The sequence below is a fragment of the Lutjanus erythropterus genome, chromosome 5 (assembly GCF_056507025.1).
Source record: "Lutjanus erythropterus isolate fLutEry1 chromosome 5, fLutEry1.hap2, whole genome shotgun sequence".
Taxonomy (NCBI): domain Eukaryota; kingdom Metazoa; phylum Chordata; class Actinopteri; order Lutjaniformes; family Lutjanidae; genus Lutjanus; species Lutjanus erythropterus.
The window spans coordinates 3347098-3417907 of record NC_139321.1 but is presented as its reverse complement, the minus strand read 5'-3'; the positions used below and the strand labels follow the sequence as shown (position 1 = coordinate 3417907).

General features: G+C 37.8%; 1 protein-coding gene across 2 annotated transcripts; it reads left to right on the top strand.

Annotated features, from left to right (window-relative positions):
* Positions 1-12573: 12573 nt before the first annotated feature.
* Positions 12574-42142, top strand: emx3 (empty spiracles homeobox 3). Of its 2 annotated transcripts, XM_084718549.1 has the most exons (4): positions 12574-12811; positions 13000-13396; positions 37096-37280; positions 41975-42142. In XM_084718549.1, exons 2-4 carry the CDS (start codon positions 13009-13011, stop codon positions 42140-42142), a joined length of 741 nt encoding a protein of 246 aa, XP_084574675.1. In that variant the 5' UTR covers positions 12574-12811; positions 13000-13008. The 2 variants fall into 2 exon arrangements, with proteins under 2 accessions (XP_084574675.1, XP_084574674.1); XM_084718548.1 differs by having other exon boundaries at positions 12574-13396.
* The last annotated feature ends 28668 nt before the right edge of the window (positions 42143-70810 follow it).

Below are 70810 nucleotides of genomic sequence, written 5' to 3'. Positions count from 1 at the left end.
GTGCCACCCTTTGATTCTCTAACAGTTAACAATTATTTTCTAAATTGACTGATTAGTTGTTTGGTCCAAGAAATGTCAGAAAATGGAAAAAATGTCAATCAACACTGACGATGTCCTCAAATGTCTTGTTTTGTCCACAACTCAAAGATACTCAGTTTACTGTCAGAGAGACGTACAGAAAATATTCACATTTAAGAAGCTGAAATCAGAGAATTTGGAGCTTCTTCTTAAAAAATGACTCAAAACAATTAATCGATTATCAAAATAGATGCAGATTAATTTAACAGTCTACAAAATTTAGATTAATCATTGCAGCTCTAAGTGTATTAGTTTGTCCAGCTGTTCCTTCATTTACAATTTATTGACTGATTGATTGATTTAAAGACAAAAAAACGTGAAATTCCCAGCCAGTGAAACATTTCTTAATCATAATGAATGTGTGTGCACTGAACATGGTAGTATGTTGTCCTTTATTTTAAAATTATAATCTTACTAATAATCCCCATTTTCTACTAAATTCATCTGTAATCTGATTACATCTTTTTTTTTTTTTATCTGTAAATGTAATGGAATACAGTTACCTGTTACATGTAATCTATTACTCCTCGAGTGTGGGAACGATGCTGATCGTCGATCTGCAAAGACACGACACAACTCATCTGACAAGCCAGAAGATCTGAGCTCCTAAAAGCTGAACAGTGCAACAGTTTTCTTATTGAATGTATTTAATCTGACAAAGGCCTCAGAATTTGTGTTTCACCAGCAGTCAGATTAGACTGGTGGTTGTTTTGACCCAGCAGGAGGTCGGGGCAGAACGCAGGAGCAAAGTAGGCAGATGTGTTGCTGTCATACATAGCAGGATGTGTCTGTGTGGAGCCAGACCTCTCTGTAGCTCTGTGGACAGACGTCCGTCTCTGTTTTAATATATGCTCTGCTACGTTTTGTGAGAGGGACCTGTCTGCAGGGAAGATGGCGGACAAGGGCGCCGCCATAGCTCTACTCCATACCGGAAGTCCAAACCGGAAGTTGGGCTTCTTCGTGTATCTTGTTACTTATTGCTTCATCTCTATGGTAAGTCCAGACATTGAATATTTGTGCGATTTCTGTGGACTTGAGGATGAAACTATCGCTCACTTATTCTATCAATGCACTTACAGTAGAACTTTTTGGAAAGATGTCCAGCATTTTGTACAAGAAAAAACAGGAAGAACGATCAGTTTCCAGGAAAAAAAAACATTTTAATTTATTTTGATGACTGGACTGTAGACAAAGAGTTGTGTTTTTACACGCTATCATGGAGAAATTTTGTGGAAGTGATCAGTAAAACTCTTTTCCTTTGGTTGTTGCTTTGCTGTTTGTTATGCAGTGTGCTTGTAAGTTTGTATTGGTTTGTATCTCGTCTATAGTGGATAAGACAAACCTCTCCCTCTTTCCAGCCATGTTCAGTCTTTTTAGGTCAACACAGACCCTTCTGTTTTCTTTGGTAACAGGACCACGGGAACACACCGCTCCGTCGGCTCATTGATCTCCTCAGTGATGCCAAACTTCATCATCCTCTCCAGTTCTGCTTTAACTTTGGGGAGCAGAGGGGCACACTCTCTCTTTGCTGTGTTAACACCGTATGTTACACCATTCTCTCACAGACATATTTTGACAGGCTTTATCTTTAAGAGGCCCACATCTGTGCCAAATGTGCTTTGGATTTCATCCACCCTTTTCTTGAGCCCCTTTGCCACAGCAACAGCTGTGCCCAGCAGGCTGCAGCTGTGGCCTGTTGTTATCACAAAGACCTTGAAGTTATTATCCTATTCCTGATTACGTCTCTCAGACCCTGAGTGTTAGAGCTCTGCCACCTGCTGAAAGAGGACAACATGAGAGAGAGGTTCCTCTAATTCTGAGCCTTTTTTGATATTATACTAGCAGTTTTACAACAGAAATTAATAATTGGATTATGAAATACTGCAGGAGGAGTTAAATAAAACCACAAAGATGGCTGCTATGTCTGTGTGAGGATATGTGTTCATATGGAGTTGGAGCCAGGAGTTTGTACTTTTACCTGTAAAACTTTCAGTGAATTCATACTTACATTTTCAATTTAGCTTTTCAAAGCAATATTTTTCCTTGTTTACATGTTACTTGTTACTTGTTTGCATGTTACTTCTTTACTTGAGTATTTTTTCAGAGTGGTATTAGTACTTTGACTGCAGTAAAAGATTTGAATACTTTTGTCCACCACTGATCAAAGTCAGGTTGTGTGTTACACCTGTATGACCACTAGAGGGAGTCACAGGACAGTTTAGACAGTGAAGGGGTTTGTTCCAGGACAGTTTGCACATTTAGCTGCTGCTGGGATCGAACCTGTGAGCTTTATATGACAGGACAACCTACAGGCTGCTCTTCACCTGACAGAGAGAAGTTAACATTAACGGTCATCTTTCATTTTACACTAATGAGATGAAGCAAACTTTGTATCAAATTAGACAAAAACTGCAAATAATATGTTCTAATAATAATAATAATAATAATAATAATAATAATAATAATAATAATAATAATGAACCCTGGTCTCAGTTCACAGGTCCACTCTGCAGACATCAGTGTGGACGTCAGTGAACTTTGACCCCTGCAGGTGATGTTCTTTTCATTTTGGTTCTTCACTCAGTGTTCTGTAAGTAGTAACTGAAGGACGCTGTGATGTTTGCAGCTCTGACAGCCTGCTGGCAACACGCATGACAACAACATGACAGATCACCTCATTATTATAACACGTGGGAACAGACTGGGATCAACATCATGAGAATCACAGTTCTAGAAAAAAAACCAACTCAGAATATAAAAGAGTTCTCAGTAGAACCCTATGGGTGGGGTCTAGATGAAACCCTTGGAATATAAAAGGGTTCTTGGTGGAACCCCCTTGGTGATTTCTACAAAATACCCTTGGAATCTAAAAGGTTTTGAGTGGAACCTCTTGAGTGAGTTCTAAATTAAACCCTTGGAATAAAAAGGGTTCTTGATAGAACCTCCTAGGTGGTTTCTGGAGAAAACAAATGTAATCTAAAAGATTCTCGGCAGAAAACCCTGATTGGGTTCTAGATAAAACACTTGGAATATAAAAAAGTTCTACGTAGAACCCCCTGGGTGGGCTCTAGATGAAACCCTTGGGATATAATATTGTTCTTTGTGCAATCCCCTGGTGGTTTCTAGAAAAAAAAAACCTTGGAATCTAAAAGCTTCTCAGTAGAACCCCCTGGATGGGGTCTATTTAAAAAGCCTGGAATATAAAAAAAGTTTTTCGGTAGAACTTCATAGATGAAACCCTTTAATCTTACGGGTTAATGGCAGAACACCATGGTGGATTCTTGGGAGTAAGGTTCTGGAATGAACCCCCAGAGAGGATTCTGGTTGGAATTTTGTAACATAAAAGGGTTCTCCTTTAGAACCTCTTATAGGGGAAACTGGATGGACTCTTTCATAGATGGTTGTAGGTATAACCCTTTATGTCGGGCTCTAGGTAGAACTCTCTGAAAGGTGAACCTTTATGAAAACCTCTGCCAGGAACCAAAAAAGGTTCTATAGGCACCAGCTGAAGAACCTTTTATGGTTCTAGTTAGCACCTTTATTGTCTAAGAGTGTATATTTGAGAGCAATGAGAGTGAGAGTGGACTGTAAACCCAAAGAATTTAGCAATACTCAAAAAATGTAAAAAAAACTCAAAGATTCAATTCTGTCTAAAAAATAAAAGTAAATCATCTCAACAAATGATTATAAGTCGGCAAAACTTTGTTTAGTTGTTTTCTTCAAAACTTTGAGTTTTGAGAGTTTGATTCAAAACTCCAAAATGTAGTGAAAGCAGCTGAAATTATGAGTTTTCTCAACTTTTTTTTTTCTTACAGGACAGAAGAGATTAATTTTAAGAATGAAGAAGTATTATTTTATGTCTGGAAACTTCCTATCAATCAAAAATGATGTGTTTATTACAATACATTAATGTGAGAGTGATGTCAGTCTCACTGTGCTTCCCTGCTCCTCAGCCTGCAACACTCACATGAACAAACTGGAACATTTATCTCCCAGCAGCACTGAGTGCAGCTTCACAGAGCTGCGAGCATGACTGTGACATCAGGCCTCCTCACAGGTACAAACTGTGTGTGTGTGTGTGTGTGTGTGTGTGTGTGTGTGTGTGTGTGTGTGTGTGTGTGTGTGTGTGTGTGTGTGTGTGTGAGGCTCTTCATATTGAAGTCCAGGAGGCCCAACACCCCTGACCTGCAGTGTGTGCGTGAAGTGGTGAGCGGATGTGGAGGGATCAGCGTGTCAGCGGCTGTTTGACAAGCTGAGACAATACCTGAAAGCTGCAGGTCACTCCTGCTGAGTGTGTGTGTGTGTGTGTGTGTGTGTGTGTGCGTTAGCCATGGGTCACAGCCTGTGCTGTCATGTCACAGTGTTCCCATGGCACTTCACAGCCACCTGGAAACACCTGAAGCACAGAGGAGAGTGTGAGTGTGTGAACAGAGAGAAGAATGGACGAATGAACGACAGTGAGAGAAGAAAAATAAAGACGAGCCAATCAGTAGAAAAGTCTCTCGTTCGATCTTCAGGTTGAAAGAAATTTAAAAAAATAATAAATAAAAAACAATGTGCAGAAACCATCAGGGATTACTGAGCTCTGCTGCCACTAGGGGGCGTCAAACACGAAACTCACAGCTCTGTCTCATCTGCCTCACTTGATCTGGTCCTTCAGACTTTTCAGTTTGATCCAGTGTGAAACCTCCATCCTAAAGAGGAGATCTCTGTCCGGATCAAGTTGATCAATGCTTCTGTTTGTTTCTAGTGTGAAAGACTTTCAGATCATTTACATAAAGTTCTAGCAGACTGTCGACAGAACCAGACAAAGGAAAAACAACACAACTTTAATGGCTCAAACAACTAATCAATTAATGGAGAAAATAATCAGCTGATTAATTGATACAGCCCTAAAACACTATAATAGGCACCATATTTTATAACGAAGTAATCAAAAAAAAAAATAAATAAAATCAATTTACATTATTTTAATATTGTGATACTTGGTTTATGTTACTGACTAAATTTTAAGTTAGGTAATTAGTAACTGTATTAAAATACACTTTTAAGGTAACCCCTCCCAAGCCTGCTTGTTTGATTGGAACCTTTTTGAAATATTTCCTAAATCAGTGTTAGCTTTGGCTTAACGGGATAGTTCACCCAAAAATGAAAATTCAGTCATTATTTTCTCACCTTCACGCTGATTGAAGGCTGGAGTTTTTTAGTCCACAAAACTCTGCTGGAGTTTCACAGAAAAACAGCGTTGCAGAATCTCCCGAACAATGGAGGTGAACGGGAACCAGTTTTCAAACATAAAAAAAAAAAAAGACAAAAAAAGAAAAAACAGAATAAAAGCATAAAATTCCTCCATACTGTTCTGGTGTAATTCACATCTCCTAAAACCTGATTTCATGGCAGGTTTTCAAAAAATTTGCAATGCATGTTGTGATGTTTTCAGGTATTTTTTGCGAAAAAATTGAGGGGAAAATTTAAAATTGCAAAAAAAGTTGTGTTGTTTTAATTATTTTTGTGTATAATTCATTAAAACTCAAAGGCACCTTGTTTCCTCACCAAACCTTACCAAAAAAAGCTCAAGATTACAAAAAATTCCAACAAAATATGTTTTAAATGTTCACTTCGGGGATATTCCACAAAGAAGCAAATGTTTTTGGAGCTCAAATGCAAAACCAGTGCAAAATGGTAAAAAAAAAAAAGTAATAATAATAAGTGCACAGATCATTGATAAATGTCAATAACAATGATAAATCATGTGTTTGTTTCAGTACCCCTGTGTGAATTAAAAAATTAAAGAGTACAACAAAATAGCAAATAATAATACATTGTGTCAATTCGTTGAGACCTGCATGTGTGACATTTGTGTACAGGTCTGCTATGATTGCTGGAACTTCTATTAAACTACAATGATTGGTCAGATTTGCAGAAAAGTTGAGGTGGTTGGACAAAATTGCAAGGTCCTAAAATTCATTGAAGTTGCATTAACTGTTGTGATTGCAACATTGCATCTTCCTGGAGGGACTGACATGTCATCAGCTGGTTTTCTCTCTTCTGAAAAATGCGTCTTGGTGACTCCTCCTTTTCTTCAGTCACCATAAATTCAGCCGTCGTCTTCTGTTCCACAAATTATTTCACCTTAAAGGGCACTGATATGGTTAAAATTTTTGGAAGGAAAATGGTTGCTAAGGACGTTCTAGGTAGTCTTCAGTAGTAAAGGGCGAACAATTATAGGGTTTTCCCTGACAACATCCTAAGAAAATCCTCAGGGTGATTTGTATGTGACTCAAGACATCCTGAGATTAAATTTTAAGGGAAAACTGAGCCTAAGTGGTTTTATTCACTCTGGACCGTCACACTGAACATGAAGCAGAACTAGCGCCAAACTGCATCCATGTTTGACCTCCCTGCAGCTGCTCCTCCTCGCCCAATTAAATCTGGTCTGAAAAAAAAAAAAAAAAAAGAAGAACGTGAGCTGATCGGCTGGACTACTGTATCATCACTGTATCATCACTGTCGCCGTTTAGCCACATCGCTCCCGCTCCACTTTTCCCCCCCTTTACATTTTTAAGTGCCCTTTTCACTTGGAACATAAAGAGCAGAGATTAAAGTGGAAAGAAGAAATTTGCAGTTATTTCCTGTTAATATCTTCCTCTTGTTGGGCTCTAATGAGACGAGTCGCCCCTTCACTTTCAAGAGGGCTTAGCAGCAGTTAGCTGGCTCCAGGCTGCGGGACAATAATCACATTTTAACTCAGGCTCACACCCCGAGCACTCACAATAACTCACACCACTTAATTCCTCCTTTCAGAGGCGGCGATAAAACGCCAGAGGCACAATTAATAGATGCTAATGGCCGCCTTCAATCAAAGCCGAGCAGGATCCAAATCTGCCAGTAAGGCCTATTAATTAACATGTGCAGGGGGCTGGGGGGAGGTGGGGGGAGCGGGGGCCGACACACTGAGGCAGGATGGGGAGGAGAAAGGGGCTCTGCGGTTCACACGGGCCTCCGCGGGGCAGCCCATTCAGGGCGGAGGCAGGGGGGCTTTGTAGAGCCTCCCGGGCCGCAATTAGAGGCTCCTGAATGGGCTGGCATTTGTCCCCCAGGTCCAGAAGCTGCACGGGAAGGGCTCGAGTCCGGGCCGAGCGGGTCGAGTCGGACGTCCAAATGGTGCCTGATGAGCAGAGCGTCAAGACGGAGAGGTGACGAGGACACGAGTCACAAAAACACGACATTAAGAAGATTTTTCTTTTCTTTACAGAAATAGATTCTGTTCCCTGTAACATTTATAATTGATTTTAAAGTAATTTAACTTGTTTATGAAGTCCTGAATGACCTCGCTCCTCCACACGTCAGAGATCTTCTTTCATTTTATGTTCCAGTGAGATCTCTGACTTCCTCCACAGCTTTTCTTTGAAATGTTTCTTAAACATGCAACAGTGTCTTCTGTTTCTGACACTATGACACTCTTTGCCTTTGGACATTAGAACGGCGCACTTGTTCCGTAATCAAGTCATGCAAACATCAGGATAAAGAAGTAACATGGTGAGAGTGCAGTTTGTAACCTGCACCCCACCTGTTGAAGTTTAGGCTGGAAAAGCACTTTGCAGGTTGGGAAAGGATGCTGGATTTGGCCTGGGAACCAGACGAATCTGCTGAGCTTTTGTTTTCATTTTCAGGTCAGTCAGGCGATGCCGACCTATGATTTGGTTAAACATCGGAAAGGTCAACCCACGCTGCCTGGAGTTTCAAGTCATTGTCGACTTTTTTCAGTACATAAACATGCAAAGACATGAACGTTAAAAATGTGATTTTCATACCTTAACAGAAGCATAAAAACATGAAACTACTGTCGTTCCATACGATACGATGGCCATGAATATTTCACAGATATGTTGAAAATGAACATTTTGCGACTGACTAAAAATCTTCCTTATTATGTGGGTGTGCGATGGCTGCATCTAAATTCAGTAAAATATTAGTATATGTTTATGGAAACAGTCTTAAAGGTTTCCGCTGGTCTTTGAAGAGGGTGACCAGATCCTAACAAACCAAATGTGGGGCAATTTGCCCCATAGTTCCAGCACTAGAAGGTGGTTTAAAGTGTTGATATAATGTGTATCTAACTTTAAAAAACATTTCTACTCTGCCCTTTAGCTCGTAGCATCTATTTTTAGCCCTCTGGATAGCATACAATAGACAGTCTTGTTTGTAGCTGCATATCATTTTCTTTGTGTTAGTTTCTATCATATTCTGCCTAAATCTGCATAGTTTGTAACTTTGTGGTGACTTGTACTTTTCCCTGTCAGGTGTAGGGTAGCAGGTGGTGACAACTCTCCTACTTTCTTCACAGTAGTTGGATAAAAGCCCAGATTTACGCGAGTCTATCCAAGTTTTTTTACTTTTGAAAACCATAGCCAATCAAAACATGCAACATCAATGAATGAAAATGCTGTGCAGTTCCTTATATGGGACACCTGATCACCCTATCTCTAGTCTGTCTCCAGCTTCAGGTCTCTGTTGAGGAAATTCCCCATGATGTCTTTTATTCCAAGAAGACGTTTTGTCACTGTCCCTCTCCATCTCCCTGATAAAACGACTAAGGTCGGCGGTTGTATCCGACGCTGCCAGAAAGCCTTTTTTAACATGTGATTAAGCAACGGAAGCAACTCACGTGACTCACGTAATGTCATCAAACTATTAATAACATTTTGGTGTCTTGTGTCCTGTTTTTGAGTCATCCCTCCGCCCCACCTCCTCCATCTGCAGACTTCTCCCTCTTTATGCTTCATTGAAAGCCTGGTTTGTCTCGTACAGCCACTAACAGGGACGGTGCGCATATGTATGAGTTTCAGAGGGATGGAGACAAAAAGTTGGGAATCAAATTGGACTGACTCCACTCAAAACAACCAACAGGAAGTTCTTCAAAAGCCTCCTAAAAACAGTCTCTAAGGTTTCGGGCAGGAACCTTGTTTAGAATCAATTCTATTGGTCGTCCTTTACTTCTGTCAATCTGTCAATGTCAAATATTTAACCCATGGAAAGTTTTCCATGCTGCCAACTTTGACAAAGCGGTTTTCAATCATTTTAAAAACACAGGGTTTCTTTCATCTCCTAAAACATTTTGGTTTTAGACATACAAGGTTTCTGCCTGTCAGCGATGTAATACGGTTTGGGAATGATGGTGATCATAATTTAAGGAAGCCATGTGTTTTCTTGTCAGACGCTTGTTATTTTGACCTCCTCCATGAAGGACACACAGAAAGTGTTTTTGACATCTGTTAGATTTGCATGTAGTTGACTCTGAGGCTGCAAATCTCACACTTTTTCTTTTTACTTGAACCGGACAAAAAATAAGCTTTGGGCTTCAGCCTACTCCTTTTTCAGTTGCTGATTGTTAATTTGTTGCATGAAATAATTAACCTTTAACTGAAAAAATAACTAAAAAACTCAACGTAATGCAGCTGCCCTTACAAAGTTCATTCAGTATGCATACATTGCACCTCAAACTTTCAACAGCAGCATGAAATTTGTACAGACAAAGTTAGTTTGTTCGTGTTATTGTGTGATTTCATCATTTTAAATCGTTAGTTCAGATTCACCGAAGTCACACAATAACACAAACTAACAGTTTGAGCAGTATTCCAGCAACTCCTGTGTTCTTCAAAGTAAAATGACTGATTTTGTCAGTGGAGTTTGGTTGGATTGTAGAGCGAGATATTTGACTTATGTAATCACAGTTTCTCATCAGGAAAAGATGTCTGACAGTAAGGTGAAGTGGGTAAAGTGGTGAAAAATATTCTACATTTAGTGTAGGCCGAGACTCATTACAGTTTTTCTCATTTCTTTGAGCGCAGTCCTTCATTTAGAAGTTATATGTTCAAACAGTTCACACTGTCTTGTTGATACTTTATAGTTTCTGTGCATTAAAAGACAAGTGGTCACATGACAACATGATTCTCTCCAAAGATGAATTTACTGGAGAAACCCTGCTGCACTCTGCACTTCTCACACTTTTTTGAGACGCCTTTTTGAAAGACTATTTTTAAAGAAGAGACATTTTGTAGGAATGTTTTCTTTATTCAGTTTATTCTTGTGTGCAGGACTCTCCGTGCCCATTAACTGTCATAGACTCACAGTCAACACCTGAACAAATTCAGACATTCATTACAGGACAGCTTTTGTTCTGCGTTCTTTCTTCACCAAAGAACCAATAAAGAATTTCACCCAAACTCATCCGGCCCTATAAACACAGACTCCTCTTCCTCAGGTCCCTCTGCCCTGGCCTCTTCCTCTCCTCATGTGCCTTTGGCCTCTTTGATCCACGTGTCTGTTACAGATGGACAAAGACTGACTGAAGAGTTGTGCAAAGGAGTTTCAGACAACAGCATTAAAGGTTCAAATTCTATCAGCTGTGAAAAGATGTTTTCCTTTGGTTTAACTTTCTATGAGATCTGGGTGTGGAATCTGTATGAAACCAATGAAAGAGTGTTCACACATTTGCAAGAGAAACCTCTGCTCTTCAAAGAACGTAATGATGAAGATAAAGTGGATCCCAGTTTGACTGAGCATATAGGAATCAAGAGAAACTGAGATCTAGAAAGTAACTAAAATGATAAAAATGAATGTAATAGAGTAAAAAGTACAATATTTTACCACTGAATTTAACTCAAGTAAAGTAAAGGTACCTGAAAATGTTTCTTAAAATCAGTGGGATTTGTCAGAAAATGCACCAGAAAGATTATTAAGATTAAAATGATTAAGTTTATTGCTGTGTTTCATTTCCAGGACATCAAACGCTGACGTTTTGGGTCGGTAAAGAGTCGCAACCTGCAAAACAATGAGAAATACAGGCAGAGGACAGAGTTTCTGCAGGTACAGACACCTGGAGCAGCAGGTGAAGCTGACAGTCAGGTGGATCTGAAGTCTGAAACTTCTCACTGTGTTTAACAAAGAGGGAGGTTTCCTCTGACCTTTGACCCCCCGGGGTCAATTGTCTTGTTCTGTGTCAATTGACCTGTCGCTCAGTGTGACACACACACACACACACAGACAGACAGACACACACTGAGGTATTAAAGGGAGCCCACTTACACGTTCTGTCGTCTTTGTGATCTTTTAAATTTGACTCAGTTGCTGAACTCTTTGTGTCTCATCATGGAGAGAAAACTATAAAATTTGATGAATTTCATGTTTATATATGAAGATATTTAAGCACTTCTTGCTTTTCTCTGCTTCAGATCACAGAAAACTGAATCTCTTTTGGATTTTTGGTCAGAAAGCATAAATAATAAAGTAAATATGAAGATATAACCATTTTCAAACAGTACATGATTAATCAATCAATAAAATAAAAAGCAATTCATTATTAAAACGTTTAGACATATTTGTAATTTGCATCTCATATTCATTACAGCTCTTTAAAGGGTCACAGCCAGTGGAAATGGACTGTTTTACTTGGTATAACAGAAATGAAGATAATTTATTTAAATCAATTCCTGAACTAAATTCATCCATTTAAAAGTTAATTTAAAGACTTCTTCAGAGCAGAAAACTGGTCATTTTAAAATAATGAGCCCAATTTACACACATATGATTAAAACAACCATAAATGGCTTGACTGAGAACAACAATCTTAATATTTAGTCCTGTTACCTAATGCTTTTTTTGTAGATATTATATATGTATGTATATATGTGTGTGTGTGTGTGTGTGTGTGTATATATATATATTATTATATATTTTTATATATAATCATCATCATCATAATCAGCGACAGCAAGTTAATATTTTGCAAATATGGTTGTTAGTTCAGTCTGTGGTCCCTGTTGTTGTGTGATGTTGGAAGTACTCAGATTCTCTACTTAAGTAAAAGTAGTGATACTATTACTATTATTATTATCATTATTATTATTATTATTATTAATTATTATAAAGTGGAGTCAACATCTATTAAATTCATATTTTAAATTACAGAAAATAAATAATTTATTTTGTGAGTATAATACAGGTTTGGGAGGGTTACTTTATTACTTTTCATTACTTTTGGATTACCTCAATATAAAAAGTATTTTTCCAGGCCATGATAATGAATAGACGCCTGTGTGTGCACTGTGCATGGTAAGATATTGTTCTTTATTTTAAAATAGTTTTTGATCATCTTTTTTTTTATTGTAAGAGAATACAGCTACCTTATTGCGTAATCCTGTTACATGTAATCCGTTACTCTCCAAACCTGGTATTCTAGGAAATTCCAGGTGATTGTTGATAATTAATTAGGTATAATTCATGTATGATGAATCTTTGCCATGACTTCATGATGATCATCAATTTTTTTTTCAACATTCCCACCATCCTCCTCTTCCCTCTCTTTCTCTCCACTCCATCAACAAAATGGCTGTCGGACAGGTTGTGTCTGCGCATGCGCAGCGCACCTCAGCAGGGAGGGCAGGGCAGGTATGTGTGTTGACTGACAGACTCTGTTCGCCTCAGACTCAGATCAGCAGCATGCGGCGGTGAGGAGACACCGACTCATCAGAGCCCCGCAGCCCCGCCGCCCTGCGCTCATACCCGGCTGCAGCTCCGAGGATCTCCGCCGCCTCTGGACTCTGTCCGGACCCTCTGACACCCTCTGACAGGAGTTTGTTTGGGCTTTTTTTAATCTGCTGCACGCGGCTGCAGCGGCGCGAGGAGCGGCCATAGACCCCGCCCGCCCCGGCCTGACCTCACACACAGACAGGTGAGACGGAACTTCAGCCGCGTCCAGGTGCACAAATCAGGATTTGCGCGCGGCTTTTACGCACAGGAGGACTGTTGGGGAGAGTGATGGCTCTCCGGGGGCTGCTACGAATCTGAGCTCCCCCAGTCCGAGGAACTGGACTAACTGGACGCCGATTTGTTCACATCTTCGCCCTCTTCCTCCTCCAGGTGCTCACCATGTTCCAGCACAGCGGTAAGAAGTGTTTCACCATCGAGTCTCTGGTCGGGAAGGAGCCGATCAGTCACAGCAGCAGCGGCGGTGGCGGCTCCGGGGACGAGCCCATCCGACCCACCGCGCTCAGGTTCCCGGAGTCCCTGCACCCCGCGGCCGCTGCGGCCGGGGTGTTCGGCTCCTGCTTCCAGGGGAGCAGCGGGAGGACTTTGTACTCGGCCGGGCCGGACTTGGTGCTGCAGGAGCCCGGGACGCACACGCAGAGCCCCGGAGGGCTGCCGCTGCATCCGCTGCAGATCCCCCCGCAGAGCTTCTTCAGCCCGCAGCACCGCGACGCGCTCAGCTTCTACCCTTGGGTGCTGCGGAGCCGCTACCTGGGACACCGCTTCCAAGGTGAGCCGCTCCTCATTCATGCTCTTCATACGTCTATTTATTTATCTGTTAATGTGTCCAGGCTTCTCCTCGGTGGTTTTTGTGTATTTACGCAGCTTTGATTTCAGTAACTTCATTGGCTTAAAATCCCGTGTTAATTAAATCAACATGACTTTGAGTGTGTTTCAGTAACGTGAGAATCAACAGTCAGAATTTTATTAGAACAGAAATAATCCGATTTCTTTCTTTGATTTCATTTTGAGCATTTTTAAAATTATTTTGCAATTAATGTTCCTATTATTTTTTATTTTCCGTATTATTATCATTACAACTTACAGAGCAGTGTAAAAATAACACTTAAATAGTGATTATTATTATACGGATAAGGGAAAAGGTAACACCAGTATTTTAACAGTATACAGGCTGAGCTGCAACATCTGAGTGACAGTTTTAGTCTTTACACAGTGAATTATGATGGATAATCGATGTATTATCGATCTGTTGTTGGATCATTTGACCTGATTTCATCTTTACTTTTAGGATTTAAAAAACTCTTTCAATTTTTTTTTTTTTTTTTAATCATTTTCTATTATTTTCATTCCTCTTCTGCTGCTATTTTTCTTAGTACAAGTTACAGACCACTCTAAAAAATGACACATGAACAGTGATGATTATTGTACTAATTAGGTCAAAGGTGATACTAGCAGGCTGAGTTGTGCTGCAGCATTTGAGTGGCAGTTTTAGTCATGAACAGAGTGAATTATGATCGATAATCGATTATAATATGGGCAGGTGGAGAATTTGATCGTTTGCCGCCACACAGAAATACCCTGATTTTTCCTTTTTCTGCTCTTTTAGTTTTTTAAATTCTTTTCTATTTAATATTTTTGATTATTTTCTATTATTTCCCCTCTTTTTTCTGACACTATTCTCATTATAACTTCTACCACTCTGAAGATGATTCATAAACAAGGATCATTATTGTACTAAAATTAGGCAAAAGTCGGTATTCGCAGTATATGTGGTATTTCGTGAGTTGTACTACATTTACAGAGAGAATTATGATCGATTATGTTATTGGAGAATTTCATAGCTTGACGTCACTGACAAGGGGGAAAAGATCAATCTGTTTTATGGAAGAAAAAATAGATTTACTGTTTTCAGCTGACAGTTTGTTACATCACAACATGATTTTCTTTGTCGCTTTTATTCTTTATTTGTTGGAACATTTTCTCTGTCGTTCTAGGAAATATACCCCCCCCCCCCCCCCCCCCCCCACACACACACACACACACACACACACACACACGCGTCATTTTAAACAATAAATCATCTCCTTCTCTCTTTTGAAATGACTGTTACTGTCGTCCACAGACAGAAGGTAGATCCTGGAGCAGCCTCAGGTCTGTAACAGGCCTGATGTTTCCCGTAACGTTCTCACAAGGTTCTCACAACGTTCTCGCAACGTCCCTGCAGCGGTGCAGCGCGAACGTGGCGCTCAGCCATGACTGTTAAACATATTTTAAGGCCTATAAAACAGCTCCTGCAGCATTTGTGCAATAAGAATTATTTTTTAAATGTCGTTTCTTTACGTTTTTTTCTTTCCTTATTTTGGCTTCTGACCAAAAGAAAGAAAATCAGCCTCCAAACTCAATTAAACAGCCCGTGAAAATAAGATTAACTAACTTTTTTAAACGACTGAGGCAGAACTTTTGTTAGGAGGGAATTTAATTTAATCTGTGGAAGCCAGAATTTTTCTTAAACTCCAGTAAAAGTAAACGACAGGCTACATTTCATCAGTTTTCCTCTATGAAATGTTTGACGGATGAAAAAAAATCAACAAACATAATAAATTAAAATTCACTGCACCAGTAACAAACGAACCATCGTGTGTGTGTGTGTGTGTGTGTGTGTGTGTGTGTGTGTGTGTGTGTGTGTGTGTGTGTGTGTGTGTGGGCAAACTGCAGGTTTTCAGAGTAAAAAAAGTAAAATATCATATTTGATTTTTCAGCCTGTGAGTGAACTTTATGATCATAATAAATCACTTTATTATTATCATTACTATGTAAATTATTTCACTATTTATTATCATAACTTAATTATTATTTATCTATTTTATTTTGTATTATTTTACATTTCTTATTAAACTCGAGAATGATAGGTCTTTTATTAAATTATGGGAGGAAAAAGGCTTTAAAATTATTCTTCAATATGCGAGATTTTTCTTTCACCTTTGTTCTTTTAAATAAAGTTTTGATTTAAATCAGACCTGCCGTTCACAGCTGGAAAAAATAAATCAAGCTGATGATCTCGCGGGAAAAGCGCTCACGTGAAAATCAAATATTTGTTTAGTTTTCTCGTGTTTTTCAGCCTCAGCTCGCAGCGATCAGCGGCTGTAAATGTTCTGATAGTTTTCAGCTGCAGATTGATCGATAATAATAATAATAATAAAAAAGTTTGATGATCGTTTAATGTCAAAGTGAAGCAGCGGCCTGAAGAATCAACAGATTTCAGGTCTCAGACTGTGAGACCCGCTGCAGATCAATTAAATACAATCATTAAAACTCATAATTCTCTGCAGTTTAGAAAACGATCAGAATAATTGATCCAGAGTTTCTCAACATGTGGGAGGTGACCCAGTGGAGAGGACGGTCTGGACAAAATCTTTAAAATTATGCTTCATAAAAATATAAATCTTTAAAAAAAAAAAAAAAAAAAAAAAAAAAAAAGGAAAAGAAAGAAAAGTAACATTTAAGTTGTGTTGAATAATTTTGTAGTTACATCTAATCAACTAATCAAATAATGAAAAGTGATGAAAAAATAAATAATAAATAAATTCATAAAATGGAAAAAAATGCTATAATTCTAATAATGTCGAGACATTTACATGGACAGACTAGTTTAGTTACGTTTATAAAAATCACAAACAATAAAAAAATATCTTTCTATTTACTACAGAAATAAAATTAAAAATAGGCTCCACTTTTCAGGGTCATATGTATTTATTTTTTTTACCTTTGTTAGAAATCTACTTGCCTGAAGTCAGTTCTTACTTATTTATTAACAGTTAGCAAATAACAACGAAGACTGAAGATAATTGTCATGTTTAATCCAGAGCTGCAACGTCTATAAAATGTACATCACAGTTTTTCATATTCAAGTCTGAGGTGTCTATAAATGTCTTATTTTATCAGATCAAAACTAAAAGTTATTCAGTTAAACAGAAAACAGTATTTTCTGACATTTTTGTGTGTAAAATTACTTGAATGATTAATTTAAATCTTAAAGTGCTAGATTTACTAACTTGACATGCCGTGTTATTTACTCGGGCAGGCCGGTTGAAACTGTTTATTGTTAATCTGAGAATAAAAATATTTCAGCTTCAGATTCACCAAATAAAAAATCTGCATTCAAATATTAGGATGTGTTGTCGATGTAAAACCAGCTGAGATGCAGCACAACAGATTGTTTCTCTTCATCTGAAGTTTTACATCACTTTTGTCTTAACCCTTTAATGTCCAGTTTTTCTCCTTAAAGTTTTTAACTGGTCAGGAAACTGCACAAGTTCAGCTCTTTGTATGGAGTTATTCTTAACGCCTGCCAGGTCTGATTTTCCTTCAAAATTAGATGAAACAAGCCAGTGTTTACATTTCTCAGGCAAACTCACAGTGAGTATAACATGAACTATTTCAAAAGGAGATTTTTATGTAGATAATTTACATTATTTTGTGGTTCTCACGGTGACAGAAAAGTACCGCTTTTGTCCACAGGGGCCTCCAAAATCAACACCATATGAAAGTTCATTGCAGTGACTTTTAGCTTCTGAAGGACTTTGATAAATAATCTCGTTCTGTTTGACACGTTGTCGTGTCTCATGTTGTTGCCGCTCTTCAGTCAGTCTCTGAGAGTGAAAACACAGACTCCATGTTTTTATCTTGACAGTTGAAACTTTAAGATTTCCATGAGAATTTAGTTTTAAGACAAGATAATCCTTTATTAAGTCCCACCACAGGAGATTTTGCAGTGTTACAGCTGCAAAGGAGGATAATAAAATAGAAAAGCATCAATAAAAATGCAATAAAAAATAAATAAGATATGAATTGGAGGAAATAAAAAAATATGAACAAAAACAGACTTCAGAGTTGAAATTTTATACCAGAGGTCTCTAATTCAACTTGGCTTATTGGGGCCACTTTCAAGCATTCGTACATATATATATATGTGTGTGTGTGTGTGTGCGTGTGTGCGTGTGTGTGTGTGCGTGTGTGTGTACTTTTTTGTTTCCATTACTAACATATTTGTCATACTTAACCAGAAAGAAGCAAACATGAGTTTATATATACATGTAGTTTAGTCGTGCGCTGAACACAAACTCTTCTGTCACTTTGAACTGATCATTATTGGGCTCCTCATGAAAATGGCTGCTGAGCGTCGTGGGTTTTATTGGTGCTTCTGTCAAACACCACAGAGACGGGAGCTTTGTCTCGTAACTGATCATAAATGTCACTTGATAACTTGCTAATCTCCTCTGCCACCGTTTTTGCAGATAAAACAAATATTGTTGAACAGGCTCTTCTTTTCTGGACGTAGATTATCAGTAAATTTCAACATGCAATCCTTCAGAAATACATTTCTTTTAATAGAATTGTGTTTTACCTCAGTTGTATTCAGAATAAGGGTTTGCTTAAATTGGTATAAAAGAACTAGAAAAATAATTAAATGAATAAATAATTTTGCAGACAGGATCATATTATATTTTTGGCATGTTGTGGGTTGGAGGGAGCACCAGAAATGGACCCCTGTATTAAATCATTGCACATAGCATTATTGGAAATACACAGCTGGATATTGCACAGCATGAAGTGACAGTAGGCCTGAGTGAAATATCAGTGTTGCACATCTGGAGCAGGTTCATACAGCAGCCAGTTTGTTCAACCAGCTGTGCTCCCAGAAGACCCCAAAGACTTCTCAAACTTTATTTACTGACAGCGACACGTCAGCGTCGTTCAGGTGGACTGAACGAACAGCGACCGACTCAGTTCAATTGAAACAAACTTTATTGATATGACACACAGCATTTCTCACTGTCAGTCAACACATCAGGCGTCCTGTTGTTGGTTTTAACCCCTCGCTGTCTGTTGTTATCAAAATCCAACTGACACTTATAACAATTATTTTTTTGTCACTGATCAATCTGTAGATTATCCTCCTCATTAACACATAGATAGACAAATATCATAAAGTTTTATAATGAGGAAAATAATGTCTAGACTTTTGTTTAAAAATGTGGAAATTACAAATTAATTTGACTTTAAAACGTTTTTAAAGGTTGCTCTTTTCAGAATGAGGTTCAATTTTTATGTCAAGTTTTTTAAAATGTTTTTCATTTGTGGTTTATTTTTGCAGGGAACCCTAACCTCTTTTTGCTGGTCAAAAAACAAAAATATAACAATCTATCGTGCCCGACCGATATATTGGTTGGCTAATATTGGTCTGTTACAGTTATATCTGTATATGTTGTCTGATACAAAAACTTTTCTTTTTTTTAAACCAAACATAATAGAAGTTTTAAACAATACACTTGTTGTTTTTAGTTTTTCTAGTGTATTTGTGTTTTTTAAATTTATTTTCATTTATAGTCATTGGAAATACCTATGAATAATTATATATATATGTAAATATATTTTTACAGTAACATGGATACAAAATGCTTCACAACAGCAAAAAACAACAACAAACAAATCAGAATAAAATAAAATAAAATAAAACCTCGACCGATATATCAGGTTTTTTTTTACTCCCTGATGCCTGTATCGGCCCCTGAAGACCAGTATCTGTCAGATCCTAAATCTTCATGATAAATGAATGCTGATAAAAACATGACTCACAGTTGCAAAGAAAACAACACGTCTCCAACTTTTGGTGTTTTCCCTCCTCTGAATAAATCATTGAAAAACTTGTCACGATGCTGAAAACAGGCCCTTTTTCTTAATTAACATTTTGGAAATAAAAGTGGCATCTTTGAATCAATACAACTGCTAATAATAATGATACAGAAGCCTGTTATAACCTGAGCTTCATAGACTGTTATAAGGTTCTTTTCACAACAGTTATTACAGCATTAACAGCTGGTTTGTCAAACGCTGCAACAGCTTTACTTCCTGGTTGAGTGTTAACATGTCTCACAGACACACAGACACACAGACACACACACACACACACACACACACACACACACACACACACACACACACCGAGAGAGCTCTTCAGTTGTCAGATTAAAGGCTTCTGTTCTCAGAGGTCGGATCTTCAGTCTGACGGCTGTAAAAACACTCAGAGGAAAACAAACGGACTGAAAGTGACTCTGCAACGCAGCAGAGATTCTTTTCACACGTGGTTTAAGACACAAAATACTTTAGATAATAAATCTGTGTTTGATGTCATGTGATAGTCTTTTATTAGTCCCACAGCGATGAAATTGGCAGTGATATATTAATATTTTCGAGGCCTTCAGTCATGTAGATTAATTCATTGTAATCCTGGATAAATTAGCAGAACTCAACAGTTACCAAACTTACATGTACTTTTTGATTAAAGTTGATTAAGCCAACACAAATATTTTCAGCATATGCAGCTAAGATTTTTTTATTTACCCTTTTCACTGCAGTAAGTTAACAGAACTGAAGAATTTTAAGTATAAAAATCCTTTAATTCATGTTTAGTAAAGTTCATAGTCCTGCAGGGACTCCAACCATAATATACTGTCGTCAGCTTCACTGTAAATGCAAACATTGTCTTTACTTAAATTAAATAGTGCCTTTAACTGAATACACTGAGTTTGAAGCACTTCTCCTCCTCATATTTGTTTCATTCTTTCATATTTACTTGGTCTTTCTGAGTCTGTCGGTGGCAGTAACGCACAACTTGACACAGTTAAGTTCTTTTACTTACTTTCCCCAAAGTAATCTGTTTCCTAACTTTTTAAAGTAAACTTGTTAGAATTTAGAGTGTACCTGCTGTGGAGTGCAGTGTGAATGTGCATTATGTAAAATAAATAAATATGTAGCCAATGTTTGTTCAGGGAAAATAGACTGAGCACTAAAATGCTGAAAACATAGAAGATAAGACAAATAGCTGGCAGGAATAATATACAGCAATGAAAACAATAAAAATAAAGGAAAAGTCAATAAAAACAAAAAATAGCAAACATATCTACAATCAACCAAAGCAGAAACACTGTACCACAACCATATCATCTGATAGACGCTTAAAATGAATCATACCTGTACAATTTCAGCACCTGTTGTAATTTATTCCACTTATTTGGTGCAAAATAACTAAAGGCTTCTTCTTTCCTCAGTTTAGTCTTGATCTGAGGAGTTTAAAGGGTTTGAATTCTTCTGTAAATGTTTGATGACAGATGAAATATAATTCGGTGCATCAAAAACCTGCAGCACAACGACCTAAAGTTAAGAACTTATCTTAAATCTTAGAATTAAATAATTTTGTTCAATGTATATATATATATGAAAAAACCTTGTGAAAAAGAAATTTGAATCCTCCTGTCGTACACCTGTGTCTGTTTCTGTTGATGACAGACGTGCAGTCTTTGTGTCGTCTTAAATATTTCTCAGTCAATGTCAAAAACTTTTGTCAGAAACACACGAGAAAATAGATTTCAGATTAAAAAAATACCAAAGTTATCCTTTAAGGTCCCATATTAGTGAAATAAATTTGACATTCTTCAATCATATTTATTTATTTATAATCATGGGCTGTGTTTTATTTATTTATTTCTAAACATATTCAGATGTTTGATTATCACAGTAACACTAAAAAGGAGCAAATAGTGGGGACTATTTTCAGTGGCGGATTAATCCACATTTGCTGCTGTATGAGTATCAGGTGCAGCAGGACGGTGTATGTGGGACTTGTATATTTGTTAGCGTCCCCATTAGAGTCCACACAAATCAACACGCATAAAAACACACATTAAACATTAAAGTCATCACAGACAGAAGAATAATGTTAATATTTATGAGTAAATCTTGCACCACAAATGATTTTCTGAGATGTTTCCTTATTTGCTTTTCAAACATTGATTTCTGTGTTAATTTAGTCAATAACCGTGGTAAAGAATTCTATGTTTTTATTGCTCTGTACTATATGTTTAAGGAAATTACCGTTTGCCTGGAGGAGATAAAACCGGCCGTCTGTTGCCTCTCTGGTGTGTGTATACATCACTCTAAATTGTGTTTTAATTGATGGAATTTTGGATTGTAAAACTTTCCATGTTGAAAGTAGCGATCATCCTGTCTTCAACTTTCAGTCAATCAAAGGCGAAGCTGCTTGTTATTTATGTTGGTGCCGTACAGACACTGCAGAGCAAAATGTGCTGCATTATTCTGTACTGGCTGGAGTTTGTTTAAATCTTTTTTCTTTTTTTTGTAGCATTCAGTTACTTAAATCAGGTGTTAAGTATTTTCAGCATTGCTTTACAGCCGGTGCCGTTCCTTTTCTAACAACAGTGTGTTTTGACCAGGACAAGGGTGATGCCCAACAGGCTTTGGGAGTAATAGACTACATGTAGCAGGATTACATGATCTGTATATATAAAAATAGCTGCATTCCACACAGTTACAGATGAAAAAAAGATGTAATCAGATTACAGATACATTTAGTAAAAATGTGGATTATTAGCGTATAATTTTAAAATAAAGAACGATATACTACCATGCACATCTGCCAATTCATTATCATCTACCTCTGGTGGACAAACTAATAAACCTAACAACAAACATTAAACACTTAAAACTGCAACGATTCATCTACCGTTAATTGACTTTTCCATTGATCTGCATCTGTTTTTATAATCAATTAATCATTTTGACTCATTTTTTAAGAAAAAAAAATGTCAAAATTAAATGGGAGTATTTTCTGGCTTCTGTACTTCTCTCTGACAATAAATGAAATATTTTTTTTAGTTGTGGACTTGGAAACACTGATCAATTTTCTTTTGCTATTTTCTGACATTTCATGAACAAAACAACTAATTATTAACAATTAATCAATGATGAAATTATCATCAGTTGCAGCTGTAAAAACACTATTAGAAAGATTTGGCAATTTCACCATATTTTATACTGAGGTAATCCAAAAGCAGCAGTAAGTAATCAAGTTACATTACCTTTATGTTGTGATACATTACTGACTACATTTTTTAACAGGTAATTAGTAACTGTATTGGAGTACATTTTTAAAGTGACCCATGGTTCCTGTAGTTTCTTGGTTGTTCTGGTTGTTTTATTTATAAAGAGCTCGTGCTCCAGCTGAACCGCTTTTTGTATTCGATGTGTTGAATATCAGTTTGCAAGAGTCTGTTTTTTGATAATATCTCACTCCATGTTCAGGACGGCAGTCAGATCTACTGAGGCCAGGTTCACAAAATAAACTTTGAGATAGTCAAACTTAAGTTAGATGTCTAAACTCTTCTGTTGCACAAAGTAGTTTAATTCTTGGTGAATTAAGACCCTTTTAAAAAAAAAAAAAAAAAAAAAAGTCTGACTGCAGCACTGTTTACTCCAGCAAGAAATATGTGGAGCATCAAACATGTTCAAAAAAGATATAAAATGGAAATGGAGACATAACAATGTTGGCAAACCACAAATAATGAGCCACGTTTTCCTCTTTTTTTTTTTTTGTTTGTTGCTCCTTATCAGTTGGTGCCACTGATTGTTACCATGGCAACATGCATCTTAAGCCTGTGTCAACCTGGGGTTAAGGTGTCTGTCTGACAGTTAGTCAGCCTTTATTTTGGTGACATGGTCGACCTCGCAATAGAGCAAAATTAAGACTAGTATACTGCAGTGTATAGTTAATTTATCTTTTTTATTTAGTATAAGAGGTAAATCATTATGGGATACATGAGAGGGCCTAAATGGCTCCCTTGAGAAACTCTAAATTCCCAGATGTGCTGTCTGAATAACTTCCATTAAATAAGACTCTCCGGGCTCTATTTAACAGACAGGTTTCCATCCAGGCAGCTGCAAAATAAACCGTGTGTGTGTTCATGGTGATGAAGGAAGAACAGTGTGACTGTGTGCAGATCTGCGGCACAGAGGAAGAAGATCTATCAGTAGAAAAGCTTTCTGTCCTCTGCTAGATTTGAGTAAACAGAGCTGAGTTACCTGTCGCTGCTCTCCCACACAGGTGATCCCATTAACTCCCTCCTCCTCCTCCTCCTCTTCCTCCTCCTCTCACAGTCTGCTGCTCCTCCGTTCACTCAGACACATTTTTATTCATTAGCTGGAAGCAGCTGACAGCCTCCGCTCACCTCTCTGTCTCCTGTTTCTGAGATCAGGCGTGAGAGCGAGGGCGGAGGTGAGGGTCTCAGGACCACCAGGGCTCTCTTGGTGCACGGGGGTCCTCAAGGCAGCTGAGGTTTAAAGTTCACCCTTGTCCTCAAACAATCCTACCTGTTCTGGAAAAATCACATGGTCTTCATCAGCTGCTGCAGTCGAGTTGCTATTCAAATTTCCTTTTATTTCTGAGCACCTTAAAGGGACAGTTCAACCTCAAATCAAAAATATGTATTTTTCCTCTCACCTGTAGTGCCATTTATACATCCAAATATGTGTTTTTCAAACTTTTTACATTGCATGCGACTTTTCCAGTTAGATTCCACCAGGCACGGCTGCACCACATCAGCCGGAGCTGATCGTGGTGATTCTACACAATGCTTTTGATTCGTCCTGCAGCAGCAGCAGCTTGGTACGCCAACTCTATTTTTGACAGATGCCACATCGATTTGCACAGAGCAGGTTGAACAGGCGTGAAGTCAGACAGAAAAAAAAGAGTGAATTTGGTTAATTTTCAAAATAAAAGACCTTGTGCAGACTTGTGATCATAAAGACAGACAGGAAAGAAACTATTTAACTATGGTAGAACCACAAACGGCGAGGAAAGAGAACAAATCAACATAATCTGAGCAATTAAACATCATCAGGCGGGTAAAACGCTCCCCTGCTGAAACACTTCTGGTGGGACTTGCAGCCATGTGCAGGACAGATCAAAACCGTGGTGCAGTTTGATGCTGCAGGTGCTGTGGACACTTCACTGGCATTTCTTAAGAAGCCACTAGCGGTTGTGCTCAGTTCACTGTGGCCCACTTTATTTTTCACACGGTTGCTCGAAATATTCTCCTGCACTTCTCTTTGTAATAGTTCCAGTTTGGAGCCACAATTGCAATGTTGAACCATTTTATTTTCAGTCTTTTCATTATTATGTTTTTTAAAATGATTTAGTAGAGATATCCTCCTTCTATTGAATATAACAGAATTAGATGGCACTTTAACTCACTGATGAGCTGAAGACGACGCCCTTAATATTTAACTTGGGCTGTCACGAGCCTCTCCTCTATGACTAGATGCACGTTTCCTTCTGTATTCGGTGTCGATAGAAAGAAGAAGTAGTAGTTCCTACATGAAACTGCTCAGATTCCACTCCTTGATTTCTGGAAAGGGACATTGCTGTTGAGTCTTTCAAATATTTTTCTTTTTTTGGCACCACAAGCTGAGTCTCATCTACTCACATTATATTGTAGAGAAGGCTGATATCTAACTCACACCACAACAATCTAGATGGATGAACAGCACTACAGAGAAGAGGATTAATGTATATTTATGATTTTTGATGTTTTATCATCAAACATGGGTGAGAACTCACATTTATGATAAACTTTCAACATGAAACATCAGCAGGAAGTGTTGCTAAGCAGTCATTTGAAAAAAAACCCCACAATAAATGAGTTTATATAATTATTGATTGTTGCTGAGAGTGAAGGCAGCAGAGTTTTGCTGGAAAGAAACAAGAATAAATTGTTCTACAATGAAGTGTTGTGGGAGTTGAAATAAGCTCGAATTGTGATTGAAGTTGTAGCTCTCGAGGTGGTTTTGTTGATGAGTAACTTGGTGTCTTTTTGGATAATAAACTGGACTGGAAAGAGGACAGCAGTGCCACTGTTTTAAAAAAAAAAAAAAGGCCCGGTCCAGGCTGCTTTTCCTCTCGTCCTGTGACTGCTGCTAGCTGGGAAAAACTTTGTGTTGTCCAATATCTGCGGTGGTTTGTTCAGTGAAACGAGAATCAGTTAGTCTGTTTGTTTTTGGGCGAGTTGGAGGCCGACGTGAACGGTGTTTCTCACTCGGCTGCTGATGATCGTGATCTGAACGACACAACGTGAACGCTGCCTGTCGTTTTATAGTTTTTATTTATTTTCTTTGTTTTTCCTCACAACCTCATGTCCTGATTGGTGCTTGTTGTCTTTCTGTTAAAGGAGATTTTGAGCGCTCTCTCTCTCTCTCTCTCTCTCTCTCTCTCTCTCACACTCACACACACACACACACACACACACACACACACACACACACACACACACACTTCTCTGTGACAGGTCTGAACTTGTTTTCAGTGCCAGGGGAACCTGATGTGCCATCTGCCCCAACAACCCTCCTCCTCCTCAGTGAAAATACTCTCACCATTTTCTCACTGATTTGTTGTGTTAATGTCACACACACACACACGAACATTTAGTTTTGGCTTCTTTAACTCCTCGTCCACATCTTTCCCCCTCCTCCTCTTCCTCTCATTACATAAAAAAAATCTTTATTTAGTATAACAAGTTAAAGTAAACAAAGGTAAAACACTTTAAGTACACAATAAGTAATAATAGGGATAAATGTTTCAAATATCTCAATATCGTAATAAAAATGATATCTGTTATATCTACTGTGATATTAAATTGTTAATTATTTTATTTTTTAAAAGGACAGCTGCTGACTGCTGCGTTGTTTTTGTTTTGTAGTTATACATAAATAATTCAAGCATTCATTCACAAAGACAATTCATGCCAATTTTGTGCTCATACTTTGGTCGTGGCTTTTACTTGTCATTTATTTTATTAAAGAAAGAAAGCAGAAGCATTTTAAGTTAAAAGGGAAAAATATACAAATGTTTTTTATATATATAATTTCATTTCAATGCTATTTTTTATAGATCCATAGTTTTCTCAGGGTGCTTTTCAAACAGAGCAGGTCTAGACTGCTCTCTTTATAAATCCAGTTGTTCCCACTAAGAGCGAGCACTAAGGTGACCATGGTGAGGAAAAACTCTGCTCAGTGCATCATGGGAAATCCCCCAGCAATCTAGATCTATTAATTCTAATTACAGGCATCCAGACTAAAAGTAAGAAACACATAGACTTTTTTTCTACAACTGTTTCAGACAGTTTGTGTGATTTTAGCGATGTTTGCGATGAGGTGAAAAAAGGCTCCTTGTGGTTTGTTTTATGTGGGAACTGACAGACATCCTGAGTTTCGGAGATGTTCAGGGTCAAGTACAAAAACATCAGTTTTGTCTGAGTTCAACAGCAGAAAATTGCAGGTAATGCAGGTTTTTATGTTCTAAAGACGTTCTTGAAGTTTAGCCAGCTGACTGGTTCAGTCTGGCTTGATAAATATTGTGATAAATATTTTATTGTGCCTTGAGTTTTTGGCTTATTAATAATAAAGTGTTTAGAGGTTTGAGTGCCTGTAATAGAGAGAGTGTGTGAGTGTGTGGTCACATGTTGTGACGAGGAAGACACAGATTTTTATCCAAAGTTGTTCTCCTTCAGACATCAGTCAGCACGTGTTTGATGACCACGTCCCTGTCAGAAACAGTCCTTTTCTTTCTTTTCCTTTCTGAAGTTCTTTTGTTTTTGTATCACTCTTCCTCCTCCTTCTCCTCCTCCTCCTCCTCCTCCTCCTCCTCCTCCTCCTCCTCCTCCTCCTCTCTTAACTCTTAATAACTTGATGTTGAACATTTGCCGATTTTTACAAGAAGGCCCAAATGATTAAGAATTTGTTGTAGACAGTGTTTCACAAAGTTTATAAAGTTTCTCTTGACTGAATAACTAACAAAATGGCACATTTTTTCAAGGGAATCTGGGGTTATTCATGTGAGGGCCCAGACACATAATTCACAATATTAATGAAACAAATGATGGACTTAAAGGATGTCATGCTGAGTTGAGCAGGTGGTCACATTGCATCCATGCTGCAGTAAGAACATGCGGCCAAGACCACTTCTGAATGTGGTCTGAGAGACAGGATCTCAAAGCGTCCTGTACTCAGAGCTGTCGGCCTGTGATCAGATCACTATGGATGATAATCTGAACATCTGAACATATCTTGGCACGACTAGACGTCAAAAACTCTTCAAAGGGCCTTTAACTTTTTTGTTTTTCACTTTTGTTTTGGCTTCTCTATCTCTTCCTCCTCTTCTTCCTGTCTTTGCACATCTTCTTTACTTTCTCCCTTCCTCTTTCTCTCCCTGATATTATTTAATGACTATGAGACAACAAATACTGGAACAGAGCACCTTCTCCTCCTCCTCCTCCTCTTCTTCTATCTGGCCTCCATGTTGGAGCTTCCCTCTGAGTCGTACCTGTCACAGACAGGAGAAGAAGAAGAAGGACAGAGTTGTTGTTAGCATTAGCAGCAGTAGCCGCTCCGGCTCAACAGACAAATCAGCTTGTTTGATTGACAGCTGGTACTTCATCGTCTCTGTTTACATTCTTCATGTCTTCTTCTTCTGTCGTCACAGCAGCTGAAGCCGTTTGTCAGCGAAGAGTTCAGAGACAGAAGTATGTCCTCGTCTCTCTGCAGTCAGTTTGTTTTTGCAGCATTTTGCAACTAAATTCAGTGCTCGAAAGAGTATTGATTCAGATTTTTGGCCCCTTTTCATCTGCTACAAATTTAGTTTTAGTCACTTTCTGATAAGTTTCCTTATTACTCATGTTTTGCAGGTAAAGATGATGCAATCTGTATGTTTTGTGTGAAACCTCTGCACATTTTCTCTGGCTGGAAAATGACATTTTAGGTGCAGACTACAAAGAATTGATGTCTTTTTCTGTTAATTGTATGCCACTATTACAGCAAGCCTTTCTTAGCTTTCTGTTTGCCTTTTGGACTTTGTAGAGAAAACAGAACTGGACAGATATCACTTGAATAATTTAAGTATTTAAAATATTACTGGAGTATACAAATTATTGATGCTAATCAAAAGAAACAAGTGGAAATTTTGAGCAAATTTTGAACAAAAATTGACAAAATAAAATGCAACAAGACAGGATGTGTTATGACTAATCCTTAGAAAATTAATCACCAACTGTTTTAAAAATTGATTCGTCATTTTTCAAGCAAAAAAATTGCCATTGTCAACTTCTTAAATGTGAGGATTTGCGCGTTTTCTTGGTCATTTATGACGGTAAATTAAGAGTCTTTGGTTTTTGGACTTCATCTTTTTATTTTTTTTACTGTACTGAAGTAGATGTAACAATAGTGCTTCAATGTCTTTTGTTTTTTCTGTTTTCTTATATCTTTGCATATATTACTGGAATTTTATTTTTGTGAAAAGTAAGTTCAAACTTAAAGCAAATTCCTGATATTCAATGGTTTCTAATTATAAAGGGTTCTAGTTTCTTCCACATGAGGCCACAAATTCTCATCAACATCACATCTCATATCTTCTGTTGTGTCGTATCTTTGAAAGTAACGCCCTTCACTCTCATCCTTGATCCACGATTACAAACATATCTATCCTAAAGCCATCTTCTTTTTTCTCAAAATTAAAAACAGGACACCTGGGTGGCTTTCAGCTGAAGTTGCAGTCAGCTGTGTGTGAATTATTTTATTTTACTGTAAATATCCTGCAGAGATTTTCTGTCTTTCTTTGAGTATCAATGTTTACTGCAGAAGTGCGTGAAATTTGGCATCATTCTGTTTTGAATGTTTGTGTAACAGTTTTGAAAACTGTGCTGCAGATATAAAGTGTTGTGCAGCTGGTGGAGCATGAATGAGAGCAGAAGAGTTCATGTGGTCATTGAATGCATTTTGTGTGAAAACAGTGATTCACAGTTTGGTCCACACAGACTTCTGTTTCACTCACGAGTGAAGAGTTTTGATAATATGACTTCAGTTTTGACCAATGCATCTTCACAGTTGAAAAAACTGAACTTTAATCAATTAATCATAAAATATTTGGCAAATTAATGGATAATGAAGATAAGCCTTAGTTGCAGCCCGAAACAAGATTATTAAAGGAGCACCAGTCAAACCTCAAATGTTGGAAAACAACAGGATGGAAATCTGAAATTTGTTTGTTTGTTTCATCCTGTTGTGCTGATACAGGTACTCAGATAAATACTCCATTCTGATTGGTCAACTACAGCAGTCTAAGGTCTGTTATTTCTGTATAACAGACCGTTGTTATGAAGAACAGACTGTTCTGTTTCTATGATCTGCAGGAACAATAACATCATTCTTAAATCACTAAAATCGTTAAAAACATTTTACATTTTGTGTCAAATTATTGATATGTTTTGGTACATAACCAGATAACAAACAGGATAATGTACAGTGAGCAGGTTATTATTGTGAAATAAAGCCATAAAATCATTTTACAGTCACCATTGCATCACATCATCCTGTCAGGATGTATTTCACAGTAACGACCTCCTCACTGTACATTATCCTTTACTTGTGACAGGTTTCGTTGGAAATGAAGAAAGGATGAGAACCAATATGCATCATGTTCAGAAGGAAAGTGTGTAGGTTTATTTCAGATCAGTGTCGTTTGGTTTTAATTTGCAGAAACATGAAGTTGATTCACAGACGGAGTAACTAACTAATCAACTGGGATTCTGTGGGTCAGTGTCTTGTAGAGCTGCAACAATAAGCTGATTATTAACTTATTATTAATTGCCAACTATTTTGATGATTGATTAATTGTGTTGCGTTGTTTTTTTTAATAAGAAAAACGGTCAAATTCTCTGAATTTAGTTTCTCAAATGTGAGTATTTTTTGGTTTCTTTACTCCTCTCTGACTGTAAATGGAATATTTTTGGGTTGTGGACAAAGCAAGACATTTGAGGATGTCATCTTGGGACATTTGACTCTTTTTGGACCAAACAAGTAATAGATTAAACAAGGAAATAATCAGCATATTAATTGATAAAGAAAATAATCGTCGGTTGCAGCCCCGGTGTCTTGTCTTTAAACTGAGATTCTCAGAAATGAAAAGCAAAGAAATGTGTTCTGAGGTTTCTGAACCTGCTTTTAAGGTCACTCAAGTTGTTTCCAAGCAAAACTTGAAGTTGTGTTTTTATGCAAATCAGGTTGGTTGTTTGCAGAAAACTTGTATAGACTGGTAGACTGGTTCCCATTTGATGAAATGTTGCAGTCTTTGGTTGAAAATAGCTTGAATGAAGAGGCATGAGAAGCAGAAAGGGAAAATATAAATAGATGTGATGTTGTGTTCTCTGGAAAATGTTTCATGTGACTGTGAAGAAATGTAAGGCAGAATTTAAGGAGAACATTGAGAGTTTAAAGAGCTGAAAATGAGAAATGATTGCACAGAATAATTTTTATTGCCCTCGTCAGCTCCTTTTTCTTGCTGATGTTCAGTTTTAACCTCTTCACAGGTCAGAAACTTGTTGTTGACGTTGTTGTTGTTGTTGTCTGTGTGTGACGGAGGGTTTTCTGTCATTAGGCTGCAGCATGTTGTCATTACCTGCTTCCAGTGTGTCAGCCGCTGCTGTTAAAAGGGTTAAAACCTCTAAAGTAAAGGTCATTAGAGACTTCTGAAACACGCAGCCTGCAAACAGAAGCCTTTACATCCAAGCTAAGTTTTTTTTTCTTCCTCATCAGCTGGTGAGAAACTTCTTGTTCATTAAGGACCAACAGCGTCTGATCCTCTCCAGACGGATCAGTGAAGGTTTTACTCACAGCGTTTCTTTTTTTTTGTTTTCTAGAAGAGCAGCTGAGTTTCTTTGATAGGATTTTGATTTATCTGAGTAAGATACTGCCTTTGAAAAAAGATCAGTTCAACATCAGATTTGATGAGCGTATTCTTTTATTTAGGGACAAACTGGAGCTGCTGTGAACCTTTAACCTCAAATAGTGTAGTCTCAGTGTAAAGTCTTGACATGTATTTGAGCGGAGAGGAACAGAGTACGAGCACATCGGAATTCAAACACAAACAAATAGAAATGGAAATAAAAATACATTAATAGACATACCATCATATGCAGTGTAAACAGGAGTATTCAAGCACGCACATGTACCGACTCGAACCACTTTTGCCAGCAGGTTTAATGTTGCATTGCACTGTTGTACTATTGCACCATGGGTAAATTACAGGTCTGAACTCTAATGCACCAACTAGTGTTAACTGTTGTGTAGGACCCGACTGAAACTGGATTTCTGGGGACAATGTAGATATATATACAGAACATACACAATATATGCACACATTTTTTTGCAATGATGGTTAACACTTGTGTAAACAAATATATGTGATGGAAGCAATATATTTTAGTTTAACAATAAACTTTGTTGTCCAGAATGATATCAAGACAGTAAAATGGTGAATTTTTCTGTTTTTTAAATAATCTCATATAAATATTAATATATAAATAAATTAAGAAACACAAATAGAGCAAAATATATGTACATATTAAACCTAAATTCTGAAAAATGATCAAATATAAACAAAATGATGCATATAAAGCCAACAAATAAAAACAATCTACATTATGTTCTGTTGCAAAAACTAAGTTTTCAAATAGTTCTACGTCAGACAACATACAACTCAACACGATACGACACGAATAAATCTGCTGCTCTACGTCACCACTATGCATCTGTGCGGTCGCTATATTGTAGCATTCAAGGTCGAGAGATGCAAACTTCACTACAAAATCAACTGTAACTCGCTTATTTCTGAACTGCCTTTTACAAAATTTGGTTTGTTATAAATGTGATAAATTGAACTTTTAGCTCAGCTCTGTTCCAGAATCATTAACCGTCTGTTACCTGGTGGAGATCTGGACTCTGAGTGAACTCTTAAGATCTGTGATTCCTCAGGTTGTCAGGAACAAATGGTAAATAACACTAAAGAAGAAAAATCAAAATGTAGGCAAGAAAACTCCTGACAGATGGAGCACTTGGACGTCAGCAGAAGCTTCATGTATTTTGGGTTAAAGGAGGAATTCAGAGTTTCCCTGCAGTTGATAATTTCTGCTCAAGCAGGAAAACTTTTAAAGAAAAGTTTTGTAACTTTGATTCTTCAGCTTTTACAAAAGATGACCTCAGACCAGATCAACATATCAGACCCGACTGTAAACTCGCTGTCTTTGTTACGCTGAAGCATCATCTCGTGTGACATTCAACAGAAATCAACCGTCGCATTTGCAAACCGAGACGCCCGGTAGCCTCCATCAGTCACGGCTCCGGCTGCCAGTTTGCATATGAATATCACTTCAGACATGCTAACATTGGATTAAAGGCGTGAGCACGTGTCTGCTTTCTGCACGCCATCATTGTCCCCCTTGCCGCCGAGCAACCGACTTTTTTGCGTGCGGCATGTCGCCGTCTGCGACTCCTTTCAGCCGAGCCGCAGTGGTTGAGGAGAAGTCGTGCGTGGATTTGTTTTTATGTAAAATACATTTGAAAGATTTACGTGAGATTTCAATAAACCGTCAGAAAAATAAAGCAAATGTTTCATGTGGGTTTGAGGCGACGACGAGGACACAAAGACAAACACAACGTCCATTTTTACCGACTCGTCTCGCTCAGATCGGACGGATTTACTCGACCGCACATCAACACGTCTGATAAACAAATTAGTTTCTGTTTTTTTTAAATCGCGATCATCTCAGTGGTGAAAAATCAAATCCTGTAAACCACTGAAGTAAAATTATTTGCACCACAGTGAAAAAATGCACTGAAATATTCAAAGTAAGTGTGTCCATGTTGGTGAGAATCCAATCATTTATGATTTTAAGCAGTTTAAAATGTTCTGGTTCAGTTGAAGATCAGTCATTAAACAACAGTTCTTTATGTATTTTCTCTGCTTTGCATATAAAATTGAATTCAGCCAAGTAACTGCATCCGTCAGATAAAACATGAAAAGACAATTTTATTCATTTCCACTAAAAGTAAACTGAAAGTAAAATGTCCATAAGAAGTCACCAGAGTCCAAGCTGATGTCTTCACGTCTCGTTCTGTCCGACCAACAAAAATATTCAGTTTACAATGATATAAAACAAAGAAAAGCAAAAAGTACGCACAGTTAAGAAATTGATGTCATTAAAAAGTGACTCAGATGTCGAAAATAAAAGAAACACTGTTCATCACAAAACTAAAAAGGCTGCAAGCTTAAAAAACTACACGTGAAATTGGTAATAAATACATTAATAAATAAATATCAACAAAACAATCTACACAATAACCTTCACAATAACTAAAACCAGTCTCAGTAGATCTGCAGTATTTGTCAAACTGCTAAAAGTGAAACTTGGTGTTAAAGGTAATTATGCTACATTTCTGCTAAAAACGATTAGACCTGTCGAGCTTTTTGTGCCCAAAGACACGCCAATAACTCAAGGTACAGCTGTGTTCATATTTATGCAAAGTAAGTCTCTAAAACCAACCAAACAAAAGAGGCAATGAGTGGCTGACAAGCCAATCAGAGCGAGGATGAGAAGAAAAATAGGTGTTAATCAATCAGGGACTTTGATGTGTCACTATCTAATAATTCACACCACTGGGCAACTGTGTGAACGGTGGAAACTGGGGTTCACTTTGATGGAAGCTTTTCAAAGGATTTTTCTGTCGAGGATTTTCCTCCTATCAGGAAGTGAGCGCTGATTTAGTAAATAAAATAATCCCAAGCTTTCTGTCCCATAATCCTTTGCTACTTCACTACATCTTCAAACTGCGTCGTCTGTCGTTGTTTTGATGTGAGAGACTCCCAGCAGCAGAATTCACACGTTGTGCATTTAAGTCAACTTTACTGACACACTGAAGAATAAAAGCTGGTTATCGGGTTTATTTATTTTGGCGTCAGTCTTCAGGTGGTTTAGTGGAGCCTGATGTAACTTGAAATGACTGAAAAATATATCATTAGTTATCATGAGTAAAGGGATATTTGTAGCTGAGCTGCTGCTTTCGTGGAAGCAGTTATCTTCATAGACAAACAGTGTTTGTGAGGGACGATGTGGGACACGTTACCATCCCGAGAGGTCGTCCTCAGCTTGTAACATCTGTATGTGCTGCTCTGCGCTTGATTCAGTAACAGCTGATCAATAGATCAATAGTTTCAGTCTTGGTTGTACCTGCATTTCTTTTTCTTTGTGGTAGTTTCCATTTTGTTCCTCGTCAGTCTTTTTAAGAAAGGTGACAGATCAACCTGCACTTCTCTCATGTGTGCAGCTTCATTTTCTTTCTTTTATTTCTGCCAAAAATGTCTCTTTTGAGAGTAAAGACTTCACGTCACAGACTTCTGTGTTGGATGTTCATTTTGCCAGATCACGTTCCTCATATTGTGACTTAAAAACTACAACAAAAATATGAAAGTAGATCAAAACAACGTTCAGATTTCTGTCAGCGCTTCACTGCTGCTGCATCACCACAACATGATGATGTCATCACTTAAAAAAACAAACAAAACTGAGTCAGAGTTCAGCCTGCGGCTTCTGACCTACACACAAATAACTGCTGCAACACACTCACACTCACACACACACACACACTCTCATACACACAAGGTGTTTGATCAGATTAACCAGAGAATCCCAGAACAAACAGCACACACACACATACACACACACACACACACACACACACACACACACACACACACACACACGGTGTTCGGTCACCGTTCGGTCTCACTTCTTCACTCGGCTGTTTGAGGGTTAAAGTCCAACTGAAATTAAACTTTTTTGTTTTTATCGACACAATTACAAACCAGTCTCACAACAAAATGTGTGTCCCTCTGCTCTTCCTCTCTCATTTCCTGTCATACTTCATCTGTCTTATCAATACAGCTGCACAATGTGGTAAAAACAAAAGTCATTTTTTGATTATTTGACTGAAATTACGAATGTAATATGATTAGTGGGAATGATCATTTTGGCGTTACAATTTTTCATTTTTACTTGAAGAGAAACTTAAATTAAAATCCTGATAATGTGACATTTGTTGAAGTTTGCACCAAACAAACATTTTCTTACATTTGAAGAATAAAAATTTGTAGATCAGGTCTCTGCAGGACTACAGTACTTCATTAAAATACTGTTTTCTCACATTTTTCCTTTTTTAAAAAAAAAATAAATTACGATTTGATTCTGGTCCTGTGATTTAGATTTTGCTCTTGGCCATACTGTTATTTTAATTCGACAGCTAACAATTATTTTCACAGTTGATTGATAATCAGTCAGTTATTTTCTTGATTAATGTTTTAATAGTTGTTGGTTTTAAAATGTCATAAAATGGTGAAAAATGTCAATCAGTGTTTCCCAAAGCCTAAGATGACATCCTCAAATGTCATATTTTACTCGTAAAGATGTTCGGTTTAGTGTCACAGAGGAGTAAAGAAACAAAAAAATGAGTTGAAATGTGACTTTTTTTCTCAGAAAATTACTCAAACAGATTCATCGATTATCAAAATAGTTTGTGCAGCCCTAGATATGATTCCAATTAATGTCCAGCCCTGCTGACCTCAAATCAAGCCATTAAAGCCCCTAAAATATTTCTTTAAAAGTATGATAACAACATTGGTCCAAAATACAAAATATATTGGTTTTAGAATAAAGGCTCTAAAATTGGTGAAATTGTCCACAAGTGATTAACAGGACAAATGCAACTCACTCTCACCAAAATCAAACAGCCAATAAAATTTTGCATAATCAGAATCAGGACCAGTTTTATTGCCCAGTATATTTTCACATGGAAGAAATTTGCTGTGGCATGTTTGTTCATAGCAACAAAACATAGTACTAAGAATATAAATAAAGATTAAGGTAAGTACTGCTGGTTAAAACAGGATAAAAAGAAAAACAGAGATAATAACACATGGGGAAAAAAAGAAGAGAAGGAAACCAGTCAGTCCTGAAATGATTTAATTGCAGACATTCAACTGGGGATTTGTACAAGCTGTACCATCACAACCAGTGAGACTCAACCTGCAGCCTGCAGGCCTCAGGTACCAGGTCACACTGTTTTTTTTTTCCCAGGATGGAGGGACAGATGTGTCAGTTTTAAAGTGCATCTCACACTGAAACAGCTTGAACCATTAGTTATTATTAACATTAACTGCATATTTATGTTAATCAATTATTGCAACATTTCAGTGACTGCATGATGGATGAGATGTTTAATGTTTTATAAACTAAAATAAGTGATTATTTTCATCATTGATTAATCTGGTTGTTATTTTCACATGTAATCGATCAATCATTTATTGTATAAAATCTCAAAATATTGTGGAAAAATGCTCATCAGAATTTCTCAGAGTCAAAAGTGACGTCTTTAAATTCCTTCTTTTGCCCAACCAACAGTCCAAAACTCAAAGACTCTTCATTTAATGTCATAAATGACAAAGAAAAACAGCAAATCCTCACTTTTAAGAAGCTGAAACCAGATAATGTTTGATATATTTTTGCTTCAAAAATGACTGAAACAATTGTTGCAACTCTAAATAACATTTTTATTAATGTTTGTTCATTAAAGGGCCCCTGTCATTTTTCAAAAGAGGCCCCAAATCAAACTGGGGGTCCCTGACTTCCACTGCAGGTTGTTGTTTGTTAACCGTTGTGTTGTTTGGTTGTTTGTGTCCAGGGGAGGACAGCAGTCCAGAGAACCTGCTGCTTCACGGTCCGTTCTCCAGGAAACCTAAAAGGATCCGGACGGCGTTCTCGCCGTCGCAGCTGCTGCGTCTGGAACGAGCCTTTGAGAAAAATCACTATGTCGTCGGAGCCGAGAGGAAGCAGCTGGCCAGCGGGTTGTGTCTGACCGAGACGCAGGTAGGCATGATGGGAAACGCAGGGCGAGGAGAAGGGCATGATGGGTAATGGAGGACAGGCAATGTTTTATTATCTACTAATACAGAGTAAAAGAATATAAAGAGGTAATAAATATGAGTAAAGGACGGAATGAATGAAGGATGGATGAATGCATTTGTCCAGAAAAATAGAAAATAAGTTAATAACGAATGAATGAATGAAAAAGAACAAAACAAAATGTGGGTAAATGGAACAGGATTTTCTTTAGAACCCAAGAAAAGGAATAAGTAAATCATTTGAAGCATTAAATTATTTGAAAAAAATATATAAAAGTCAATAAAAACAAAAAATCTTTCAGTGAATATGGATGAACGAATTAATTAATAATACATAAACAAAAAACATCCTGAAGAAACAGTTTGTGACAGTGATCTCCTTCCAGAATAAATGGCTGAATCAATGATGAGGGATAAATAAATAGAAACTACAAGTTAGAAATCGCTAAAGAAAACATTACAATTTCTGAAAACATGAATGAATGAATGAATGAATGAGTGAGCAAACAAATGAATGGATGAAATACTTAATTCACTAGCATTATCTGAGAAAACATGAAAGAATGAATGAAAGAATGAATGAATGAATCCATGGATTTAAGAAAAACTGTCCAGCAAACAAAAACAGCTCAACAGAATAAAAACTGTCCAGAATATTCTAGAAAATATGCCTGAAAGATGGAGGCATGAATGGATGAATAAAATCTGTCTAGAAATGAATGAGTGAATAGGACTTGTTTATGATTAATTATTGTAATCAATTTAAAATTCATTGATGGATGATTAATCAGTAGATTAGAAATGGCAGTAATCACACCTCATTGTTTTGTCGGGTAGAGACATTTGAGGGGAAAAAAAAACGGAGGGTGAAATGAAAATGAGAAAATCATGCGCAAAATTTGTAACCCTAATATGAATGAGTGTTTAAAAAAATGACTTAAGTAAACATGACAATTTCTTCATGGATGAATGAATGAATAAAATATAAACTGTCCAGAAAAACAAACTAAAATCAAATGACAAGCAGAATTTATTAACAAATGATTGATCCATCAAAAAAATCTATTCAGTAGCCTACTGAAAAAAAATCTTAAACACTATCAATACACAATACAATATAGATAGACAATATCCTCTAAAACAAATATGAATGAATGTAAACTGTCCATAAAATTAACCAACAACAAATTATCTTCTAGAAAATCTGACTGAACGACCATAGATGTCCTGCTTTGCATTTGTCTGAAACATTTCAGAGTAAAAGCATCTTTATTTTCCTTGCTGGTGTATCTCAGCATAATCCGAGTTTTCAGAGTAAAAGCGTCTTTATCTTCATCATCGGCATATCTCAGGATAAATTTAGTTTTCAGAGTAAAAGCACCTTAATTTTCTTGCTGGTGTATCTCAGCATAATCCGAGTTTTCAGAGTAAAAGCGACTATATTTTCCTCCTCAGTGTATCTCAGGATAAAGTCTGATGTCAGGCTGCCGCTGGCGTTTATCCAGATCAGAGGAATGATGGGGGGGAAGTGAGTCGACGGTTAGTCAGATCTGAGACGCTCCCTCCACCTTTTCTCAGGAGTGATTGACAGTGTTTGTCATCAGGTCGCCACGGCGATACGAGCCCTGACGCCACTGAAATGCTGTGAATCATCCACGACTATTTATGAGCTAATTTCACAACAGAGGACAGGAAGAGAGAAAGGGAGAGGAATCCATCAATCAGCAGGGAGTCAGCCATCAGCACTTATTAATCAGACATAAATTAGACATTTTGCAATCATTGCACTTTTATAGACAATAATGATCGAGCGATCTGCGTTCCTGCAGAGACGTCAGGGCTTCGATCCAAAAACGTTTAATAACTGCAGACTGTAGCATGCAAAATGTTCAGGACCATTAAAAAGATTGAAAATCAGTTTAGAAACCGATTTAAACCTGCACACAGAGGTGTGTTTTATCAGTGCTTTGAAAGTTAATGAATATATAGGCTGGGTTGCACCAACAACGATTAATGTTTAAACCAGCATAAAACAGTTTAACTTTAAATTATGATGCGCTAAACTTTAAAACTAGCTTCAAATTAAGAAAGATTAGATTTAAACCTCTTTTTTAACCTGAGATTATTTTTTTCCCTCTGGCTGACTTGTTGGCTAACAGCTAATAGCTAGCTAGCTAACATTTTGTTAACTTTTTGGTTAGCTAAGGAACAATACTATAACTTTTTTTTTTTTTTTTTACAAACTTTTAGCTTAATAGCAAAAAATACAATAACTTTTATTAGCTATCAAGTCTTGTTAACTTTTTATGTAGCTAGCAAACAATGCAAGGAGCAGTGAAAAGGAAATATACTTACCAGGTCCCAACAGCAATCAAATTTATTTTGGCTCTGCTTAATTTTACATCTGGATTTACTCATTTTTAACCTAGTTTTGCTAAAGTCTGATTAGAACTTATCTTAGATTAAAAATTGTTTAACTTTAAAGTTTACAAGGTGCTTTACACACCAAAAATATGCAGCAAATCTAAAAATAAAAGTACAGTATATTAAGTAAGAAGATATAAACTAAATACACGCCTACACTGTTACTTTTCAGTGTAATTTTAACTATTCCACTTGTGTCTGTATTTAGGAGGCAATAATTTAAAAAATACTCCTCTCGCTTCCCGGCTGTAGCAGTTGTTGTCAACTCCTGTCAATGTTTGGCTCCTTTCTTGCTGTCACACTAATATTTTCATATTTCTTCATCTGCGGTTTGTTTCACAGCAGATTTCTCACGTTGATGTTGTTGCTTCTCGTCTCATCCTCTGTTTGTGTTTTTATTATATTTGTGTGTTTGTTCTTTGGGGAGAAAAACATTCTCATCTTCTTTTCCTTTTTGTTTCTCTCTATTGTCCAATATGAAGAAGTGAGCTAATAACTGACAATAATCCTGTCTAACATTAAAGAACGATGTAAGTGATGTGTAACCATGGTAACTGAAGCACATCTGTGCTGTATTATGACAGCAACTGCTGCGAAAACCTCAGTCTACACACAACCTGAGAGGCTTTATGCAACACTCCTAAGTGAAACTGTCAGCTTAAGGAACAAATTTCAAGTTTGATACTTAAGGTGGTTTATGCAACTGCGCTCTGAGTACTCCGTATCATAGATCGATTGATTTTTTTAGGGAGAAAAAGTAAAAAACTCTGATTCCAGCCTCTTAAATGTGAAAACGTTCTGGTTTCTGTAGTCCTCTGTTACTTATCTTTGGGCTCTGGACAAAACAAGACAATGGGAGGACGTCATCTTTGGGCTTTGATGACAATGATTGACATTATAGACCAAACAACTAACTGATAAATCGAAAATGTGTGAGAGAGAGCAGCTTTGAGTTTAATCTCAACACAAAATCACCTCTTCACACATTTCCTTTTTTGTCCTGAGTTTTAAAGTATGCGACTTGTCCACGTTGAGATGACACCGACAGATTTGTCAGCGTGACATTGGCATCATAATTACACAGCGTGCCGTCACACACACACACACACACAGAGGATCCAATATTAAAGTGTCACCTAAGGCCCTTGGCAGCTCCGAGGAGCTGATCTGGAAGCTGACGAACAGATCAGTTCACTCTGACAGATTGTGCAACCTGAGCTCTTAGTCAGCGCGCTCACCTCTGCAGACAGGACCGAGCCGGACGTGTTCCAACACTTCTGCATGTCACATTCATGTTTTACCAGCGTAAAGACATTAAATCACTGTGACACTCCAACACATTTATTATTATTACTGTCAGTACTAGAAGGATTAGTGCGATACAGGAGGAGCTGTGGTAACTGCCTGCCTGTCCAAAGATAACAGTACTACTAATAGTACTGATCATTCTGAATGAGTTGACAGAAAAAGAAAGACTGGAAGTAATAGTAATGCATTTTGGTGGAACATGGGGCACTTTACTGTAAGTAAAGTCCTGCATAAATGCAAGGATTAATATTTAAACCCAAACAAATCATGGTTTAACTAATTGTGTGTTAATTATGTTGCACCAAACTTTTAAACTAGCTTACAATGGCAAAGGATTGAATTGAAACATCTCTTTAATCCTCAGTTTACTTTTAACTCTAAAAGTGGATTAAATTTATTTCTGTTGCACCAAAACTTTAGGCTCCAATTGAAACTGAAATTGAAATCCTAAAACACCCTTTAATTCAAACAGAATTTGACAGAAGCAAAATAAAACTGTCCTGCTTCGTCTGTCCACTGCTCCAACAATCACCAGCTCTGGTTGTTTGATTGAAATCAACTCTTATTTAATTCACAGAGTTACAGAAGAGAGGCAGCGAGCAGGAACGGCGTGTAGAGCCAGTGTACTTTTGCATCTAACTCCTCTCCAGAATATTTTTATTTAGAGTTTATGTCGACCAAACCAGAGCTGGTGATTGTTGAGACAGTGGAAAGATGAACCATTCTCTCCAGTCTGAATGATGCGTATTTTTATGATGATAAAATTAGTGTTTTTTTTTTAAATGGAGTCTAACTATTAGTCTAATTATCACTTAACAGGAAAACTGAGAATAATACTATATTTCAATCTGCACGTTGAAGTAGTGTTATATTGATCTTTCATGTGTTAAAGCAGACTCAGTCTCACCTGTCTCCGTCTCTCTGCAGGTGAAGGTGTGGTTTCAGAACCGCAGGACGAAGCACAAGCGTCAGAAGTTGGAGGAGGAGTCTCCCGACGCTCAGCAGAAGAGGAAGGGCAGTCAGCACGTGAACCGCTGGAGAGCAGCCACGCAGCAGCCCAGCGGCGAGGACGTGGACGTCATCAGCGATGACTAGACTGCAACACACACACACACTCAAGAACACACATATACACACACATACTTTCTGAAAGTCATATTGGTTCAAGTCTGAAATCAAATTAATATTAAGGTGCGTTCAAGAGCCCTTTTCACATGTTTCAAGGCCACAATGAGATGTCCGTGAACAGGATTGGATTCAGTTCTGTTATCTGCATCCTGGTCTCACCAAATGTCGTATTTATAGCACGGCAATGTCTTGTCATGTCACGTGTAATCTCAACGCCTTTTTTGCTTCTCGTGTGTCATTTCATGCCATTTAGTCTGTACTGACTCATGCAGAGATGGCATGTCAGTTTGCTCACGAATGTCAGAGAACCTAAAAAACGATGTTGACTGATCTGAACTTACGTAAATTTAAATGATGTAACTATGTACATCTTATAAGCCAACCCACGATATTTTCCTAAATGTAACTAAGTAATTTTTTGAGCTGTAACCATGACAATGAGCTCCATGACGATGAAGGTCACCTGACTATTGTCACCACATCCAAAACTTGTAAAATCAGCCGTACTAAATGGAGTTAAATGACGTGCGAGAAGCTTAAATGTGTAGACATGACACACGATTAAAAGTGGCGTGCTATTTATACGCCATCTCATGGTTTGGTCGTGGTTGTTTTTCTTACTTTTTATTGAGTAAAAAAAAGTAAAAAAGATAGCCTCAATTAAAATAATCACTACTTTAATAATAATGAGTAAAAATAATTTCTTTCTATGATAGTATACACAAACTGCAATGTCATGTTAATCCATGATATTTGAAACTATCTTATACAGATAAATAGATAAAAATCACTTACTGAATTGAAACAAAATTGACAGCTATATTGATAATCATTACTTGTCATTTTTGGAAAAAATGTCAAACAGTTGATTGTTTCAGCAAAAAGTTAAAGCAATTTGTAGACTCATTTTGGAAATTGTGATGAGAATTTGTTCACAATTTTTTTTGGTAATTAAACTAAATGATTAATCAATTAATCCGCTAATTATTTTTTGCGATTAATTGATAGTTGCAACCCTACTGAATTCCCTGAACACATAGCATGACTCAAAAAAAAAAAAAAAAAAAAATAGAACAAACATGTAAAAGGCAGACCTTGAACGCACCACAAGGCCAACTTTAGCTCTCTGTACTGATTTTAGGTAAAAAATATTCATAATCAATAATTAATGTGGAGGATTTGAGAGCTTGTTAGGACAGAAAGAAAATGTGTTATTATTGTTTGAAGGGTTTAGTTTGTAGATTTAAGCGGCAAACAAAATTAGTGACCTCCATCACCTGTTTCATTTGTCAGAAAAATCATCTGATGTGGGGTTGAATGAGGTTTTTAGTGTATTAGCTACAGTAGATGGCAGTTGGCATGTCCCAAATTTGGAGAACCAACAAGCTGGGCAGTGCACTGCTGTCAGCAACAAAGGTTATTTTAGACACTTTTCTGATGGGGAACTGCTGTTACAAGAGTCAAATATCACTCTCACCAAACCAACCAAACTCCACAGGCAAAATCAGCAATTTTACCTCCAGAACACAGCAGCTGTTGGTCTGCCTCTGCCTTCATCTGTTAGTTTGTTGTGTCACATTGTTGAATCTGAACTATCCTTTTTGAAACACAGAGTCACATTACTCAGATTGAGGCAACAGCAGATCAGCAACTCCTGTGTTTTGAAAGGTAAAATGACTGATTTTGACAGTGGAGTTTGATTGGTTTGAAGTACCTCATAAAACCCCACTTCAAATAATACGAACTATCCCTTTAACAGTTACGAATTACTGAACTATTATCACCACAATTATACTATTGTATTTGATGAATTCATCAAATAATTGTATCTAAGAACATTTTCTTCAACCACAGCCCAAAACAAAAAAGCCTAAATTTCAAAATAAAAGTCGATGTTGTGACATGAGCACCAGGGGCGGTGCATTCAAGTTCAAACAGACTGTGAAACTGCTCACAAATGATCCAGAAAGTGACAGAAGTAAGTAGTGCTAATATGCAACTAAATAAAAAAAAAAATCATGTTGCAACACTTCTTCTCACCCATTTCGACACGTTTCACTGCTATAAAACATCATACTTGTGACGCGCGCAGTGAATTCCATGGAAATTGAATTTAGGAGATGACCTCAGTCTTTTTAACAGTATCTGCAGAGATCGACTGTCAGGTCCAGCTGTTAAGTGTTTAGGTACATTTGCCAAAAAAGATTTGGCAGGTTCCTCTTACGCTTTGCCCTGACTTGCTCTCAAATCTTCACTTACAGTTTGATTATGGCTCAATTTTTTTTTTAACCAAAACTGGTTAAGAAAAAAAAATATGACAAACATGGCAAACATTATTTTTCCTACCGATTTACAGACAACACACACACATACATGCATCCTCAGTACATATGAAAAACACACCTACAGATTGTTGACAGCTCACCTTTCCGAGGACTGATGGATGTCCCTGAAGGCATCGGCGCTCATGCAAACAGCAGGAGGGGAAAACTCTCCTGTCACAGATAACGATTTAAAAAAAAACAAACAAACTGATCAGCCACGAAGGAGGAGGAGCTTAAAAAAACTGTAACCTCTTGTCGGAGTTGGACTGACGGCGAGGCCGAACGTGGTCACAGCTGTTGACTGAACACTCGATGGTGGATTTTGGTGCCAAACGAAACCAGCGTCCTGAAAAAGAGACGATTAAAAGTGAGAAGCTGCTCGGCTGAAGGTTTCTGAGCGTCTGTCTGCAACAGACGGCGGCCGGCTCGCAGGAAATCTGCTCAACATGTCTGAAAGGAAGAAAAAAAATAAGGTTCCTCCAGCAGGAGAGAAGAAACATTCGCTGTAAACTCATCTGAAAGTTTTCTTTAAAGTTCAAGGGAAGAATCTTCCTGAAAGCATTCGGCTGTGATGTTCTTCACATTCCAGACTCCATTAGCAGAACACAGTCTTTTGTCTTTTCGTGAATTTTGGAAAGAGACACTGGTTTTCAATTTTTTAAATGGATTTTTTTTTTTTGGTGCTTTGAGCACAACAAGCCCAGTGCCATTTAATTTGAGTCTGCAACTCACGCCAAAAACATTTAGGTGGATAAAAACCACTTCAGGCCAGAGGAAAAATATGTATTTTTGATTTTGTGGTGAACTGTCAGTTTAAAAACAGTGATCTGAATGTCTGTGACAAGCCCTTTTAACATTTAATCAGATGGACTAACTTGCAGTAGCAATTTAGCTTTCACTAGGAGAAATGTCATTTCAACATGTCAACATACTTTACATTTAATAATAGATATCAGTAATTCCTTTGTCACTATTAAGAATCACAATTACAGATATCTATAATTGAATTTCTGCATGTTGAAAACGCATTGTTACTAGTGTAAATATAATTTTATTCTTACTAGTTGCAATTCCAAGCTAACATATCACTAATTTAACCTGTCAGAATTAAATTTTAGATATTCAGAATTTCTTTTACGATATCTGTAGTGTAAAAACAAAAAGCAGCTGTTAATATCCACGGGCGCCCAGTTATAGTTAAAAGTGGAGGGTGCAAGATTAGATTGTAGTGGTGCCAAAACATAAAAAAAAAACACATATTAGCAGTTTGAATTAAACTAAAGCTGCCTGCAGTCTTTGTGGAAAATATCACACCAAACTCCATTTAAGAAATATTACATATTAACAATTCCTCACGTCTGTAAAAACACATAACTCTACCAACACAAGATAAAGGACCTCATATGTTGAGAGTCTTTCTGTTGATTCAGCATCAATATAATCCATAGAGAGAACCTTATTTTGGAACAAACTTAACATTTTGGATTTTGTCACCTCAACTCATTAGCAGCTTCCCTCAGTTAGCTGAGCTATTTCTGTGGGAGACGACCGTGGGAATGAGAGGTGAACCATTTTTATGAAAAAAACTAAAATAAGTGTTAGACTATTTTTGATCCAAACTATCTAAAAATTTTAAAAATAGCAAAGTTAAATGATCAAAAAGTGGGGAAGCAAAAGCACACGTTTGCTCCTCCAAGTCTAATAGTGGGGGTGCAACTGCTCCACTTGCTCCATTGCTCAGGCGCCCGTGTTGATATCTACATTTGTTATAACTGATACTGATTAAATGTTAAAAGGGTTTGTTATTAATAATCTTTTTGGCATCAGGCTATATATGAGGAATCCCTACAAAGAAAAGATGTTGCAGGTACATGTAACAGAAGTTTTAACTCAGCTTGATTAAAACTGAAACAAATGACTAAAAGGTTCAGTTTCTTTCTGAAGCTAAATCAAGCTGCTTATTAACAAACTGTCCTGTTAGTGACAGAGCTAGCTAGTGCTAGCATGTTGCCAACCAGCTAGTGTGTTAGCTCGCTAACCAGTTCAGTGAGACGTACAGATGAATTTCACTGTGCACTTAAAGGGTAACTTCAGTGTTTTTGAACCTGGACCCTACTTTCCCTTGTTTTATATATAATGAGACAATAACCAATATGACAAACAAACTAGCGGTAGACCAGCAGCTTCTGTGCACTTAAAGGGTAAAATGAGTCTGGTGGCTTTAGAGAGAATGATACTTGGCTCATATAACAGCAGTTTCCCATCAGAAAAGGCTGACTGACGTTCTTTTTGTTTAACCATTAACAACTGTTATGTCACTCTCCTCTTCCACCAAACTCCATTTAAAAAAGCAGTCATTTTAGTTACTGGTTTACTGCGGTCTTAGTCTCTTAGTTTGTGTTATGGTGCAACTTTTTTTTTTTTTTTTTTTAAAGTCTTTGGATTCACTAAAGTCACACAATAACACAAACAAATTACCCAGTCGAGGTAGCAGTAGACCAGCAGCTCCTGTGTTCTGTGACATAAAATTACTATTTTTTTAATGGAGTTTGGTGGCTGTTATATATCTCTCTTCAAAGCCCCCAAACTCAATTTAAATAAACAGTACTTTTAGTTGCTGCCTCAATGGGTTTGTTTGTCCAGGGCTGAATTTTTTCTCACTGTTCCTCTGCGAGTTGTAATGAGGTCTGTGCCCTTGTGGGAAACCAAGAAAGGAACATTACAACATTTTTTCAAACACAAAATCATTTTGGAATGTGCTGAACATGACAGACTGATGATATATATCAGGTGGAATTTAATTTATAGATTGATTGGAGACAATCTTCCTACTGAAGGAGCCTATAATCTTTTCAAAAAAGCTTTGTTGAGCTGTTTGCAAAAAAAAAAAAAAACACCCAGAATGAAAAACAACTAGATTTACTCCTGTAATGAGATTCAGAGTCTCTAAACAATATTCTGTATTTTTCTTTCTACAGTCTGTGTGTGTTCATGGTAATGAAGGAACATGTCAGCCAGGACACACACAAAAAGAAAAATTTATAATGTCACCACATTTAGACTTTACAAGTTCCAACAGTGATAATATTGGTGAAAAAAAACAACCTACACGACTCCTGCAGGAATATTACAGTTGTTTTTCACTGAGGGGTTTAGGTTTCCCAGCATGCAGCAGCAGCAGTTTGGACCGGTTTCACTTTTCATTCTGCTGGTAGTTTTTTGTCTTTTTGGAAACAAACAAAAAAAAATGTAGGTATTTATGTAAAAATGGATTTGAACAAAGTATTCTATGCATCTGATGTGTATATACTGATGATAATAATAATAATGTGTGGACTGTTTGTTTGTTTCTCTCACTGCATCCGTTCATCTGTTTGTTTCTTCTTCCTGGACAGATTTACCTCATCATCTCCTTATGTAGCACTTCTTCTTCTTCTTCTTCTTAGTCAAATCTATTTTTTCATCGTTTTAGGATCGAATGCACTAACTGTACAACTGGTTTCCTTTAAGAAAGGGAAAAAATAATGACAGAAGCTTTGTACTTTCTGTGTTCAGATTTGGAAAAAATATAAATAAAATGACTTGAAATCAAATGTTTTGTTGACGTGTTGGAAATCAGCTGCTGTTAAGTTATAAAGAAACAGACAGAGGGATGATTCCACTTCTGCTCCTTCTGAAGTTTTTTGTCTTTCTATTCCTCTTTTATCTTAAAGGGATAGTTCAGATTATTTGAGGTATGGTTATATGAGGTACTTACTGAAGGTCAGTGTATTACCTACAGTAGATGACAGTTTGCACGTCCTCAGTTAGGAGAAGAAAACAGGCAACGGCTCTGAAGCCAAGCAACGATCTCCTGTTGGGTCAGCAACAAAAGCCTTTTTAGCCACTTAGAACAGGTCCGCTTAAAAAAAGTCAATATTAGTTTAAGTGTACAATATATTTAGAATATTTTCAGTGCTTTACTTTGCTGTTAGACCATCTTTTCTGATGGGAAACCACTGTTACATAAGTGGAATAGCACTCTCTCCAAGCCAACCAAACTCCATAGGTAAAATCAGTAATTTGACCTCATAGAAAACAGGAGTTGTTGGTCTACCGCTGCCTCAATCTGCTAGTTAATTTCAGTCACAGTAACACAAACAAATTAACCAATCAAGGCAGTGGTAGACCGGCCAATCCTGTGTTCTGTGATGTAAAATTACTGATTTTGCCCATGGAGTTTGGTTGATTTGGAGAGAGCAATATTTGGTTTATATAATGGCAGTTTCCTGTCAGAAAGGGGTGCCTGACGGCAAAGTAAAGTGGTAAAAATATTCTAAATATGCCATAGACTTAAACTGATATAGATTTTTTTTTGGTGCACCTATTTAAAATGGCTAAAATACCTTTTGTTCCCGACCCTGTCCGCAGCGTGCATTGCTTAGCCTCTGTGCTGGTGCCCCCTCTCCAAACTGGGTGTGTTCCATCTGGCATCTACTGTAGGTAATATATTGACACTTCAAATACATTTTTTAAAAAGAAAAAAATAGGAGAAATAAGTTGTCATATGTTGTAGTTTGTGATTTTGAGCTGTATAGTAAACCTAACTTGACTACATGAATAGAAAGAAAATTTATGTGAAATGTGATATTGTGATTCTTCCAAAACAAAACAAAACAAAACAAAACAAAACAAAACAAAAAATTACAGTTGAATTTTGGGTATCTGGTGTTGAATAATCAAATTTTACTAACTTTTAGACCAACAAAAATGGAAATCAGAGCTTCTTTTTTTCTCAATTATTATTATTACTGTTATCATTATTATTATTATTATTATTATTATTATTACTTAATTTTAATGATTATTATTGATCATTTTCAATTATTTTTCCACAGTAATGGCTGCCTGCACATACAGCGTACTTAAAGAATTAAACAGGCTACAACTAGGCCTAAATTCATTTTAAATTAAACTTCGTCAGGCTATACGATGAGGGTATAGATTTTGAAGTGTCGCGTGTGTGTTTTGGGGTTTTAGTTTGAAGCTGCTGTTCACAGATTCACTGAGTTAAAATAAACGAGTCGTTCGTCGGACGGACTGACGGACCGACCTGTGAATCGTCCCCCGCAGGTTGGAGCTGATCCTCGGCTGCTGCTGAGCTCCAGTCCCGGTGTCCTGCTGACTGACTGCGGCCTCCGCCTGCAGCTGCTCCGCCGGCAGCTCCGCACCGACCGGTGCTCCGTCTGAAGGAGAGGAATGTGCAGACAGCATGCAGAGCATTAACACACACATACATGTATTTATACAGATTTATTCATATATTCACAGGATGGAAAAGGTTTTTACATTTTGGCCTACAGACGGAAAAAAACTGCAGGTCTACTTTAATATTTCTTTTCACTCCAGATGCAGATTCAGATGAAATAATTCACCGATTATTATCCAAAAGTCTGTTTTCATTCAGATGACTATGGATAATGATCACAGACTCAATTTTACTTTAAATATAAAATTATTTTTTAAATCCCCTAAATGTCGACTTTACACAAACTGCCACGATCCGCCACGTTCCTCATTAAGACAAATAATCTTGATTTTAAGACTTTTAGAAAATTATTGAATCTGATGTTTGCAGCTGGTTTTACTGTTCAGAATTTATGTAAACATAGTCTGTCTGCAAAGTTTAACAAACGGGTTTAGAAATTACATTTATAAGCTATATAAAATATAGAGAACAACATGCAGGACCTGAAATGTTGATAAACCTGAACACATCAGTGAAACGTTCACTGACAACTTGTTTCGTTTGTTTACCACCAACATAAGAAATCTTTAGGCAAAGCAATCTTATTTATATACTTCACATTGTACATAACATACACAAGAAAAATAAATAATATTTAGAAAAAAACAGATTTAAAGGGAAAAAACAAACACGCAAACAAACAAAAGACGCAGCAAACAAACGGAAGAAATTAAATTAAATAATTTAAGATATTTTAAGATGCAGAAGTATGACAATGTTACATCTGCAAGTGACATCGGAAGAAGCAGAGAAGTTCGAAGTCTAGATTTAAAAGAGTTTTTGTCAGGTGTAGCGGACCTCAGGTGTTCTGGGAGTTGATTCCAGACCTGCAGAGAAACTGAAACCTGTTTGGTTCTGAGCCGCTGATCTTTGCGCTTCATGTGGCTCGTTTCAGAGCAGCGTGTCAGACGTGTATTTTGGACCCAAACAATTTAGCGCTTTGTAGGTCAGCAATAATATTTACATATATTATCCCACCACATGGTTAATTACCAAAATAAAACAATAAATTGACACTAAATTTTGATTTTAAAAACGTTTTTGTTGATTTAGAAACCATTTTTTTGCTCCTCCAGAGATCGGAACTGTGTCCATAGCAACGGTCTGCTATAAAGAAATAACAGACATTACAATTGACCAATCAGAATCGAATATTTAACAAAGCCATTTAATAATTCTCCATAAAGACTGTATATTATCCCCTACATATTGTAGGAGAGACTGGGGCATCTTATCACCCGGGTAAGTTGTCACGCTGGTAGTTTGTTCTTGATGTGCATGTCTCTGTAAACTAAGGTGAGAACAATTTTCATATTTTTCAGCCATAAAAGTACAAGAACTAAACTGCAGTATTTATCTAATAAAACTTTGATGAGTAAGAACGTTCAATTATAATATTTTTTATAAAGAATGGAGGAGAGGAAAGGTGTATTTTGATACCTAAACCAAAGTCCTTCACTCAAACTAGCTTGTGATGTAATTAGTAATAGCACACATCATGTTTCAGTGCTTTACGGACAAATGACTTGGCCACAAAATGACTGGAATAATTACTGAAAAGATTTTTAGTGATAAATTATTATTATTATTATTATTATTATTATTATTATTATTATTATTATTTTGTAGAACTGTGCAAACAGGAGGAGAAAAATAAAGAAGGCAGGAAAGACAAAAGGCCACCAGTTAAAAGTTATAAATGAAAGCACCACCTGACATAATGTCAGTAAGGCAGATAAAGCTGGAAAATATTAATAATATATGCAATATTTGTCCAAATAAGTAAGACTTTTAACTGATCTTATTTGTTGAAAAATATAACATGACAATTTACCCTACATACTGTGACAACATACCCTGTGATGGGGCATTTTGTCACAAATACACATTCTGTACTCAACCATTGAAATACTCTACATTAAATATTCAATTCCGATTGGTCAACTGCAGTATTCTAACATCTGTTATTTCTGTTAAACAGACCGTTGCTGTGCAGAGCAGGTGGTTGCTATGGGAGCAGTTCTGATAACAGACTGTGGAGGAGCAATAAAATATTTTCTGAATCCATGAAACAACTTTTAAATTAATATTTTGTGTCAAAATTAGTCCGCAAGACTTGTCAGCGAGTAACCAGTGACAGTGAGCAGGTCATTATTGAGAAAGAGTGATTCTGCATCCTCCTGCCGTGGTTTATTTCTCAATAATGACCTGTTCACTGTCACTGGTTACTTGCTGACAAGTCTCGCTGACTAATTTTGACACAAAATATTAATTTAAAAATTGTTTTTAAATTAACATTGAGTTTTTTTTTCTTACAGTGAGCAGGTCATTACTGCAAAACATGCACCACCCTCTCGAAGTTTATTTCCCTTACGTAGGACTGCTTATAACTACAGAGCCATGGGCAGATTATAATGCATTATAAGTATTTTCATTACGCATTATAGACATTTTGTGTCATAGAAAGTATTATAATTTCATCCTTCACCTAGTAGATATTGTTTTGATGTTGCAGATATGTCAGTACAGTTCTGCTGTAATGTGTCCCTAATTACCATCTAATAAAGTCTAGTAAGGGTCTAACAAAGTGTCTAATACTGTCTATTAATTATTATACTATTATTTCTAGTTTCTGTCTCATTTGATTAAAAAATGCCTTATGTCTTATTAGTGTAGAGTAAAATATAGTGCAATAAAACAGTCTAGTAGAATAAAAGGAGTCCTGCACCATCCAGTATGATAGAGATATTATGAAGCTGTATCCTCCCCCTCCAGTCGCTGCTACCTGCCTGTATGTTGGTGGCGTTGCCATGGCAATGTTTCAATATTCACAATGAGAGGCTGAAATGAAATAACAGATGGTGGGAGGCATGTAGGTGCACGACTGACAGAAACAAATTATCACTTCTCTTTATCTCCTCAGAGCGTAGCGACTGTTTAAAGCAGCAGCGACACTGACGGGTGAGTCCAGGTGAGGCACGGCGGTTAGAGATGGTTATTAAATTCAATTATCAAACCAGAGAAGGCAGGTAGAAAAGAGCAGACAGATTTAAAAGACAAAAGACTGATTTAATGTGATGAGGGAATCCAGGTGAAGGGATGTGGGGCATCAGCAGTGATGAGCTCTGTCTCACACTGTCATCTCAGTGAATCTCAAACAGCAACTTCAGGGAGTTTTTGTGCTCAAAGAGTGAAAGTCTGCTGATAGATGTCAACAGCACAAGACCAGACCGAAGGCAAAAAGCTGCTAAACAAACAGGAAGTGGCTGCACGAGGGCTGCCGCTTAAAAGTTGAAGTTTTAGTGGGAGGCCCCTCACTCGACTGGGATTCTTCCAGTTCTTCCAGTCTGTTTTTTTGTAATAGTAACAGGATAAAACTGATAGAAGCTTACAGAATGCACAGGGAACATTTCAATGAGGTATTATAAATAAGGGGAATCATAATTACATTTTTATTTTAACTGGCGCACTTATTAAAACAATCCTCTGATGAGAGAAAGTGAAATGAGTGGTTGGTAAACAAGTTTCAGCTCTTCGTTTTTAAGTTGCGTTATTGTGCACAGAGCAATGCAACAGCATGACAGGCGGTAAACTTTACAAACTGAGTCTCTAAGTCACCACAAACCACAACACTAACTGTGATGGAAGCAGAGAGGAGTGATAGGAATGGAGCGCAGGTGACGCCCTGTTAGTTCACGGAGCACGCAGGGCAGCTGACGCCTGTTTCTGCCGCCGACAGGCTCAGATTGTTTTCTTAGCGTCTGACCACATTATGGAAAGGAGAGACCTTTTTAAATTTCTCTCACCAAACTAACCAAACTTTGCAAAACCATAATTTTAACATCATCAGTGTCATCGTCAGCTTCATTCAAACTCAGAAATAAAGCTGATCAAAATAGTCTTGGTTTGTTTTCTCACAGCTCTAGTTTGTTTGAAATAAAACCTTAAAGGGATAGAAAATAAAAATGCATTCATTATCTACTCATCCTCATGCTGATTTAAGGTCAGGCTCAGTTTTTTGGTCCACAAAACACAGGAAAACAGCATTGGAGAATCTCCCAAACACTGTAAGTGAATAGTGACCAGTTTTCAAACATTAAAAAAAAAATAAAAAAATTCCTCCATACTGCTCGTCTGGTGTAATCCACGTCTCCTTAAAGCCTAACATGCCAGGTTGACTAGAAACGTGTTATTTATACCATGTTTTTAGCCTGAATCTTCAGTGTAGATCCTTAGTTTTGAGCCACGTTCACATGTGCATACACAGTCTGAACTGGTGTGTGTGTGTGTGTGTGTGTGTGTGGTGTGATGGTGTTTTATTTATTCATTTATTTATTTATTGGTTGTTTTTTTCATTCAAAAACTGGTCACCATTCACTTCCATTGTTTGGGAGATTTTGCAGCACCGTTTTCCTGTGAATCTCCAGCAGAGTTTTGTGGACTAAACCAAACTAAACCCCTGTCATTTTTGAGTGAACTATCCCATTATTTTATGGTAGATAACTATAGGACGCACACATTTACTTTCTTTGACTGTGTGAAAAACAGGGAGATTTGCAGTATTACAGCACAAAAAGAGGGTTACTCCAATAACATAGCATCAAGAGAAGATATTAAGTAAAACGAAAACAACAAGATATAATAAACAAGTTAATAAAAAAATAATCAAGACACAAACAAGAGAGAATGAACAATAAAAAAGAACAATAAAAAGCGACCAGGCCACCATTTTATTCCTGCTTGAAACCAGACCAAGCATGGATGTATTAAGGAAAACCGGATACGGCGTTGGAGACGGGGATCAGTTTACTCCTGTCAGAGCTGCTCATTGCACATGAAGCAAACGTCCACCTACGCTTCCATATCAAAGAAGGAACTACATCTAAATCACGTGATACAACCCTTTACTTAATGCTAAAATAGACTGATAAAAAAAAAATTATTTAAATGCGCATCTTCGTCTTCTAGACTTACCAAATAGATCAAATCCTGATACTGAAACAAAAGCTTAAGTAATTTCACAGGGTTTTTTTTTTTTTTTTACAGCTTTTACAGTTTTTTTTTACAGCTGTTCCATTCACAATATAAATATATGGGGAAAAAGTATCCTGCAAATTTAGTCAAATTTGCTTCAGAGCCTGTTCCTCTTCTTAGTAGCTTGGCATCGACAGGCTTCTATGATGGGATACACGGGATAAAAAACCATCAACTGTCTCATCTGCCTCACAGACAAAGTGCCAGACACATGTGGGCAAAGCCAGTTTCAACCTCCAAGTTTGAATCTCATGTTTTAAAAGTGAATCACATCTATTGTTTCTGTGTTGTTGTTTCTGTTTCTCGTCAGAAGTTTGCTCCACACTTGTTGAGGCTGCAGCCCTCCAATCAATCGAGAGCTCCAATTAGCATCAATCATCCAGCTCAGTGTGTGTGGAATCACAGGGGCTGAGCAGCTCTTTACTGTTAATCAGAGTATTTATCCAAACGAGACGAATGAACCAGCCACTCATTATCAAACCCCTAATCAACCAAATTAACTTAATCGTTGCAAATAAAGGCAATTAACATCAGAGCCTGTTGTTATCCACTCTGCTGCTGCCACTGCTGCTTTTAAGTTCCCATGAAGTCAAAACTGATATTAAAGTGTTTTTTATCATACATGTTACAAAAAAAAGATTTTGTATATATTCTTTGGTCTTTTTAATGGTATTTAAGAGCTGAAATGATTCAAAACTGTTGCTGTACAAACAAATACATGCCCAATCAAATTCAAAGGAAAATAAACCTCAACTGTGACCGCTCACTTTTCCAATGACTCTGGTTCCATTAATGTTTTAGAAAATCCTTATGTAAAGAACTATGAGATTAATTGTGACAATAAAACATTTGATTCTGAGCAAAAGAAACTGGAAAGTAGAGAAAAGGTAAAAGTACAAGACTATATATAGAATTATTGAAGAGTGAAGGAACTACTCATCCCATAAACCACTGCGAATAACAGCACTTTTTTCTAAATTAAACTTTTGTCATGATTACAATATTTATATTGTTATTAAAAATGTAATATATTATATTCACTTCAGCATAATGACGTAATGACCCGATTCATGTTAGCAAATGTTAGCTGTCTAATTACTAGCAGAACTACTTGTTTGTGACATTTCCACGGCAACAGTAAGCTCCATCAATCAGAGATGTTGCTGTTATACTTTAGGATTGTAGGTAGTGTAGTACTTCTCCATGACATCTCAAATAAAGCGTGTTTTTTTCTTAAAATAAGGTAAATATTATACAGACTTATGGTTTCTACTGGAGCAAATACCATCGTTTGACAATCTCACAGCTCGCAGTCAGTCTACCTCGGATGGTTACGACATGATGACTGACAATTTAAACACAATATTCAGTTCAGATTATATATCTACTATGTGGATCAATATTAAGATTTGAATAGAAGATTTTAAGGTGTTGACAGGGTTTTAGTGCCAGCAGTTGCAGCTTTGAATTAAGTTTCCCTCTCTGAGCTTCAGGATCAATAATTAAGACCTCAGTTTTCTCCTGGTTGGGTTCAAGAAAGTTCTCTGCCACCCTGGACTTTATCCAAACTACAGTTAAAAGGAGCATTAATTGGCCCTGAGTCATCAGTACTGAAGCCTGTTCCCTGTCATCAAACTGGTCTTCATTTGTCTCGGAGGCTGTTTTGCACAGGAAGAGTCCACTAATAGGGTCGCTCCCCCCTGCTAGCGTTACATCCATGGATTGCTTTAGCTGCAGGGGTCGGGGGTGTAATGCACAGTGCTGTTGGCTGCTGTAAACTAGAGTCCCTCCTTAGCTGCTCACTGATCACTGATGAACTGATCCTCTGAACCACCTGACTGTCTGTTTATCCATAAAAAAAACAAGAGCATCATGAAGTTTATGGGCTTGAATTTGTGTATATGTGGTCCAGTATTTGCATGCTTGTGTGTGATGGTACACATGCGTGACAATGACTCATTAAAAGTGTTCAGACTGAAGGAAAGTTTGGTGTGTGTGTGTGTGTGTGTGTGTGTGTGTGTGTGTGTGTGTGTGTGTGTGTGTGTGTTAAAGAAAAGGAGAAACAGAGAGAAGCTGACAGTGTTGGGGCTTGACAGAGGGAATTTCCAGTCATACACACACACTAACACACACACACACACACCTGGTTATAGCAAAGTTTGAGTCCCAAACTGCATCTTTTTATGACAAAAAGTTTCCTCCTCATATTTTTATGGATGAGTTTCAGACTAACCTGTTTACAGTAAACGGTGAAAGAAGTATTCAGATCTTTTACCACCAATATCTAAAGTATGTTACAAGTTAACTTAAGAACATTTACAATAAATCAACGTTGGCTTTTGGTCTCACACACGACATAAACTCCACCTCCTCCACATACTCTCTTTGTACTAAGTCACATTTTTTTTTTTTACTCTGTGTTATATGTGTGTAACATGACCTGACATCTCTGCATAAGTCAGTGACTAAATGGTGTGAAATGACACAAAAAGCAATAAAAATTCCTACACATACAACAAGGTCTGTGGATCAGCTTGTGATGGTCCCCGTCAGGTGACTACCAAAAAAGGTAAAAAACATATTTATATAAATTCACAGCTGCAGACACAAGTGAAAATGAACTAATTATGGGCGGGCAGCAGATGAGAGCATTAATATAACACAAAGAATAATATGCTTTTTTCCTGGAGATATCTGCTCATGCAGTAATATCAAGCCTGATCAGCCAGCAGAATTTTATTGTGAAAGCCTACGACCTTTGACCCCACATCCTGCAAAACAATTGAAGGTCACTGTTTGGTCTGACACTGATGTCACTAAACTAATGACATGAAGGCAAAAATAGCCAGTGGAGGACAAATTATACACAATACATCGTCAAAGGCCAAGTCAGACATTTGTGAGGATTTTGGTGCACTAAAAGATTGTGACAATAATGTCGCGACTTTGTTGGTTGCAAAAAGTTTTGAAAAGAATTTACATTTGAAAGCAGCAAGCTAGGCTCGTCATCACTGTGGAATCACACCAGCAGCTGCAGGAGCTCCGGCGCTTCGCAAGTTGACAACACAAGACAGTGACTTTAGGTGTGTTTAATCAAGGGTGCAGATTGGGTCGTGTGCCTTATATTTATCTGGGCGGGTGTATATTTGACTCGGAGATAAGTGCGGGTAACGGGTTGGTTCTGGTTCACAGCTTTGTAGGTGCAAGCGGAGGCAGATTTTGCAAAACTGGACCCGTGCCGGATGCTGCTACAGTGAGCTGTCACTTTAAGAACAAATTATCCGATTTAGAGTCTGACGTTACTCTAAATTACTCTGTAATTCTTCTGACATGGCACGTTCACCGCCAACACCCCTGGCCACAATTTCATCCATTCTCATCTGGTCACCTTCCATGTGAATGAATGCATGTGTGGGTGTAAGCGTGTACAGACATTCACACAGCTCAATAATAATATAAAACTAATATCTCAACAGAGGTGTGTTAGCACAGTAGTAATTTAACATACTGTTACATCTCAGTGTTAGTGTTAGGCACATGTAGCAGCAGCTGCAATGTAAGAAAGGAACGTCTATAAAAGCCGTTGATTTACGTCCATCGATTATTGTATGGTGTTTATGTGACATTCGCTGACTGCTCCACCTCACTAACTGCCAGATAAACTATGGGTTTATTAGCAGGAAGATGATTAATGTTCCTCCCTAATGTGCTGTCGACTTCACGTGAGCCTGACTCTGGAAAACTCTGCACGCCAAATGACGTTAGCGCCAAAAACTGGAGGCTCGTCCTGCAGATTGTTTCCACAGAACACCTCATCTGACCCGAAGCACCACTGACTTTCTCTAAAAACTCCCCCACCCGCCCGCGCGTGCAAAAGGCCTGCTGGCTCAAACGTCCCACCTTGATTTGTAGCTGCAGTAAAAAACCACCGAGCTGGCTGACATTGCCATGACAACAGAGCCAGTGGGTTTGATTTACGACCGCCATGACATGCTAATGATGGGTTTCGGCGCTGAGCTGTGAGCTCGCTGCGTTTATAGACTGGAAGAGCTGGTTTGGACGGAGCAGGCGCTGCACCTCCACAGGTGATGGAGACCAGGGGGGAGGACCTCACCCCCTGAGCGTTTCCTACTCTGCCACCTGGACAGTCCGCTGCGATTGGCTGAGCGGCGCTGGGGGTGGAGGGGTGATAGGCTGCCTCCAGCAGGGGAGCTCGAGCAGTAAAAGATGTTGTCTTATGAATCAGTGAAAGAGCTCTAATTAAGTGTAATGACGGCTGAGGAATTAGACATGAGAGCTGCTGTGAGTCTGCATGACGACGATTAGATAATTAGACTTAATCATGGAGAAAATGTTATGTTATTTAACTGTTATTTAAGTTATTGGCTCGTTTCCGTGTTGATTTGTTGTCTGTGAAGCTCTTTTCTGTTCTGAGAGGTGAAGATAAATAAATCATTTTAGACTTTAAGTATAGAGGTTTAATTCTGCCAAGAATATTTAAAAATACATCAAAAGTTTGACGTGAAAATTTTAACTGGAGATACTAAAGCGGTGTTGTACAGGACTACACTGAATCCTACAAGAATTTAGCAGAATCAACTAATCCAAGTTTTTTTTATTCAAGTTAGTTAAAAAAAAATTTTTTTCAGTGAAAATAGGAGTTGAAAGCCAATGTCATTATAAATTTTGGACAATTGGAGTCAGGAAAGTTCATTTTAGGACTCCATAAGTGTCCAGGTTTGTTGGAGGGTCCTATAGTATCTCCATATAATATATCCTCATATTCTTTTATTTTGTGTACATAATCCTTGATCCCTAATGTGAAATTATCCTGAACACATGTATATTTATTTATGTATATTGATATTTACAGTGTGAAATTATTTTGTGCAATCATATCTTCATATTGTGAAACCATCCTGCAAATTTGCTGCTGGAGATAATCTCTGCACTCCTCTGCAAAATTATCCACTTTACAAAGAAATATGGTTTTATTATTTTTGCTTTTAGTGAAATTTTACACACCATGTGTTTATTACAACATTTGTGCTTTATTATCCTGTACAATTATTCATATGTCTGTGTATATTTTTATTATTTTATATTTTATTCTATTTTTATTTGTATCCTATTATTCTATCACTCACTCCTTTTCTACCTTAACTTTTGATCCTTGAGCTGCTGCAAGAGTTTCACCGGTGTGGGATCAATATATCTTATCTAAATAATAAAATACAGACCTACATATAAAAGTCCAACTCAGGACATGAGCTGAAAATTAGCAATAGCTCTAAACTCTCTGTGCAACACATCAGTTTCATACTCTGTATTTGAATTATATTAAATCGAATTGTCCCCATCAAATAAAATAGATTAAAAAAATAAAACAAAAATAAAAGAGTGTTAAACAACAAACACTTGGAAAAATAATCCTGGCAAAACCTTTAACTTTCACCTGTTCTTCAGTCAAGAAAACAGTTCAGAAAACGAGTCACTCACTTGTATCTCGGGGTAAAACTATCTAATATTTTAAAATAAAAAAAGACTGAGAGCACAAACATGATCATCTTGTTGTTTTATGGAATCACATTTATCTTTCAGTCCTCACAGATGTGTAGCTGTCAGCTGGATGCATGTTAATCACATGAGTCACAGCTGTTGTCAGTTATTCTACATTTATTATAACTCCTCTTCTGTGCTTAACAGCCAGATGTGGATTGATTTTATAATTATGTGTTGTCTTGTTTACTACCTTTTGCATCCATCTATTTTATTTTCATATGTATTTAATTATGTGTATTTTATTTAAACTTTTATTTGACCTTTGAACTATGTTTCTCTTTTGTAAAGATTGCTTCAGAGTCAAATATTGTGAAGATGCACTGGTGACATTTTATATTATGATACTAGTAAAACTATTTAAAATCAAAGATTACTGTATAATTTTATAATAATTATATTCTGTATTTGTCAGCATATTTAAGGCTTTGTCTTTGTCCTCCACTGAATCTCTTTCAGCAGATGGAAAACATTAAAATGATCACATTATCTACTGTAGAGGCTCTGTCCACATACTTTTGGCCATATAGTGGATAAACTGTGCCTATATTTGTAGTACAGTTTATTTTCCCTTAATGATAATTTCATAACGAGTATTTAAGAAACTTTTGTGAGTGAAAACTTTCAATAAACTTGCGGTGAATAATCTGTTTGGTATGTTTCAGTTAATTAGGAAATCAACTCATCTGATGAGCTGGAAAAGGTGTAAATATTGATACATTTTGATTATTGTGATCACAGAAAACTGATGTAATGAGCCAGACGGCAGAATTATTTTCTCTGGAGATAAAATATTTTTTGTTCATTATGAGATTTAACAAGCTTTGATTTCTGATTGTGAAGAAATGATAAGTTCATTAGTTTTCTTCAAATGATGCAGAGGAGAAAGTTTGGGGTTATTTCGAGCTCCGGAAATAATGAAGGGGAGGGAAAACGTGTCATGTTGCGATCACAGAATAATTGTTCTGTGATTGCGAAAAAAACAAAATAATTACACCCGCGATGTCTTTCGAGCTTCTGTAAAAAAGGTGTCGCTGGAGGTTTTAACACACACACACACACACACACACACACACACACACACACACACACACACACACACACACACACACACACACACACACACATTGTTTTCAGGACAATGTGACCTAATCTGTCATACAGGTGAGCAGAAGTCAGAGGGGGTTAAAAAAAAAAACACAAAAACACCAATTATTTGAATGTTTGAAATACAAACAGCCGCCCATCACGCCGCTCAGACAGGATGTCAGTTTCCAGTCGGTAACGGCGACAATCGACCCTGTCTGTCACCAGCCAGCACCTGCTCGCAAAACGGCTGAGTCGCTCAGTTTCAGAGGAAAATAACGCCGAGACGTCATGTCTGAACCCGCCAGCTGAGGGATTTCTAGTTAACCTGATGAACTATAGACTATTGACATGCACTCATAATGAGATCTAATAATGATAATTACACTTAATAACACTTGATACAGACGCTCTAATAGTGTCAACAGTGAGTTAATGAGAAGAGCAGCAGATAAACACTGACATCAGTCTGACTTCAGATAAAACAAGGACTCAGTTCAGACTGACAGCAGCCTGCAGGAGTTTCAGTGATGCTGCTGCAGCTTTTATACCTGTAAAATTAAAGACTGAAGTTAATTCAATTAACTGCTTCAGAGTTGATTCACTTACCAAGGTGAAGGCAGACCATGACATGTGCGTATTTGCCACGGGGGGGGGCAGGGGACACATAAATGTAAGAGGGAGGGAAATTTGACCCCCTCAAAATTGTTGTCACATATCTAGAGGCTACGTAGTTTACATTGTGTTCCATGTTTTTAGTCTTGTGTCATTTTTGTCTTGTAAGGTCTTTTACGTTTCTTCATCTTGTCACTTTGTTTTCATCTGGTTATGTCTTTCATCTTGTAACGTCATCTTTTGTCTTGTTATGGTGTTGTTGTGAAGGTGATGTGCAATGATGCAAAATAAAAATAATTTGTAAAAAGAGACATCACATGTTAATAACGCAAAACCACTCACTGGTTTTACCTTCAGTAAATCACCTGAAAGCAACACCAGGCTGCTGCAGTATGACCACACACGCCACATTTGTTGTTTGATTTGGAGGAAAAGTTGGTGAATTGATTTCACTCTGTTAATCTGTTGGTTGGATATATTTATGGAGTGTTTCATCAGTGATGCCTAAAGACATTAAACAGTTTTTTTCCTTACTACAAGCTGCAGTTAGTAACCTCATTGGTAAACTGTTATGTGAAAATCAGTGAAAAACACAAATGTTGAGTGTTAAACATATCAGTGGCCAAACTGTCGCCTTTCAGAAAATATAGATGTTTACCAGAGGATCCTTCATGTGGGGTAAGAAGTCTCAGGGCCTGACAGGAAGCCAGAAGTTCCCGTTTTTTAACAAAGTTTTCAAAAGGAGATTCCTGGAATCAGTCTTTACCCTCATCTCTTTATTTCCCATCAGCCCCGGCGCAGTGTTTGGTGCGGTAACAGCCGGCTCGACCCGAGGCTGTGACTGACTGACAGCTGATGGGCTGCTGCTTTGTCGTCTTTGTTTATAGCATCGACAGTTTTGCGTGTTTGATGGAGGATTAGAGCTCATTAAGGGAGCGGGGCTGGTCGCCAGGAGCTGTTCAAAATACCACACGTACATCATACAACTCTCTCTCTGTCTGCAGTCCTCTGCCTCACTCTGTCGGCTTCATTTTACTCAATCTACACAAACTGCATCTTTAATATCCTGATTTTCAGTCAGGGCTGATGATCTGTAAAACTTACAATGAGAATTAATGTTTTTATGTAGAGACATGCCCCAGGTTTTTATTGTTGTCACTAAGTTATACTTATACTTACAAATTAGGTTAAACAAATAGTTTGACAAAGTTCCTGTATTTATCTTTTCTTCTTTCTGACCCCATCTGAAGGTTTTCATCAGCAGACAGTTTGTTCAGTTTTCATGTGGATGCGTCAGTTATGAGTTTTGTGTGTTACGGGCCGATTACAAACAAATTCAACACAATGATGCAAATGGTAAATGAATTACATGAAATTTGCATCATTCACTGAAAAGCTGAAGATACTGACTTGAACTTGAGCAGCCTCCAACACCAACAGGGGCCAGTTTGATCATGACAGGGACTCGGCTACAGTACTGATGTGGTTTGCTTGCTGGGTTTGGCTTCCAGCGCCCCGGGGTCCTGAGTCACAGCTAACCGAGCTAACAGCAGTTAGTGGTTGCTGAGCCCGGTTCAGATGCCCGCTAGTGGCAGCTAACAGTCATGATTAGCTACTTTAGCTAAAGCAAGCTGCTAAAGCTATCTGTCCATTAGGAAACATCAACCAAGTCTCATCTTTGGATACATGTCACATGATGTAACATGATGTCTCTGAAGCAACTTGCAAGACGAAAAGTCACTTGACATGTCATGTCATGAAGTGACTTGCAAGTTAAAAGTCCCATGATGCACGTGATGTTATGTACCTTAAAGCCCCCAAGAAAAGCACCGGGCTTTGAAGCCAAAAAGAAAACAACTCTATAACTCACATCAAAAAACCTATCAACAATACGCATTTTTGATTTTGTGGTGAGAAAGAGGAAACACAGGAAATGGCGGCAAAAGAGACTCAGTGAAACGTGACTAAAATGTATATACATGAGGGCGCCTGTGAACATGAGTCACAGCAGGTAGATTTTCATCGCGATGGTGGTTGTTTAACAATGAAGACAACAACTCCCACAATCCCACGCTACTTCACAACCTCATCAAACTTCATCTTTTGTTTTTACTTTAATGTGAGAGACATACATACTGTGTACTTTTAAATGCCGGACTTTTACTTGTAATGGAGTATTTTTACATTGTGGTATTGGTAGTTTTACTTAAGTAAAAGATCTGAGTACTTCTTCCACCATTGATTTACAATATATATTGTCTCACTGTGGTTAAATAAACAGTTGCAGAAGATCAACCAGACTTGATTTACTTCATCAAACCGCTCATGTGGAACCACTGCAGCTCAACATGAAGCCTGAAGTCTAAAATAAAAGACAGTGAAAGCTGATCGCAGCTCCTGAGGGTGGCGAGGAAACCGCTGAACATGATTGGACAGCTTCCTAACTGGCACTCAGCTTCCTGGTGAGCCCTGCGGCGATCTGAGGGTGACGTCGCAGTAAAAGCTGCCGATCGGACAGTCCTCTGTCATTAATTCACCTCTGATACAAGTCAGCACAGGTGATCCCACACAGGTGAGCCGCAGCTGCAGGCGCAGGCTGAGTGTTCAGGGTCTCCTGCTGAGACAAACTAAAGATCGACTCTCTCTCTCTGTGGTTCTTTATTAAAAGGAAGGGGGCGGCGGCAGTTTGGATTCCCAGAAATGGAAAGTATTTTATGTTAATATAAACAAATGGTCGTCATCTTCGCCTGACTCACCTACATCTGTGTCACTGGAGGAAAGTTTGAAAAGGCTGGAGCCCCAAAATTACCTCCACTTTAAAAAGGTGGAATATGTGAGTATTGGCCACCTGTTGAATTCATACTACGAACAAATAAAGGGCAGCAAATCACCACGGTAACTGCTAACTGTAGCTGCCGTTGGCTAGTTATCCCAATTAGCCATGCAGCTACCGTTCAAGAGCACAGAGGGAGTGTTGGTGTTTACACCTCTATCACAGGAGCTTTGGATCATCAGGAGGAGGCCAAGGTTTTCAAGCCTTGGGCAGGGGGGGTTGAATGTCTGTGACCTTTGACCCCTCAGGCAGCACTGCATTAAAAACTGCATTAAAACCCCACATCATTGTATAAAGGATACTACATGGGCTCAGGAACACTTTGGAAAACCGTTGTCAGTAAACACAGTTTGTCTCTGCATCTACAAATGTAAGTTCAGACTCTACCATGCAAAGAGAAAGACATATATCAACAACATCCAGAAACACTGCAGACTTCTCTGGACCAGAGCTCATCTGAGATGGACTGACGCAAAGTGGAAAAGTGTGCTGTGGTCTGACGAGTCCACATTTCAGATTGTTTTTGGAAATCATGGACGTCATGTCCTCCAGGCTAAAGAGGAAGAGGACCATCCAGATTGTTACCAGCACTAACTTCAAAACACAGCAGCAGTGATGGTATGGGAGTGTGTTAGTGCCCATGGCATCATGGGTAACTGTCACATCTGAAACTGTCCCATTAATGCTGAAAGGTACATACAGGTTTTGGAGCAACATATGGTGCCATCCAGATGACGTCTTGTTCAGAGACGTCCCTGTTTATTTCAGTGAGACAATGTCAAGACACATTGTGGACGTGTTCCAACAGTGTGTCTTCATAGTAAAAGAGTTCAGGTACTAGACTGACCTGCCTGCAGTCCAGACCTGTCTCCCACTGAAAATGTGTGGTGCATTATGAAGCACAAAATACAACAACAGAGACGCCGGACTGTTGATGTGTCACAGTGATAAAGTAGCTCCTGTGGCAACATTTTTGAAATGTGCTGCAGGCATCAAATTCAGAGTGACTGTATATTTACAAAAAAACAATAAAGTTTATCAGTTTGAACAGAAAAATATCTTGTCTTTGTTCTGTATTCAATTGAGTACAGGTTGAAAAGTTTTTGGAAATCATTGCATTTTGTCTTTATTTATGTTTAAGAGAACATTTTTTGGAAATGGGGTTGTAGATCAGTTACTCACAATTATCTTTAAAAAAAAAAAGACAACACATGACTACAACACTTTAGCAGCTGACTGTAGAGCTCCAGCTGTTCTAATCGAGCTTCACAGCAGCACTTAAACGCAGCATCAGATCAAACAACCTGAGCTCCGAGTTTTATTCAGCTGGAAAGAGAGGAAGACTTGGAGGTATGAGCTGAGGGTGGAGGTATGAGCTGGGAGGTGGGGTGTGTGGTGTTGGGGGGGGGGGGGGCATGAGTTCGGGGTGGAGGCGGCTGCTATGTGTCATAGGAGAGGTGTTTTTTTTTGGGCCTGCATCTCTGACACTTGTTTCACAACACACACTAATTGCAGCTTTATGCAGATGTGGGAGGCGTTTTAACGTGTTTCTTCTTCCCTCGCTGCTGGAGTTCCCCACAAACAAACAACATCTCATTATGACACGCAGACGGTGAAAATGAAGCCTTAAACACTGTCATTTCTGAAGGTGAGTTGACTTGCTGAAGGTGAGTTGAGCTCGGTGTTAATTATTACCACTGGGTCTCATTACGGCTCCGGTTTGAAGACATCGAGGAAGGAGGGAAGGAAAGAAGGAGGGTCAGCGGATAGGAAGCTGTCTGAAAAACTGAAGGAGTGTATGTGAACTAGTTTCTAGCTTTGTGAACAAACAGAGAGATGAAGTTAAAATACTGTGATTAAAAAATGAAACAAAGCAGAGGAGAGACGCACAGATGAGTGATGGGGAGAAATTAAACAGAGGAAGATGAATTAGACATTTTAATATAAGGAATTAAAATGTATTAACTCAGTAACAAATTTCTCCTGCGAGGACTTCATCAGCAAGATAACTTAACAACTGATCAGAATCACAACAAGATGATTTAAAAAACAGCCAATTCATTTACTGTATGTAGTGAAGGAATTAAATGAAAGGTATTAAATATATTTTAAAAAAGTTATATATATATTGTCATGCGTGACTCCAGTGAATAATTTCCAGGTAGAAAAATGCTGTCTTTACTTAGAGGCTATTTTTACAGAGGAGGACAGATGACTGATAGAGAGCTGAACATTGATGTCACAGTGAAGTTGACCTTTGACTGTTTGGATATAAAATGTCACCACAATGCCAGGACACATTGTGGACGTGTTCCAACAGTGTGTCTTTGTAGTAAAAGAGTTCAGGTCTCCCACTGAAAATATGTGGTGCATTATGAAGCACAAAATACAACAACAGAGACGCCGGACTGTTGAGCAGCTGAATGTATGTCAAGCAAGAATGAGAATGAATTTCACTTTCAAAAGTGAAGTGTCCTCAGTTCGCTGTTAAAAGAAAAGCTGATGTATAAATATGATCCTGTCCCACCAGAATGATTCTATATTTACAAAAGTTAAGACATGTAGGAATATAGGTCCAAATGTTTTTACAAAAAAAAAATCATTGCATTCTGTTTTTATTTACATTTTATCCCATCAGGATTGTATATTCCATGATGCATTAACATAATAATTTCATTTGAAACACGTTTTTCTTCTGTCCCAGAACTGACAGCACATACTGTAAATTTGCGTCCCATGTGCTATTTTTATTGTTCCCGGGACAACGCGACATCATTCATTTGGAGCGCTGACAGCGAGTGCGTTCAGGTGAGCTGTTTGTTTGTCTTGCAGTTTTCTGATCCTGTTAACACGGCTGGAAGAGTTTTACCAACTGGAATAATAAGAAAATAGTTCAATCAGAGAACAAACTGCTGCAAAGGAAGCAACGAACCCTGTCACCATTTACCTCACTGCTGCTAATTAAACCCCCCCTCCTCGTAAACGGACCGATTTTTATTCAAATTAGCTCCTTTTTGCTCGTTAGCGCACCTGTGCTCTCCTGCACCTAATTAAAAGCCAAATCCTGCAAATTTCTGCATCCGCCAACGATGGCTCCATTACCAAATACTGAGCAAGGTAGCACCGTGCTAATTAATGTTAGAACGAGGGGGCGGGACAGGAGGTGGGGAGGGGGCCACAGGCTCATTTACATAAAGTTGTGCAGAAAAAGAGAGGGAAACAACAGGACCTCGCGTCATGGTGGGCGGTCGCTGTTGTGTTGCTGCAGGCCCTCAAGCCGTTTTAACACTCAGAGTGGGCTCTTCTTCTTCTCCTCTTCTTCTTCGTTGGTAGTCAGAGCGTTCAGCAGGAGGGAATCTCAGTAACTCGTTAGCTTTTAGATTCTATTCTGAGTCGGCGGCAGAAACAAAGTGTGAGATTGAAGAGAAAAAAAACACGATCCTGCAGGTTTGACGGTGAATATTTAGTTTTTTGAACGTGTAAATAATGTTTGATTTCATTGATGCCAGCTGGGTGCTAATCACATTCAAGACAAAGGAAAATTGAATATTGCAACAATTAGCAGGTTTGATGAAGACAGTCACACAACCTTACTGTAGTGCTTATATTTAACTCTAATAAATGACTAAAACAGTGTCTGAGGAATTGCAATTAGGCACCAATAGAGGTGTCGGAGAAGGTGAACGCTGCCGGAAACTAAAGTAGTGACAACAGAATCAAAGAGAACAAGGGAAAAGAAGAGAAGAAGAAGAAACATAACGGATAAGCACAAAGCAAAAATTAATGTCCCAAATCAGGGACCTGAAGGAGGAAGACAGACCAGGCCGGACCTGAGACAGAATTCAGACTTCACAGAAAAAGTGAGCATAACATGTGAAATACGCCTTTATGGAGGTGGACTGAAGGCTGCAGTTTTATCTAAATGTCTCAGTTCAGTTTAGAAGATGATTTGGACTTAAGACTAAGGTGATTTGTTGGCATCTTTGGTTCTGAAATTGGTCACAGCTAATTATTATTCATCACTAAACACTCTGTATGGAAGCTACATGATGTGTAAACTGGTGAAATCTACATAATTTTAGCCACTAAAAGGTACACCTAAAGAAAAAAAATCAATATCAGTTTAAGAGTACACCATATTTGCAACATTTCAACCACTTATTCTTGCTGTCAGACAGCAATCAAAAAAGCCAAACATCACCCTTTCCAACCCAACCAAACTTCATAGGCAAAATCAGTAATTTTACCTCACAGAAGAAGGGAGTAGCTGGTCCACCACTGCTGTGATGTGTTAGCTGTTTTTTTTTTTTTTTTTAATTGTTTGACTCTGGTGAATCCGAACTAAGCTTTCAAAACACCAAAGTCGCACAGTAAGATGAACTAACTAACAGATCAAGGCAGTGGTGGACCACCAACTCCTGTAATCTGTGAAGAAAAATTACTGTTTTCGCCCATGGAGTTTGGTTGCTTCCGAGAGCACAATATTTGGCTTCTATAACGGCAGTTTCCTGCCAGGAAACGCTGTCTAACAGCGAGGTAAAGTGGTGATAATATCCGTACACTTAAACTGATTCAGATTTTTTCCAGGTGGACCTTTTTGTTAAGTGTCTAAATTCCTTTTGTTGCTGATCCTGTCCACAGCAGTTCATTGCTTAGCCTCTGTGCCGGTGCTCCTCTCTGCTTCTCGACCGCCACCTATAGATCATACACTGCCTATGGATAGGTATATGACACAGCTCTACATCAACGAAATATCCCTTTAACACATGTAACACTCCCGGTCAGATACTTTCTCACCTACTGGTTAGGAGAGGGGCGGTGCGTAGATGTGTGCAGGAGACAGGACATTTGAACGTATTCACAATATCGGAGTAGCAATATTCACACAGACAAGCAGAAAAGAGTCTGCAGCCTGCTCTCTGTGAATTCTCCAGATAATTAATTCACACATGGACTCACACACTCAGGGTTAAAGACATTAACTGCCTCGTCCAAAGTGGAAGTTTCTGATGCCAAATAATATTTTTCATGAATAATCAAATCTGTCAGTCGTTGTCGTGTTCTGTATCACGTTATCAGCCTGCATGTTCAGCAACAATAAACATTTTAAACATCTGCTGCTGTCAGAAGGTTTGGACGTCCAACTTGAATTAACATGTAATAATTAATCTTATGATTCAGTAAAGGTTCAGTACAGATGTTGTCACTGCTGCACCTTTGTTTTTCTGTCATCAGGTGACTTCAATATAAAAAAAATCGATGTGACCGGACAGGTTGTTTAGTATTTTTCCAACATTGATCAAGTCATTTTTATAGTCTTAATAAAGTGTTCTACTGGCTGTCAAATGAACATATCATAAAATAAATGGTCTGTAAAATAGAAACTGACAAAATCCTCTATCAGTTATTAAACCATAAAACAAGTGATGACAGTTTCAGGCAACAGGACGTTGGCTTCTGATGCTTCTGATTTATAACCTGAAGAAGCTTGTTGGCTGAAATGTGACTGTGTCACAATTTATCTGTTGGCTTCAGAGCTTGGGGAGATTTATTCTTCTTTTTCTTACTGTATTTAATATCCACACTGAATGAATCATAAAATAAAGCTGCAAAAATAAGCCCTCAAAACATATAACTGATCATGTAATGACAGCATCGAGCAGCACGTTTCCCACTCACAGATTTGTAAATTATGTACAACTGAACCAATTAATCATGTTACCACAGACTCTATTCATGCATAGGTGAAAAACCTTTGGACCTATTTTCAACTGAATACAGTACAACCACAAGATATTCAATGTTCAAACAGCTTTTCTTTTAACAACACTCAGTCAGCGTGAACTGAGGACACTAATTGTTGAAGTTTTGAAAATGAAATTCTTTCTCATTCTTGC

What these genes read in the sequence shown, in the direction of transcription:
- emx3 (XM_084718549.1), top strand. Translation starts at nt 13,009, where the DNA reads ATGTTCCAGCACAGCGGTAAGAAGTGTTTCACCATCGAGTCTCTGGTC. An exon ending in CCTGGGACACCGCTTCCAAG is followed by an intron (nt 13,397 to 37,095) that starts GTGAGCCGCTCC and finishes GTTTGTGTCCAG; the next exon opens with GGGAGGACAGCAGTCCAGAG. An exon ending in TGTGTCTGACCGAGACGCAG is followed by an intron (nt 37,281 to 41,974) that starts GTAGGCATGATG and finishes GTCTCTCTGCAG; the next exon opens with GTGAAGGTGTGGTTTCAGAA.